The sequence below is a fragment of the Oncorhynchus mykiss genome, chromosome 21 (assembly GCF_057628025.1).
Source record: "Oncorhynchus mykiss isolate SJ-2025 chromosome 21, ASM5762802v1, whole genome shotgun sequence".
Taxonomy (NCBI): Eukaryota; Metazoa; Chordata; class Actinopteri; order Salmoniformes; family Salmonidae; genus Oncorhynchus; species Oncorhynchus mykiss.
The window spans coordinates 58,960,129-59,032,217 of NC_143042.1; the positions used below are offsets into that span (position 1 = coordinate 58,960,129).

At 43.5% G+C, this 72,089-nt stretch overlaps 2 protein-coding genes across 6 annotated transcripts; one reads left to right on the forward strand and one right to left on the reverse strand.

The window, feature by feature from the left end:
* Positions 1 to 10,738: 10,738 nt before the first annotated feature.
* mogat3a (monoacylglycerol O-acyltransferase 3a) lies at positions 10,739 to 38,477 on the reverse strand. 3 transcript variants are annotated; one of them, XM_036958391.2, is made up of 6 exons: positions 35,993 to 38,477; positions 34,671 to 34,849; positions 33,090 to 33,294; positions 28,756 to 28,930; positions 16,958 to 17,157; positions 10,739 to 14,215 (listed from the first exon to the last, which is right to left on the reverse strand). In XM_036958391.2, exons 1-6 carry the CDS (start codon positions 36,084 to 36,086, stop codon positions 14,061 to 14,063), a joined length of 1,008 nt encoding a protein of 335 aa, XP_036814286.1. In that variant the 5' UTR covers positions 36,087 to 38,477; the 3' UTR covers positions 10,739 to 14,060. The 3 variants fall into 3 exon arrangements, with proteins under 3 accessions (XP_036814286.1, XP_090071103.1, XP_090071102.1); XM_090214977.1 differs by having other exon boundaries at positions 10,739 to 14,331; XM_090214976.1 differs by lacking the exon at positions 10,739 to 14,215 and adding an exon at positions 14,356 to 14,775.
* A 12,081-nt stretch (positions 38,478 to 50,558) lies between these two features.
* asgr1a (asialoglycoprotein receptor 1a) lies at positions 50,559 to 69,479 on the forward strand. Of its 3 annotated transcripts, none has more exons than XM_036958388.2 (8): positions 50,559 to 50,846; positions 51,916 to 52,032; positions 52,184 to 52,288; positions 55,323 to 55,394; positions 55,734 to 55,826; positions 64,688 to 64,842; positions 64,934 to 65,043; positions 68,209 to 69,479. In XM_036958388.2, the coding sequence occupies exons 1-8, from the start codon at positions 50,741 to 50,743 to the stop codon at positions 68,366 to 68,368; spliced, it is 918 nt and encodes a 305-aa protein (XP_036814283.1). In that variant the 5' UTR covers positions 50,559 to 50,740; the 3' UTR covers positions 68,369 to 69,479. The 3 variants fall into 3 exon arrangements, with proteins under 3 accessions (XP_036814283.1, XP_036814284.1, XP_036814285.1); XM_036958389.2 differs by having other exon boundaries at positions 52,217 to 52,288; XM_036958390.2 differs by lacking the exon at positions 51,916 to 52,032.
* Positions 69,480 to 72,089: the final 2,610 nt, after the last annotated feature.

The window sequence follows — 72,089 nt, forward strand, 5'->3', positions numbered from 1 at the left end:
CATTTCAGCCTACACATTTTAGCCTGCACATTTCAGCCTACACATTTCAGCCTGCACATTTCAGCCTGCACATTTCAGCCTGCACATTTCAGCCTGCACATTTCAGGCTGCACATTGCAGCCTACACAAACTATGTGATAAATGGTAGCCAATTTAAATCCGACCACCTCACTGGCACAACTCTGAAATAAAGGACTCTGGAGGCCAAATGGCAAAAACGAGTTCACAAACGGTTCACATCAAAAAAACACTTTAAATTCTTAAACCAATTAAAGATACAATATGTAACTTTTTGGGTAACCTGACCAAATTCACATAGAGATGTGAGTTATAGCTCTTTCATTCACATTGAAAGCAAGTCTAAGAAGTGTTAGAGCTGTTCTATGTGCTCTATTTCTATGCTTCCTGTTCTGAAGTTTAGTTTTTATGTATTTTACTTACAGTTTTGTACAGCTGGAACTACAATATTTTTGTCTATGTAAAAGATATTCCACAGCGGTTTAGATGGTACAACGATTCTCTACGCAATGACTGCTTGTTTTGTCATATTAACTATTACAATTTTAGTAACCAGGAAATGGCGGAGCGATTTCTGCATAGTACATCTTTAACGGTGCATTTGACAATGGTTCAATTACTTTAACCATCAATTAAATTTTTTAGACACATTTGTATTTGTATTTATTATGGATCCTCATTAGTTCCTGCCAAGGCAGCAGCTACTCTTCCTGGGGTTTATTATGGATCCCCGTTAGATCCTGCCAAGGCAGCAGCTACTCTTCCTGGGGTTTATTATGGATCCCCATTAGTTCCTGCCAAGGCAGCAGCTACTCTTCCTGGGGTTTATTATGGATCCCCGTTAGATCCTGCCAAGGCAGCAGCTACTCTTTCTGGGGTTTATTATGGATCCTCATTAGTTCCTGCCAAGGCAGCAGCTACTCTTCCTGGGGTTTATTATGGATCCCCGTTAGATCCTGCCAAGGCAGCAGCTACTCTTTCTGGGGTTTATTATGGATCCTCATTAGTTCCTGCCAAGACAGCAGCTACTCTTTCTGGGGTTTATTATGGATCCCCGTTAGATCCTGCCAAGGCAGCAGCTACTCTTTCTGGGGTTTATTATGGATCCCCATTAGTTCCTGCCAAGGCAGCAGCTACTCTTTCTGGGGTTTATTATGGATCCTCATTAGTTCCTGCCAAGGCAGCAGCTACTCTTCCTGGGGTTTATTATGGATCCCCATTAGTTCCTGCCAAGGCAGCAGCTACTCTTTCTGGGGTCCAGCAAAATGAAGGCAGTTTATACAATTTAAAAAACATTACAATACATTCACAGATTTCACAACACACTGTGTGCCTTCAGGCCCATATTCCACCACTGTTGTATCAATATGTTTTGATGACATCTCAACTTGCTCAATTTACACATAATTTATTACAAGATTTAGTTGAGGTTTAGGGTTTAGTGAATGATTTGTCCCAAATACAATGCTTTTAGTTTAAGAAATATTTAGGGCTAACTTATTCCTTGCCACACACTCTGAAACTAACTGCAGCTCTTTGTTAAGTGTTGCAGTCTTTTCAGTCGCTGTAGTAGCTGACTTGTACTTATTTTATTTTATAGATTTTTATTTAAGATGTCAGGGCTCTTAGTGTTGCAAGCTTTTTATGCCTCAAAAGCTGTGCTTGCAAGCTCTCTGAGTTGTAAGATATGCAAGCCAACATGTGCTGTATGGCCCAAGTAGGTAATGAAGGTGAGATGCATGTTTGACAGAAACATTTGTTTGAATGGCAATAGCTCTTCCATTCCTGTTTCAGTGAGTAGGCCAAAGTAAGCTGAACAAAGCCTATGATAGTAAGCTTGTGGGTGTTCAATCCGAGCTTGTTTGAAAATGTTAGCCAGTGAGCTATTGTATTTGCGAGTCGCAGAACCACTGAATTCTAATTTCAAAGCTGTACTCATTTAGCATGTGTTGCTGTTGTAGATGTGTCTATTCAACGTTCGCTTCAACAAGTAAACCCTGTCAGAACCTGTAGCGTTCGGGTAGCCATCCAATGCATCCTCTATGTCAGCTAGGAACGTCTCAGTATCGTTTGGCTGACCTGGAACGGTGTCAAAGATGGGGACATTTTTGACGAGTTTGTCAAGACGTTCTGTGCCAAGCGGGCGGAGAGGGTTGGCTTCATCCTGTGGGGAAATTGGGTCTGAAAGGCCAAGAGGAGAAGCCAAGTCTTGGCTTTGTTGGCGAAGAGGCGCCACATTACTCAGTGTCGAATGGCCAAGAGGAGAAAACTTAGGGACACATGAGGGAGGCAATGTCTGAAACCTTCTATCGTCTTCACTCCTTTGAGTACCAGACTCCGGTTGCTTGGTTGGGTAGTCACGCTGTAGCGCGGGACCATTCTGGACTTCCTCCAGATGGTACCTAAGGGTGGTATTCTGCTTCATAGCAGAGTCCACTTGGGAGCTTAGAGTACTGATTTTAGACACATGAGTCGCACTTGCTCCATTTAGCCTCATACTTATCTGTCATGGTTTGCAGATTTTATTTATTTATTTAACCTTTAGTTAACTAGGCAAGTCAGTTAAGAACAAATTCTTATTTACAATGATGGCCTATCAAAAGGCAAAAGGTGTCACGCCCTGACCTTTTTAGAGCTTTTTATGTCTCTATTTTGTTTTGGTCAGGGTGTGATTTGGGTGGGCATTCTATGTTCCTTTTTTCTATGTTTTTGTATTTCTTTGTTTTGGCCGGGTATGGTTCTCAATCAAGGACAGCTGTCTATCGTTGTCTCTGATTGGGAACCATACTTAGGTAGCTTTTTCCCACAGGGTTTTTGTGGGTAGTTGTTTTCTGTATGGTTTAGTTTCGTTACAGAACTGTTCGGTTTCCTCTTTGTTCTTTTGTTCAAGTGTTTTGATTTAATAAAATATCATGACAACGCTGCACGTTGGTCCAGTCATTTACAGGAAGAGGATCGTGACAAAAGGCCCCCTGCGGGGACGGGGCCTGGGATTAAAAATGAGAAATAAAATAAAAATATAGTACAAAACACACATCACGACAAGAGAGACAACACCACACTACATAAAGAGAGACCTAAGACAACAACATAGCCAGGCAGCAACACATGACAACACAGCATAGTAGCAACACAACATAACAACATGGTAGCAACACAACATGGTAGCAGCACAAAACATGGTAAAAACATTATTAGGCATAGACAACAGCACAAAGGGCAAGAAGGTAGAGACAACAATACATCACACATAGCTGCACAATATTGCTTAGAAACAAGGGCAGTGGTGTCATCGTTGAGGACCTTTAAGGTTGCAGTGACACATCCATAACCTGAGTGGAAACCAGATTGCATACCCAAGAGAATACTATAGACATCAAGAAAGCCAGTCAGTTGAGTAGATCCACGCCTTTTGCGTAAAGAAAGACGCCAGAAAAGGGGCCGCAGGGCATCCTTCTGAGAATCCGGAGGCGAGTGAGTAAACTCCCACTGCCTTCCATTCTACTGGCTAACGTGCAATCATTGGAAAATAAAATTGATTGATGACCTACGATTAAGATTATCCTACCAACGGGGCATTAAAAACTGTAACATCTTATGTTTCACGAGACGTGGCTGAACGACGATACGGACAATATAGAGCTAGTGAGATTTTCCATGCACCAGCAGAACAGAGACGCTACTTCTGGTAAGACGAGGGGTGGGGGTGTGTGTCTTTTTGTCAATAACAGCTGGGGCGTAATGTCAAATATTTAAAAAGTCTTGAGGTATTGCTCGCCTGAAGTAGAGTACCTTATGATAAGCTGTAGACCACACTATCTACAGGAGAGTTCTCATCTGTAATATTTGTAGCCGTCTATTTGCCACCACAGAACGAAGCTGGCACTAAGACCGCTCTCAACCAACTCGATAAGGTTATAAGCAAAGAAGAAAATGCTCACCCAGAAGTGGAGCTCCTAGTGGCCAGAGACTTTAATGCAGGCATACTTAAATCAGTTTTACCACATTTTTACCAGCATGTCACATGCGCAACCAGGGAAAAATCAGTCCTAGACCACCTTTACTCCACACACAGAGATGCATACAAAGCTCTCCCCCGTCCTCCATTTGGCAAATCTGGCCATAATTACATCCTCCTGATTCCTGCTTACAAGCAAAAACTAAAGCAGGAAGTACCAGTGACTCACTCAATACGGAAGTGGTCAGATGACACAGATGCTACGCTCCAGGACTGTTTTGCTAGCACAGACTGGAATATGTTCCAGGATTCATCCAATGGCATTAAGGAATACACCACCTCAGTCATCGGATTCATCAGTAAGTGCATCGATGACGTCATCCCCACAGTGACTGTATGTACATATCCCATATGGTTTCTGGATTACAGGCAACATCTGCATCAAGCTAAAGGCTAGAGCTGCCACTTTCAAGGAGCAAGAGACTAATCCATACTAATGCCCTCAGATGAACCATCAAAGAAGGAAAGCATCAATACAGGACTAAGATTGAATCATGCTACACTGGCTCTGATGCTCATCAGATGTGGCAGGGCTCGAAAACTACTACGGACTACAAAGGGAAACCCAGACGTGAGCTGCCCAGTGACGCGAGCCTACCAGACGAGCTAAATGCTTTCATGTTCGCTTCGAGGCAAGCAACCATGAAGCATGTACGAGAGCACCAGCTGTTCTGGATGACTGTGTGATAACGCTCTCAGTAGCCGATGTGAACAAAACCTTTAAACAGGTCAACATTCACAAAGCCGCTGTGCCAGACGGATTACCAGGACATGTACTCAAAGCATTAGTGGACCAAATGTCAAGTGTCTTCACAGACATTTTCAACCTCTCCCTGACTGAGTCTGTAATACCTACGTCTCAAGCAGACCACCATAGTCCCTGTGCCCAAGGAAGCAAAGGTAACCTGCCTAAATGATTACCGCCCCGTGGCATTCTCGTTGGTAGCCATGAAGTGCTTTGAAAGGCTGGTCATGGCTCACATCAACAGCATCCTCCCGGACACCATAGACCCACTCCAATTCCCCCCAACAGATCCATAGATGACGCAATCTCTACTGCACTCCACACTGCCCTTTCTCACCCGGACAAAAGGAACACTTATGTGAGAATGCTGTTCATCGACTACAGCTCAGCGTTCAACACCATAGTGCCCACGAAGCTCATCACTAAGCTAAGGACTCTGGGACTAAACACCTCTCTCTGCAACTGGATCCTGGACTTCCTGATGGGCCGCCCCCAGGTGGTAAGGGTAGGCAACAACACATCTGCCACGCTGATCCTTAAGACTGGGGCCCCTCAGGGGTGTGTACTTAGTCCCCTCATGTATTCCCTGTTCCCTGTTCACCCACGACTGCGTGGCCAAACACGACTCCAACACCATCATTAAGTTTGCTGACGACACAACAGTGGTAGGCCTGATCATCGACAATAATGAGACGGCCTATAGGGATGACGTCAGAGAACTGGCAGTGTGGTGCCAGGACAACAACCTCTCCCTCAATGTGAGCGAGACAAAGGAGCTGATCGTGAACTACAGTAAAAGGCGGGCCGAGCATGCCCCCAATCTCATCGACGGGGCTGTAGTGGAGCAGGTTGAGAGCTTCAAGTTCCTTGGTGTCCACATCAACAACAAACTAGATTGGTCCAAACGCACAGTTGTGAAGAGGGACAGTTGTGAAGAGGGCACGACAAAGCCTATTCCCCCTCAGGAAACTAAAAAGATTTGGCATGGATCCTAAGATCCTCAAAAGGTTCTACAGCTGCAACATCGAGAGCATCCTGAATGGTTACATCTCTGCCTGGTACGGCAATTGCTTTAACCATATCTACATGTACATACTACCTCAATCAGCCTGACTAACCGGTGTCTGTATGTAGCCTCGCAACTTTTATAGCCTCGCTACTGTATATAGCCTGTCTTTTACTGTTGTTGCATGTCTTTACCTACCTATTGTTCACCTAATACCTGGTGCACTGGTTGGTCGGCACTATTGGTTAGAGCCTGTAAGTCAGAATTTCACTGTAAGGTCTACTACACCTGTTGTATTCAGCGCACGTGACAAATAAACTTTGATTTGATTTAGGGAGTCCCATTGCTTTAGGACTTGGTTAGGTGGTTTAAGCATGTCCCAGTTTTGGTCAGCTAGCAGGACAAATTCAGACTTACTGTAAGGGGCCAGGAGAGAGCATAGGGCAGGTTAGTGTACAGGCCGGTGCTCATGGAGGACGATAGCACCCAGCAACAGTCAACAAAGAGCTATTTGAAAGTTGAATGCTTAAAACCAGACAATCAAATTGTTTGGTATAGAAGAAAAAGAAACGCACACCTATTTAGGCGAGGTGCTGGCTAGAGGAGTAGAAAGCTTGAAAATACCCTGATGAAGACAGCTTGGCTGACGAAACGTTGGAAATAAAATTTTTGCATCTGAGCTCCTAGAGTGTGCGGCTCTCTTTTATTTTCAATCAAATTGTTTGGAAGAGACTTGGTGGAGACAACCGAGCACTGAAGGTGATCCTTGGTAAAGATTGCCACTCCCCCACCTTTAGAAGATCTGTCTTGCTGAAAAAGGTTATAACCAGACAGGTTAACATCAGTGTTCAAAACACTCTTTTTGAACCACGTCTCATTAATGACCAACACATCTGGATCGGAGCTGTGAACCCACCCTTTCAATGGATACATTTTAGGTAATAAGCTTCTTGTGTTAACATGCAGAAAACCCAGGCTTTTACGAGAGCAGAAATCAGTGAAGCAGAAGTCAGAATTGGGGCAAGCAACAGTAGATGGGCCAGGGTGTACATGCACATTTCAGACAGACATCATCAACAGTAATTCAATCAAGGCACGGCAGAGGACAGGGAGAGCTCTGCAGTGCTGATTTATGACATCTGAATGTGCATCAAGATTATGTTGTACAGCAATTTCATCAGGTAACATGAATATTAAGCCGGCGAGAGGTGGTTAGAATAGGATGGGAGGACAAAAGTCTGTGTAACCAATAGAGTCAGAGTCCTCAGTGTGGGAACAAATATAGTCTGTCCCACGGTTGGGTTAAGAAAGTTTGTAGTCAACAAGGCATGCAGGAGTCATGAGGCAAATATCTAAATAGCAAAATGCACTATATTTAAAAAAAATATATAACGACTTGGGGCTAGCTATTGTAAGTTCAGAGTCACTCGCGTGCGCTGGAGGTGTGCTGGAGTGTGCTGGAGGTGAGCGAAAGCTCAGGAGAGAGGGGGGAGTGTGGTGGGGGTAGCTGTACCAGACAGGCCAGGGAGAGAGGGTTGAGTGTGGTGGGGGTACCTGTACCAGACAGGGGGAGACAGGCCAGGGAGAGAGGGGTGAGTGTGGTGGGGGTACCTGTACCAGACAGGGGGAGACAGGCCAGGGAGAGAGGGGGGAGTGTAGTGGAGGTACCTGTACCAGACAGGGGGAGACAGGCTAGGGAGAGAGGGGTGAGTGTGGTGGGGGTACCTGTACCAGACAGGGGGAGACAGGCCAGGGAGAGAGGGGGAGTGTGGTGGAGGGACCTGTAACAGACAGGGGGAGACAGGCTAGGGAGAGAGGGGTGAGTGTGGTGGGGGTACCTGTAACAGACAGGGGGAGACAGGTCAGGGCAGACGGTGAACAGAGAGGGGTGAGTGTGGTGGAGGTACCTGTACCAGACAGGGGGAGACAGGCCAGGGAGAGAGGGGTGAGTGTGGTGGAGGTACCTGTACCAGACATGGGAGACAGACCAGGGTAGACGGTGAACAGAAAGGGGTGAGTGTGGTGGGGGTACCTGTACCAGACAGGGGGAGACAGACTAGGTGCAGACAGTGAACAGAGAGGGGTGGAGTGTAGTGGGGGTACCTGTACCAGACAGGGGGAGACAGGTCAGGGCAGACGGTGAACAGAGAGGGGTGGAGTGTAGTGAGGGTACCTGTACCAGACAGGGGGAGACAGACTAGGGCAGACGGTGAACAGAGAGAGGTGGAGTGTAGTGGGGGTACCTGTACCAGACAGGGGGAGACAGACCAGGGCATATGGTGAACAGAGAGAGGTGGAGTGTAGTGGGGGTACCTGTACCAGACAGGTAAAGACAGACCAGGGCAGATGGTGAACAGATCACCAGGTGGATTCCAAGCATTAGTGCAGCAGGTAACAGGAGTAGGTGTGGGGTGGCATGTAGCCAAGTGGTTAGAACGTTGGGCCAGTAACCGAAAGGCTGCTAGATCCTGATTCTACCTGGATTATATTTGAGAGGCTTCCATTGAAGAACACCCTCTGTGTTCTGTTAGACAGGTAACTCTTTATCCACATTATAACAGGGGGTGTAAAGTCATAACACCCTCTGTGTTCTGTTAGACAGGTAACTCTTTATCCACATTATAGCAGGGGGTGTAAAGCCATAACACCCTCTGTGTTCTGTTAGACAGGTAACTCTTTATCCACATTATAGCAGGGGGTGTAAAGTCATAACACCCTCTGTGTTCTGTTAGACAGGTAACTCTTTATCCACATTATAGCAGGGGGTGTAAAGTCATAACACCCTCTGTGTTCTGTTAGACAGGTAACTCTTTATCCACATTATAACAGGGGGTGTAAAGCCATAACACCCTCTGTGTTCTGTTAGACAGGTAACTCTTTATCCACATTATAGCAGGGGGTGTAAAGCCATAACACCCTCTGTGTTCTGTTAGACAGGTAACTCTTTATCCACATTATAGCAGGGGGTGTAAAGTCATAACACCCTCTGTGTTCTGTTAGACAGGTAACTCTTTATCCACATTATAACAGGGGGTGTAAAGCCATAACACCCTCTGTGTTCTGTTAGACAGGTAACTCTTTATCCACATTATAGCAGGGGGTGTAAAGCCATAACACCCTCTGTGTTCTGTTAGACAGGTAACTCTTTATCCACATTATAGCAGGGGGTGTAAAGCCATAACACCCTCTGTGTTCTGTTAGACAGGTAACTCTTTATCCACATTATAGCAGGGGGTGTAAAGCCATAACACCCTCTGTGTTCTGTTAGACAGGTAACTCTTTATCCACATTATAGCAGGGGGTGTAAAGCCATAACACCCTCTGTGTTCTGTTAGACAGGTAACTCTTTATCCACATTATAGCAGGGGGTGTAAAGCCATAACACCCTCTGTGTTCTGTTAGACAGGTAACTCTTTATCCACATTATAGCAGGGGGTGTAAAGCCATAACACCCTCTGTGTTCTGTTAGACAGGTAACTCTTTATCCACATTATAGCAGGGGGTGTAAAGCCATAACACCCTCTGTGTTCTGTTAGACAGGTAACTCTTTATCCACATTATAACAGGGGGTGTAAAGCCATAACACCCTCTGTGTTCTGTTAGACAGGTAACTCTTTATCCACATTATAGCAGGGGGTGTAAAGACATACGTTTTCCCACAGCAGACTACGATCAATAATGTCAAACCTGCACTGTAAGTCTAACAAGACAGCACCCACAATCATTTTATTATCAATTTCTCTCTGCCAATCATGGGTAATTTGTATAAGTGCTGTGCTTGTTGAGTGTCCTTCCCTATAAGCGTGCTGAACGTCAGTTTGTTCACTGTGTAATAGCATTGTATCTGGTCAAACACAATGGGTGTGTGCTTATTAGTACCTGGAATAAGCCATTTCAATTGGGGCGTCTGTTTGCTCCTCATTACACACCACAGACCAACAAATATGATTTACATCAACATATGAATCACTACAGAACCTCTTGTATGACCTCTTATAGACTATAGTAGTCCCAGCCTTTGGAACTTTGGTTTTCCTAGATATGGCTATTTTATTGTGATCACTACATCCGATGGATTTGGATACCGCTTTAAAGCAAATTTCTGAAGCATTAGTAAAGATGTGATCAATACATATTGATGATTTCATTCCTGTGCTGTTTAACTACCCTGGTAGGTTGACTGATAACCTGAACCAGGTTGCAGGTACTGGTTACAGTTTGAAGCTTTTTCTTGAGTGGGCAGCTTGTCAATATTTAAATCACCCAGAAAATATACTTCTCTGTTGATACATACATTATCAAGCATTTCACACATATTATCCAGATACTGACTGTTAGCACTTGGTCTATAGCAGCTTCCCACCAGAATGGGCTTTAGGTGAGGCAGATGAACCTGTAGCCAGCCATATTACGTCAACAGTATTTAACATGAGAAAGTGTTTTTGCACCTGGACTACTGTTCAGGTGCCACAAAGATGGACTTGGGAAAATTGCAGTTGTCTCAGAACAGGGCAGCAATGCTGGCCTTTAAAAGCACACGGAGAGCTAACGTTAATGACATGCATGTCAATCTCTCATGGCTCAAAGAGGAGGAGAGATCAACTTCATCACTACTTGTTTTTGTAAGAGGTGTTGACAAGCTGAATGTACCAAGCTGTCCGTTTAAAATACTTGCACACATCTCAGAAACCCATGCCTACCCCACAAGACAAGCCACCAGAGGTCTCTTCACAATCCAAGCCAGAACAGATTATGGGAGGCTCACAGCACTACATAGAGCCATGACTACATGGAACACTATCCCACATCAGGTAACTGATGCAAGCAGTAGAATACTGTCTGTACCTGTGTGTGAAGACATTCAAAGGTACAAACACACACATTGTTGTATGGTGGTATTATACATTTTGTATTGTAGATACAGTACCGTTCAAAGTATGAACACACGTACTCATGCCAGGGTTTCTTTATTGTACTATTTTTCTACATTGTAGAATAATAGTGAAGACATCAAAAGTAATGAACACATATGGAATCATGTAGTAACCCCCCCCCCAAAAAAAGTGTTAAAGAAACCCAAATATATTTTATATTCTTCAAAGTAGCCACATTTTGCCTTAATGAAAGCTTTGCACACTCTTGGCACTCAACCAGCTTCACATGTAATGCTTTTCCAAAAGTCTTGGGAGTTCCCACATATGCTGAGCACTTGCTGCTTTTCCTTCACTCTGCGGTCCGACTCATCCCAAACCATCTCGATTTGGTTGAGGTCGGGTGATTGTGGAGGCTAGGTCATCTGATGCAGCACTCCATCACTCTCCTTAGTAAAACAGCCCTTACACAGCCTGGAGGTGTGTTGGGTCATTGTCCTGTGGAAAAACATATGAGCCCAAACCAGATGGGATGGCGTGTCGCTGCAGAATTCTGTGGTAGCCATGCTGGTTAATTGTGCCTTGAATTCTAGATAAATCACAGACAGTGTCACCAGCAAAGCACCATCACACCTCCTCCTCCATGCTTTACGGTGGGAAATACATATGCGGAGACCATCTGTTGACCTACACCGCATCTCACAAAGATACGGAGGTTGAAACCGAAAATCTCCAATTTGGACTCCAGACCAAAGGACACATTTCCACCGGTCTAATTTACATTACTCTGTTTCTTGGCCCAATGATGATGCTGTATGTTGAGAAGCAGGTGAAACGTTGAATAAAACAACAAACATGGAACGAGCTAACATTCGCGTCTTTGCATAAACACAGGAACAATACTGACTGGGGAAAGAACCTAAGGGAGTGCCAGAAATAGGGGCGGTAATAGGTGAGGTAATGGAGTCCAGGTGTGCCTCATGATGACATGCAGGTGCGCGTAATGATTGATGCCAGGTGTGCGTAATCCCAGGACCAGTGGTGTACCAGAGACGTTGAATGCCGAAGGGGAGGAGCAGGAGTAGACGTGACACTTCTTATTGGTGTTCTTTAGTGGTGGATTTTTTGCAGCAATTTGACCATGAAGGCCTGATTCACACAGTCAATTTCTGAGGCTGGTAACTCTAATGACCTCTGGGTCTTCCTTTCCTGTGGCGGTCCTCATGAGAGCCAGTTTCATCATAGCGCTTGATGGTTTTTGTGACTGAACTTGAAGAAACTTTCAAAGTTCTTGAAATTTTACACATTGACTGACCTTCATGTCTTAAATTAATGATGGACTGTCGTTTCTCTTTGCTTATTTGAGCTGTTCTTGCCTTAATATGGACTTTGTCGTTTACCAAAAAGGGCTATCTTCTGTATACCACCCCTACCTTGTCATAACACAACTGCCTCAAATGCAATAAGAAGGAAAGAAATTCCACAAATTAACGTTTAACAAGGCACATTTTCTAGTGTGTAATTGACTGTACATTTGTTTATTCCATGTGTAACTCTGTGTTATTGTTTGTGTCGCACTGCTTTGCTTTATCTTGGCCAGGTCCCAGTTTTAAATGAGAACATGTTCTCAAACTGCCTACCTGGTTAAAATTCTAGATTTTTTCCCCCCTCTGGTTGCCCATTTAACATTTTGATAGAAATTTGGTAAGACTGATTTAAGTTTCCCTGCATTAAAGTCTCTGGCCACTAGGAGCGCCACCTCTGGGTGAGCGGTTTCCTGTTTGTTTATTTCCTTATACAGCTGACTGAGGGCGGTCTTAGTGCCAGCATCCATCTGTGGTGGTAAATAAACAGCCACGAAAATTATGGATGAAAATTCTCTAGGCAAATAGTGTGGTCTACAGCTTATCATAAGATACTCAAAATCTAGAGACTTCCTTAGATTTCGTGCACCAGCTGTTGTTTACATATATGCACAGACCGCACCCCCTCATTTTACCGAAATGTGCTGGTCTATCTAGCCGGTGCAGCGTGTAACCCGCTAGCTCAATATCCATGTCATTATTCAGCCATGATTCTGTGAAACATAAGATGTTACAGTTTCTGATGTCCCGTTGGTAGGATATTCGCGATCGTACCTCGTCTAATTTATTGTCCAAGATTGCACATTGGCAAGTAATATTGACGCTAACGGCAGCTTTCCCACTCGCCGTCTGCGGATCCTTACGAGTGACGCTGCTCTGTGTCCTCTGTATCTGCGTCTCTTCCTCTTGCAAATAACAGGGATGTTGGCCTTGTCGGGTGTCTGAAGTACATCCTGTGCATCCTGCTTGTTGAAGAAAAAATATTAGTCTAATCCAAGGTGAGTGATCGCTGTCCTGATATCCAGAAGCTCTTTTTTGCCGTAAAATATGGTGGCAGAAACATTATGTACAAAATAAGTCACAAATGACGTGAAAAACCCCCACATAACAGCACAATTGGTTAGGCACCGTAAAAAGGCTGCCATTTCTTCCGCTGCCATTTTACTTGTGTAATTGGCGTTTAATCCGTTTCTTGATATGCCACACCTGACAGGTGGATGGATTATCGTGGCAAATGAAAAACACTCACTAGCAGGGAGTTAAACAAATTTGTCCACAACATTTGAGAAATAATATTTTTGTTTGTATGGAACATTTCTGGGATCTTTTATTTTAGCTCATGAAACCAACACTTTACATGTTGCAATGATATTTTTGTTCAGTGTATTTCATATCACTCAAATATCCAATAAACGGATGCCAATATTGAGACATAGATAGGCTACCCTCCCGTATCTGAAATTACATGATCATTGATGTTTACTGATCATGAAAGCATGCAGTTACTTGCTGTATAACTCTGATGATAGAGCTACATGTGTGCAATCGTTTTGCATGGAATAATCTGACATTTGTTGTTCTGACTAAGCTCTTCAAGAGATGCTGATATTACAACATTTATTTAACAATTCCTTGAAAATGGCACGCAGTTGTCAATGGTTTTAGCAGAGCTGAGGGTCTCCTTGCCCCACAGCAGGCAAATTGAACGCTCTGCAATGTATTGTGATGTTTTATAAAACTCTACAGAACCCTAACCTCCAGCTATTTTTAAACATTTTATTTCACCTTTATTTAACCAGGTAGGCTAGTTGAGAACAAGTCCTCATTTACAACTGCGACCTGGCCAAGATAAAGTATAGCAGTGTGAACAGACAACAACACAGAGTTACACATGGAGTAAACAATAAACAAGTCAATAACAGTAGAAAAAAAAGCTAGAACTCTGACCTAGAAGGTGTTGCAGCATCTTTGGGTTAATCTGTAAATCTTATTTTTTTTCTGATTATACGTGTGAACAACTCTTCACACAGATGTGTGTCTAGATGAAGTGGAGGTGTTTGTCTGGTGCAATGCCGTAGTTCTCCTTGTTGTCTTCAAACACCGTAGTGAGGCCCTCCAGGTAGAGAGAATGGAGACCGTCTATATCATCCTTAGTGGGAGAGGGGGTCTGGACCACTGGAATAGGCCTACCCACTGGAGAGAGAGAGAGAGAGGGGGGGGGGTCTGGATCACTGGAATAGGCCTACCCACTGGAGAGAGAGAGAGAGAGAGATGAGAGGGGGTCTGGACCACTGGAATAGGCCTACCCACTGGAGAGAGAGAGAGATGAGAGGGGGGGGGGGGTCTGGACCACTGGAATAGGCCTACCCACTGGAGAGAGAGAGAGAGAGAGAGGGGGGTCTGGACCACTGAATAGGCCTACCCACTGGAGAGAGAGAGAGGGGGGGGGTGTCTGGACCACTGGAATAGGCCTACCCACTGGAGAGAGAGGGGGGGGGGGGTCTGGACCACTGGAATAGGCCTACCCACTGGAGAGAGAGAGGGGGGGGGGGGTCTGGACCACTGGAATAGGCCTACCCACTGGAGAGAGAGAGAAGGGGGGGGGGGTCTGGACCACTGGAATAGGCCTACCCACTGGAGAGAGAGAGAGAGAGAGAGAGGGGGGGGGGGAGGTCTGGACCACTGGAATAGGCCTACCCACTGGAGAGAGAGAGAGGGGGGGGGGGTCTGGACCACTGGAATAGGCCTACCCACTGGAGAGAGAGGGAGGGGGTAGAGAGGAAGAGGTTTCATCCATATTTCTCTCTCTATAACCCACTGGGATGGTCAGGTGCCACAAAGATGGACTCAGAACAGGGCAGCAATGCTGGCCTTTAAAAGCAAACGGAGAGCTAACGTTAATGACATGCATGTCAATCTCTCATGGCTCAAAGAGGAGGAGAAATCAACTTCATCACTACTTGTTTTTGCAAGAGGTGTTGACAAGCTGAATGTACCGAGCTGTCTGTTTAAAATACTTGCACACATCTCGGACACCCATGCCTACCCCACAAGACAAGCCACCAGAAGTCTCTTCACAGTCCTCAAGTCCAGAACAGACTATGGGAGGTACACAGTGCTACATAGAGCCATGACTACATAAACTCTAGGAGTATCAGATTTTAAAAAAAAACTGGTAAAAATACACATAATGGAACAACGGGGACTGTGAAGAGAATCACAATGGCACAGACACATGCATACATTGTGATATTGTTATGTGGTGGTATTAAACATTTTGTATTGTAGATATGTAGTGGTGTAATAATTTTATATGATGTACAGTTTTATATTTAGTTTTATATGTAATATAAGTGCTTTAATATTTTTGGACCCCAAGAAGAGTAGCTGCTGCCCTGGCAGGAACTAATGGGGGTCCATAATAAACCCCAGGAAGAGTAGCTGCTGCCTTGGCAGGACCTAATGGGGATCCATAATAAACACCAGGAAGAGTAGCTGCTGCCTTGGCAGGAACTAATGGGGATCCATAATAAACCCCAGGAAGAGTAGCTGCTGCCTTGGCAGGAACTAATGGGGATCCATAATAAACCCCAGGAAGAGTAGCTGCTGCCTTGGCAGGATCTAACGGGGATCCATAATAAACCCCAGGAAGAGTAGCTGCTGCCTTGGCAGGAACTAACGGGGATCCATAATAAACCCCAGGAAGAGTAGCTGCTGCCTTGGCAGGAACTAGTGGGGATCCATAATAAACCCCAGGAAGAGTAGCTGCTGCCTTGACAGGAACTAATGGGGATCCATAATAAACCCCAGGAAGAGTAGCTGCTGCCTTGGCAGGAACTAATGGGGATCCATAATAAACCCCAGGAAGAGTAGCTGCTGCCTTGGCAGGAACTAACGGGGATCCATAATAAACCCCAGGAAGAGTAGCTGCTGCCTTGGCAGGAACTAGTGGGGATCCATAATAAACCCCAGGAAGAGTAGCTGCTGCCTTGACAGGAACTAATGGGGATCCATAATAAACCCCAGGAAGAGTAGCTGCTGCCTTGGCAGGAACTAATGGGGATCCATAATAAACCCCAGGAAGAGTAGCTGCTGCCTTGGCAGGAACTAATGGGGATCCATAATAAACCCCAGGAAGAGTAGCTGCTGCCTTGGCAGGAACTAATGGGGATCCATAATAAACCCCAGGAAGAGTAGCTGCTGCCTTGGCAGGAACTAATGGGGATCCATAATAAACCCCAGGAAGAGTAGCTGCTGCCTTGGCAGGAACTAATGGGGATCCATAATAAACCCCAGGAAGAGTAGCTGCTGCCTTGGCAGGAACTAACGGGGATCCATAATAAACCCCAGGAAGAGTAGCTGCTGCCTTGGCAGGAACTAACGGAGATCCATAATAAACCCCAGGAAGAGTAGCTGCTGCCTTGGCAGGAACTAGTGGGGATCCATAATAAACCCCAGGAAGAGTAGCTGCTGCCTTGGCAGGAAATAATGGGGATCCATAATAAACCCCAGAAAGAGTAGCTGCTGCCTTGACAGGAACTAATGGGGATCCATAATAAACCCCAGGAAGAGTAGCTGCTGCCTTGGCAGGAACTAATGGGGATCCATAATAAACCCCAGGAAGAGTAGCTGCTGCCTTGGCAGGAACTAATGGGGATCCATAATAAACCCCAGAAAGAGTAGCTGCTGCCTTGGCAGGATCTAACGGGGATCCATAATAAACCCCAGGAAGAGTAGCTGCTGCCTTGACAGGAACTAATGGGGATCCATAATAAACCCCAGGAAGAGTAGCTGCTGCCTTGACAGGAACTAATGGGGATCCATAATAAACCCCAGGAAGAGTAGCTGCTGCCTTGACAGGAACTAATGGGGATCCATAATAAATACAAATACTCACTGGCGAGATAGGGGAGAAAGTGTGTGTGTGTCTCATACCAACAGTGTGTATGGGCTGTCTGTAGGGCAGTAGACCAAAGCTGTACTGGAACACTCCTCTCCCGGTGAACAGCGGCAGTGCCACTCCCATGAGCCTTTGCAGGTGGTCCTGTAGCCAACGGAGCGGCGAGCCGGTAGGGTTGGTCATCTGGTCGAAGAGCTCATTCTCCCCAAAGGAGAACACAGGTACTAACTGAGCCCTATAGATACAGTACATTAACATAAAATCTAGCTTTATTTCTACAGTACATTTCAGGCATGGATTCAACGCAATGCGCTTCACAGGAAAAAACAAATTAAAAAAACATGCAATACTACACAACAAACGTATGAGGATAAAAAACTAAAGAATAACAATAAAAGCTGAATGAATAAAAGTCAAAATCAAAGCTAGAAAATCAAAGCTAGAAAGGTTTTAAGATCTCTTTTAAAAATGTCCCCAGTTAGGGCCCCTCAGGTTCTCTGGCAGGCTATTGCAGAGGATGGGGGCATAGTAGCTAAAGGCTGTCTCTCCATGCCTCTTGGTCCTAGGCTTTGGGATAGTTAAAAGGCCAGAGGACCTGAGGGACCTACTGGGTACATAACTTAAAGCATGTCTGGGGGTGCACAATCATGGATTGATTTAAAAACCAATGGAATAATCTTAATAATCTTAAACAGGCAGCCAGTGCAGAGCCTTTAAAAATCAAATAAAATGTTTATTTGTCACTTGCGCCAAATATAACTTGTGTAGAACGTACTGTGAAATGCTTACTTCCAAGCTCTTAAAAATAAATAAAATATCACAGTAAAAATGACAATATCGAGGCTATATACAGGGGGTACCGGTGCTGAGTCAATGTGCCAGGATACAGGTTAGTCGAGGTAATTATTAAGGTAATATGTACATGTAGGTAGGGGTAAAGTGACCATGAATAGATAATAAGCAGCGAGTAGCAGCAGTGTAAAAACAAAGGGGGGTCTATGTAAATAGTCCAGGTGGCCATTTGATTAATTGTTCAGCAGCAGTCTTATGAGGTAGAAGCTATTTGGACCTAGACTTGGTGCTCTGGAACCGCGCGATAGCAGATAGTCTATGACTTGAGTGGCTAATATAGAGGTCCTGGATGGCAGGAGGCTTAGTGGATGTATTATCTTGGCAGTGATGTACTGGGCCGTACGCACTACCCTCTGTAGTGCTATGAGGTCGGATGCCGAGCAGTTGCCATACCAGGCGGTGATGCAAATGGTCAGGATGCTCTCAAATGGTGCAGCTGTAGAACTTTGAGGAACTGGGGACCCATAACAAATCTTTTCAGTCTCCTGAATAGGCGTTATCGTGCCCTCACGACTGTCTTGGTGTGTTTGGACCATGATGGTTTGTTGGTCATTTTCGGCCCTCCTTTTCCTGTAGTCCACGATCAGCTCCTTTGTCTTGCTCACGTTGAGAGAAAGGTTGTTGTCCTGGCACCACACTGCCAGGTCTCTGACCTCCTCCCTATAGGCTGTCTCATCGTTGTCGTGATCAGGCCTACCGCCGTTGTGCCGTCAACAAACTTGATGAGGGTGTTGGATTTGTGTTTGGCTACGCAATTGTGGGTGAACAGGGAGTACAGGAGGGGACTAAGCACACACCCTTGAAGGGCACCGGTGTTGAGGATCAGCGTGGTAGATGTGTTGTTGCCTACCCTTACCACCTGGGTGTGGCCCGTCAAGAAGTCCAAGATCCAGGTGAAGGTGTTTAGTCCCAGGGTCCTTAGCTTGGTGATGAGCTTTGTGAGCACTATGCTATTTTTATTTAACTAGAAAAGTCAGTTAAGAACAAATTCTTATATACAATGACGGCCTACCCCAGCAAAACCCGAACGACGCTGGTTCAATTGTGCACCGCCCTATGGGACTCCCAATCACGACCGGTTGTGATACAGCCTGAAATTGAACCAGGGTCTGTAGTGACGCCTCTAGCACTGAGAGGCAGTGCCTTTGGACGCTGCGCCACCCAAATGAACAGTATTCTCACATATGTGTTCCTTTTGTCCAGGTGGGAAAGGGTAGTGTGGAGTGCATTTCAGATTGTGTCACCTGTGGATCTGTTGGGGCAGTATGCGAATTGGAGTGGGTCTAGGGTTTTTGGAATGATGGTGTTGATTGACCACGGTTTCAAGTGACTTCATTGCGACAGAGGTGAGTGATACGGGGCAGTAGTCATTTAGACAGGTTACTTTTGCTTTATTGGCTGCTTTTCCTTCACTCTGCGGTCCAACTCATCAAACCATCTCAACTGGGTTTAGGTCGGGTGATTGTGGAGGCAAGGTCATCTGATGCAGCACCCCATCACTCTTATTGGTCAATTCGCCCTTACACAGCCTTGAGGTGTGTTGGGTCATTGTCCTGTTGAAAAATAAATGATAGTCCCACAAAGCTCAAACCAGATGGATGGCGTGTCGCTGCAGAATGCTGTGGTAGCCATGCTGGTTAATTGTGCTGTGAATTCTAAATAAATCACCAACGGTGTCACAAGCAAAGCACCCTCACAACTCCTCCTCCATGCTTCACGGTGGGAACTACACATGCGGAGATCATCCGTTCACCTACTCTGCGTCTCAAAAAGACGCGGCGGGTTTGGAACCAAAAATCTCAAATTTGGACTCAGACCAAAAGGACAGATTTCCACCGATCTAATTTCCATTGCTCGTGTTTCTTGGCCCAAACAGGACTCTTCTTCTTACTGGTGTCCTTTAGTAGTGGTTTATTTGCAGCAATTCGACTATGAAGGCCTGATTCACGCAGTCTCCTATGAAGGGTTGATGTTGAGATGTGTCTGTTACATGCAATCTGAGGTGCAGTTAAATCAGTTAAATCATTTAAATCTAATGAATTTATCCTCTGCAGCAGAGGTAACTGAGTCTTTCTGGGTCTTCCTGCAGCAGAGGTAACTCTCGGTCTTCCTGCTGCAGAGGTAACTCTGGGTCTTCCTGCAGCAGAGGTAACTCTGGGTCTTCCTGCAGCAGAGGTAACTCTGGGTCTTCCTTTCCTGTGGCGGTCCTCATGAGAGCCAGTTTCATCATAGCGCTTGATGGTTTTTGTGACTGAACTTGAAGAAACTTTCAAAGTTCTTGAAATTTTACACATTGACTGACCTTCATGTCTCAGTTTCATCATAGCGCTTGATGGTTTTTACGACTGCACTCAAAGAAATGTTCCACATTGACTGACATTCATATCTCAATGTCATAATGGACTGTCATTTCTCTTTGCTTATTAGAGCTTTTTTGCCATAATATGGACTTGGTCTTTAAAGCAAATAGGGATATCTTCTGTTTACTAACCCTACCCTTTCACAACACAACGATTTGGTCCACGCATTTAGGTGGCTACATTGAAGAATCTCAAATATATCATATATTTTGATTTGTTTAACACTTTTTTGGTTACTGTATGATTCCATATGTGTTATTTCATATTTTTGATGTCTTCACTATTATTCTACAATGTAGAAAATAGTAAAAATAAAGAAAAACCCTCAAATGAGTAGTTATGTCCAGACATTTGACAGGTACTGTATTTCAGTCTGTACTAGCAAAACAGTCCTGTAGTTTAGCATCCATGTCATCTGACCACTTCCGTATTGAGCGAGTCACTGGTACTTCCTGCTTTAGTTTTTGCTTGTAAGCAGGAATCAGTTGAGGATAACATTATGGTCAAATTTGCCAAATGGAGGGTGAGGGAGAGCTTTGTGAAGTTAAGGTGGTTTAAAGTTTTTTGTTGTTGTCTGGTTGCACATGTTACACGCTGGTAGAAAGGTAAAACTGATTTAAATTTGCATCCCTAGGAGCGCCACTTCTGAATTAGTTTTTTCTTGTTTGCTTACGTTGAATGCAGTCTTAGTGCCAGAAACAGTTTCTGGTGGTAAATAGATGTCTACAAAAAATATAGATTAAAACCTTCTTGGTAGATAAAAATATATATATATATTTCATCTTTATTTATTTAACCAGGTAGGCTACTTGATAACCAGTTCTCATTTGCAACTGCAACCTGGCCAAGATAAAGCAAAGCAGTTCGACACATACAACAACACAGAGTTAAACATGGAATGAACAAACATAGGGTAAATAATACAATAGAAAAAGTCTATATACAGTGTGTCCAAATTAGGTAAAGATTAGGGAGGTAAGGCAATAAATAGGCCATGGTGGCGAAGTAATTACAATATACCAATTAAACACTGGAGTGATAGATGTGCAGAAAATGAATGTGCAAATAGAGATACTGGGGTGCAAAGGAGCAAGATATAATAAATAAATACAGTATGGGGATGAGGTAGTTGGGATGGGCTATTTACAGATGGGCTATGTACACGTGCAGTGATCTGTGAGCTGCTCTGACAGCTGGTGCTTAAAGCTAGTGAGGGAGATATGAGTCTCCAGCTTCACTGATTTTTGCAGTTTGTTCCAGTCATTGGCAGTAGAGAACGAAAGGACGGCCAAAGGAGGAATTGGCTTTGGGGGTGACCAGTGAGATATACCTGCTAGAGCGGGTGCTATGGGTGAGTGCTGCTATGGTGACCAGTGAGCTGAGACAAGGCAGGGCTTTACCTAGCAAAGACTTGTAGATGACCTGGAGCCAGTGGGTTTGGAGACGAGTATGAAGCGAGGGCCAGTCAACGAGAACATACAGGTCGCAGTGGTGGGTAGTGTATGGGGCTTTGATGACAAAATTGATGGCACTATGATAGACTGCATCCAATATGTTGAGTAGAGTGTTGGAGGCTATTTTGTAAATGACATCGCCGAAGTCAAGGATCGGTAGGATGGTCAGTTTTACAAGGGTATGTTTGGCAGCATGAGTTAAGGATGCTTTGTTGCGAAATAGAAAGCCAATTCCAGATTGAATTTTGGATTGGAGATGTTTGATGTGAGTCTGGAAGGAGAGATTACAGTCTAACCAGACACCTAGGTATTTGTAGTTGTCCACATATTCTAAGTCAGAACCGTCCAGAGTAGTGATGCTGGATGGGCGGGCAGGTGCAGGCAGCGATCGGCTGAACAGCATGCATTTAGTTTTACTTGCATTTAAGAGCAGTTGGAGGTCATGAAAGGAGAGTTGTATGGCATTGAAGCTCGTCTGGAGGTTAGTTAACACAGTGTCCAAAGAAGGGACAGGAGAATACAGAATGGTGTCATCTGCGTAGAGGTGGATCAGAGAATCACAAGCAGCAAGAGCGACATCATTGATGTATACAGAGAAGAGAGTCGGCCCGAGAATTGAACCCTGTGGCAACCCCATAGAGACTGCCAGAGGTCCGGACAACAGGCCCTCCGATTTGACACACTGAACTCTATCAGAGAAGTAAGTAGTTGATGAATCAGGCGAGGCAGTCATTTGAGAAACCAATTCTGTTGAGTCTGCCGATAAGAATGTGGTGGTTGACAGAGTCGAAAGCCTTGGCCAGGTCGATGAATACGGCTGCACAGTAATGTCTCTTATCGATGGTGGTTATGATATAAGCACGCTGAGGTGCACCCATGACCAGTTCGGAAACCAGATTGCATATCGGAGAAGGTACGGTGGGATTCGAAATGGTCGGTGATCTGTTTGTTATTTTGGCATTCGAAGACCTTAGAAAGGCAGGGTAGGATAGATATAGGTCTGTAGCAGTTTGAGTCTAGTGTCTCCCCCATTGAGGAGGGGGATGACCGCGGCAGCTTTCCAATCTTTGGGAATCTCAGACGATATGAAAGATGTTGAACAGGCTAGTAATAGAAGTTGCAACAATTTCGGCAGATCATTTTAAAAAGAGAGGGTCCAGATTGTCTAGCCCTTCTGATTTGTAGTTGTCCAGATTTTGCAGCTCTTTCAGAACATCAGCTATCTGGATTTGGGTGAAGGAGAAATGGGGAGGCTTGGGCGAGTTGCTGTGGGGGGTGCAGGGCAGTTGACCGGGGTAGGGGTAGCCAGATGGAAAGCATGGTCAATGTAGAGAAATTATTATTATGACTATTATATTCTCAATTATCGTGGATTTATCGGTGGTGACAGTGTTTCCTAGCTTCAGTGCAGCGGGCAGCTGGGTGGAGGTGCTCTTAGTTTGTGGTACAGGATGCATATTTCTGATTGAAAAAGCTAGCCGTAGCTTACCTAACTGCCTGTATATATAATTGGCTCCTAACTCCTAACCCTGAAAAGTTGCATATCAGGGGGGTTATTCGATGCTAATGCAGTATGCCACAGGATGTTTTTGTGCTGGTCAAGGGCAGTCAGATCTGGAGTGAACCAAGGGCTGTATCTGTTCCTGGTTCTACATTTTTTGAATGGGGCATGCTTATTTAAGATGGTGAGGAAGGCACTTTTTAAAGAATAACCAGGCATCCTCTACTGACGGGATGAGGTCAATATCCTTCCAGGATTCCCAGGCCAGGTCGATTAGAAAGGCCTGTTTGCTGAAGTGTTTTAGGGAGCGTTTGACAGTGATGAGGTCGTTTGACCGCAGACCCATTACGAATGCAGTGCTCGCTGAGATCTTGGTTGAAAGCAGCAGAGGTGTATTTGGAGGGCAAGTTGGTTAGGATGATATCTATGAGGGATAGTGTGATAGTGTAGTCTACAGCTTATCATAAGATACTCAGGCGAGCAGTATCTTGAGATCGCCCACCAGCTGTTATTGACAAATACCACCACCCCTCGTCTTACTGTTCTGATTTACTGATGCACAGAAAACCCAGCCAACTGTGTATTATCCATGTCATCGTTCAGCCACGCCTCGGTGAAACATAAGATATTACAGTTTTTAATGTCCCGTTGGTAGGATAGTCTTCATTGGAGCTCATCCAGTTTATTCTCCAGTGATTGCACGTTGGCCAATAGGACGGATGGTAGTGCCGGGTTATCCACTCACCTACAAATTCTCACAAGGCATCCAGATCATCCACAAGGCACCTCTTCATGTGAATGACGGGGATTTGGGCCTGGTCCGGGAACAACAATATATCCTTCGCGTCAGACTCATTAAAGAAAAACTCTTTGTCCAGTTCGAGGTGAGTAATCGCTGTTCTGATAATCAGAAGCTCTTTTCGGTCATAAGAGATGGTGGCAGAAACATTATGTACAAAATATGTTACAAAAAACACTCAAAATAGCACAGTTGGTTAGGATCACGTAAAACGGCAGCCATCCCCTCTGGCGCCAACCGGCAGTGATTGGGAGTCCCATAGGGCGGCGTGCAATTGCCCAGCGTTGTCCAGGTTTGGCCGGTGTAGGCCGTAAATAAGAATTTGTTCTTAACTTATTTGCCTAGTTAAATAAATGTTAAATAAACAAATATATTTAAAAAATGAAATTATCTGGTGTATAACTGGTGTAATGTGTGCTCTCCATCTGGTCATGGTCAGTACCTGTGCTGCAGCATTCTGTATGTTTTGCAGTTGACCAATGGCTCTCTTGGGTAGACCAGACAGGAGAGCATTATAGTAGTCAAGCCTGTTTTTAATAAAAGCATGAATGAGTCTCTCTGTATCACCCTGAGAATGAAACAGCATCACCTTGGCAATGTTCCTCAGGTGGTAAAAAGCTATTTTGGTCACATTCCTAATGTGTGATTCGAAATTGAGTTCAGAATCTAAAATAACACCTCAGCTTTTTACCTAGTGTTTTATCTTTATTGCCCGTGAATAAAAATGTCCAGATTCTCTCTCTGTGCTTTTTGTCCAACAATAAGTACCTCTGTCTTGACTTGATTTAGCTGGAGGAAGTAGTGAGCCATTCAAGTAATTAAATCACTAATTCAGTCTTATAATTTATCTGTGCAGCTAAAAAGTTGTTTATCGTCTGTGTAGCAGTGAAAATAAATGTTGTGCTTTCTGATAACGCTGCCAAGGTGTAACATAAACTATATGACCAAAAGGATGTGGATACATGCTCGGCAAACATCTCATTCCAAAATCATGGGCATTAATATAGAGGTTGTCCCCCGTTTGCTGCTATAACAGCATCCCCTCTTCTGGGAAGGCTTTACACTAGATGATGGAACACTGCTGCGGGAACTTGCTTCCATTCAGCCACAAGAGCACTAGTGAGGTCCGGCACTGATGTTGGGCGATTAGGCCGGCTCGCAGTCGGCATCCAAATCTCGACAAACCAGTTCTGTATGGACCTTGCTTTCTGCACAGGGGAATTGTCATGCTGAAACAGGAAAAGGTCTTCCCCCAAACTGTTGCCACAAAGTTGGGAGCACAGAGGCGTCTAGAATGTAAATTCCCTTGACTGGAACTAAGGGCTCTACCCCGAAACATGAAAAACAGCCCCAGACCATTATTCCTCTCCGCCAAACTTTACAGTTGGCACTATGCATTCGAGAAGGTAGCGTTCTCCTGGCATCCGCCAAACCCAGATTCATCCGACAGACTGCTAGATGGTGAAGCGTGATTCATCACTCCAGAGACTGCGTTTCCACTGCTCCAGAGTCCAATGTTGGCGAGCTTTACCCCACTCCAGCCGACGGTTGGCATTGCGCATGGTTATCTTAGGTTTGTGTGCGACTGCTTGGCCATGGAAACCCATTTCATGAAGCTCCCGATGAACAGTTATTGTGCTGAAGTTGCTTCCAGAGGCAGTTTGGAACTAGGTAGTGAGGGTTGCAACGGAGGAAAGCCTATTCTTAAGCGCTAGGCACGTCAGCACTCGGCAGTCCAGTTCGGTGAGCATGTGTGGCCTACCACAGCGGATGGGCTATGGTTGCCCCTAGATGTTTCCACTTACCAATAACATAATTTACAGTTGACTGGGGAAGCTCTAGCAGGATAAACATTTGAAAAACTGTCATCCTACATCGGTGCTACATTGAAAGTCACTAAGCTCTTCAGTACGGGCCATTCTACTGCCAATGTTTGTCTATGGAGATTGCATGGTCGTGTGGATATTAACATTACACTGGGACCAGCTGGATATTAACATTACAACTGTGACCAGCTGGGTATTAACATTACACTGGGACCATCTGGGTATTAACACTACACTGGGACCAGCTGGATATTAAAATTACAATGGGACCAGCCGGGCATTAACATTACACTGGGACCAGCCAGGCATAAATCATTAGACTGGGACTAGCCGGGCATTAACATTACACTGGGACCAGATTGGTATTAACATTACACTTAGACCAGCTGGGTATTAACATTACACTGGGACCAGCTGGCTATTAACATTACACTGGGACCAGCTGGGTATTGACATTACACTGGGACCAGCTGGATATTAAGGGACCAGCTGGGTATTAACATTACACTAGGACCAGCTGGGTATTAACATTATACCCAGCTGGTCCCAGTGTAAACATTACACTGGGACCAGCTGGGTTATAACATTACACTGGGACCAGCTAGGTATTGACATTACACTGGGACTAGCTGGATATTAAGGGACCAGCTGGGTATTAACATTACACTTGACCAGCTGGATATTAACACTACACTGGGACCAGCTGGGTATTAAGGGACCAGCTGGCTATTAACATTACACTGGGACCAGCTGGGCATTAACATTACACTGGGACCAGCTGGATATTAACATTACACTGGGACCAGCTGGGTATTAACATTACACTGGGACCAGCTGGGTATTAACATGACACTGAGACCAGCTGGAATTAACATTACACTGGGACCATCTGGATATTAACATTACACTGGGACCAGCTGGGTATTAACATTACACTGGGACCAGCTGGGTATTAACATTACACTGGGACCAGCTGGGCATTAATATTACACTGGGACCAGCTGGGCATTAATATTACACTGGGACCAGCTGGGTATTAACATTACACTGGGACCAGCTGGGCATTAACATTACACTGGGACCAGCTGGGCATTAATATTACACTGGGACCAGCTGGGCATTAATATTACACTGGGACCAGCTGGGCATTAACATTACACTGGGACTAGCTGGGTATTAAGGGACCAGCTGGATATTAACATTACACTGGGACCAGCTGGGTATTAACGTTACACTGGGACCAGCTGGATATTAACATGACACTGGGATCAGCTGGGTATTAACATTACACTGGGACCAGCTCGCTATACACATTACACTGGGAACAGCTGGGTATTAACATTACACTGGGACCAGCTGGGAATTAACATGACACTGGGACCAGCTGGGTATTAACATTACACTGGGACCAGCTGGGTATTAACATTACACTAGGACCAGCTGGGTATTAACATTACACTAGGACCAGCTGGGTATTAAGGGAACAGCTGGGGATTAACATGACACTGGGACCAGCTGGGTATTAAGAGACCAGCTTGATAGTAAAATTACACTGGGACCAGCTGGGCATGAAGGGACCAGCTCGGTATTAACATTACATTGGGGCCAGCTGGGTTTAAATATGACACTGGGACCAGCTGGATATTAACATGACACTGGGACCAGCTGGCTATTAACATGACACTGGGACCAGCTGGCTGTTAACATGACACTGGGACCAGCTGGGTATTAAGGGACCAGCCGGGCATTAACATTACACTGGGACCAGCTGGATATTAACATTACACTGGGACCAGCTGGGTATTAAGGGACCAGCCAGGCATTAACATTACACTGGGACCAGCTGGATATTAAAATTACACTGGGACCAGCTGGATATTAACATTACACTGGGACCAGCTGGATATTAACATTACACTGGGACCAGCTGGCTATACACATTACACTGGGACCAGCTGGGTATTAAGATTACACTGGGACCAGCTGGCTATTAACATTACACTGGGACCAGCTGGATATTAAAATTACACTGGAACCAGCTGGGTATTATCATTACACTGGGACCAGCGGGGTATTAAGAGACCAGCTTGATATTAACATTGCACCGGGACCAGCCGGGCTTTAACATTGCACCGGGTCCAGCCGGGCATTAACATTACACTGGGACCAGCTGGATATTAACATTACACTGGGACCAGCCAGGCATTAACGTTACACCAGGACCAGCCGGGCATTAACATTACACTGGGACCAGCTTGATATTAACATTTCATCGGGACCAGCCGGTCATGAACATTTCACCGGGACCAGCCGGGCATTAACATTTCACCGGGACCAGCCGGGCATTAACATTACACTGGGACCAGCTGGATATTAACATTACACTGGGACCAGCTGGGCCTTAATGAACACCACACGCATACAGTACATTAACATTAAACACACCACACGTAATATTGAATTACAATATCCAATACACGTGTTTCAGATGTTTCAAACCTAGCCGTGTTTCAGACCTACCCGTGTTTGACATCTACCTGTTTTTCCCACCTACCCGTGTTCAGACGTGCTTCCCACCTACCCGCGTTCAGACGTGCTTCCCACCTACCCGCGTTCAGACGTGCTTCCCACCTACCCGCGTTCAGACGTGCTTCCCACCTACCCGTGTTCAGACCCAGGATTGGGGTCAACTACATTTAAATTCCAGTCAATTCAGGAAGCAGAAATACCAATTCAGGTTACTTTTATTTGGTCTTCCCAGACAGTATCCCTTCCCAAAACGAATCAGGCCTGACCCTGAACTGGCATGTTCAGGGTGGTTTGTATGGACACAAGCGTATTCTTTCTAAACTGTTTCCTCCCCGAATTAAGTCCCTTCGCTAATCTCTAAAATGACCCGTCTGGCTGCCCACTACATACCATACTGCTCGCTGGAATTTAAATTAATTTGACCCCAACCCTGTTCAAACGTAACTGTTTTTCATGCCTATCTGTGTTTCAGACCTACCAGTGTTTCAGACCCACCTGTACTTCAGGCCTACCCGTGTTTTAGTGCCAGTTTGATGAATCCCTTGCGGTGTAGAATCTGAAGGGTGAGAGCACCTGGCCGGGCGTCTAGAGCCTCTGGAGCGCCCCCTATAGCCACCACCGCCACATTACCTCCTCTAGGAGCTGAGAGCAGGTAGGACAGGCTGGCTTTCTCACTGGATACCAGACCTGGCATGAACACATAATACACACATCACACAAACACACAAACACCTTAACCCCCTTAACCTTATTCTTTTTTTGCTATAGTTTATTTGGTAAATGTTTTTTTAACTCTTTCTTGAACTGCATTGTTGGTTAACTTTTTATGGCTGCAGGGGCAGTATTGAGTAGCTTGGATGAAAAGGTGCCCATTGTAAACGGCCAGCTCCTCAGTCTCGGTTGCTAATATATGCATATTATTATTAGTATTGGATAGAAAACTCTAAAGTTTCCAAAACTGTCAAAATATTGACAGGGGAATATTGATATTGCAGGTGAAACCCTGTTGAAAATCAGGGCTTCTATTTTGAAAACTCCATGTTCCATAGCCTCCCTTTGCTGGATTTAAAGGGATATGAACCAGATTCCTTTTCCTATCGCTTCCTCAAGGTGTCAGTCTTCAGACATAGTTTCAGGCTTTTATTTTGAAAAATGAGCCAGAACGATAACATCGCGTCAAGTGGTCACATGAGTTTTGCTCGCGCAACAGAATTTGGACAGCCATTGTTTTCCCCTCTCCTACTGTGAAAGACATTTGCGGGTTATAAATTATCGATTATATATTTTAAAAACAACCTGAGGATTGATTATAAAAACGTTTGACATGTTTCTGTGGACATTATGGAAACTATTTGGAATTTTAATCTGCGTTGTCGTGACCGCTCTTTCCTGTGGATTTCTGAACATAACACAACAAACAAACGGAGGTATTTTGGATATAAAAATAAACTTTATGGAACAAAAGGAACATTTGTTTGTGTAACTGGGAGTCTCGTGAGTGAAAACATCCAAAGATCATCAAAGGTAAACGATTAATTTGATTGCTTTTCTGATTTTCGTGACCAAGCTACCTGATGCTAAGTGTACTTAATGTTTTGTCATGCGATCGATAAACTTACACAAACGCTTGGATTGCCGTCGCTGAAAAGCATAATTTCAAAATCGGACACGACAGGTAGATTAACAAAAGGCTAAACTGTATTTTCCTATATTGTACTTGTGATTTCATGAATATAAATATTTGTAGTAATATTTATTAAATGTAGCGCTATGCTATTCAGCGGTTGTTGACGACACTTATCCCGATATCGGGATTGCGGCCATAACAAGTTAAGGGCTTGTAAGTAAGCATTTCACAGTATTCTGTTGTATTCGGCGCATGTGACAAATAAAGTTTGATTTGAAGGTGACACTGTAGACACAGAGAGAGACATGTATTCAGGATGTTCCCCTGAAGACACAGAGAGAGAGACTTGTATTCAGGATGTTCCCCTGTAGACACAGAGAGACATGTATTCAGGATGTTCCCCTGTAGACAGAGAGAGAGAGAGAGATATATTCAGGATGTTCCCCTGGAAACACAGAGAGATAAATGTATTCAGGATGTTCTGAAGGTGACCCTGTAGACAGAGAGAGAGAGAGAGACATGTATTCAGGATGTTCTGAAGGTGACCTTGTAGACACAGAGAGAGACATGTATTCAGGATGTTTCCCTGTAGACACAGAGAGAAACATGTATTCAGGATGTTTCCCTGTAGACACAGAGAGAGAGATATGTATTCAGGATGTTTCCCTGTAGACACAGAGAGAGACATGTATTCAGGATGTTCCCCTGTAGACACAGAGAGATATGTATTCAAGATGTTTCCCTGTAGACACAGAGAGAGAGACATGTATTCAGGATGTTCTGAAGGTGACCCTGCAGACACAGAAAGAGAGACATGTATTCAGGATGTTTCCCTGTAGACACAGAGGGAGACATGTATTCAGGATGTTTCCCTGTAGACACAGAGAGAGAGACATGTATTCAGGATGTTCCCCTGTAGACACAGAGAAAGACATGTATTCAGAATGTTCCCCCGTAGACACAGAGAGAGAGACATGTATTCAGGATGTTCCCCTGTAGACACAGAACGGGAGACATGTATTCAGGATGTTTCCCTGTAGACACAGAGAGAGAGACATGTATTCAGGATGTTCCCCTGTAGACACAGAGAAAGACATGTATTCAGAATGTTCCCCCGTAGACACAGAGAGAGAGACATGTATTCAGGATGTTTCCCTGTAGACACAGAGAGAGAGACATGTATTCAGGATGTTTCCCTGTAGACACAGAGAGAGAGACATGTATTCAGGATGTTCCCCTGTAGACACAGAGAGAGACATGTATTCATGATGTTCTGAAGGTGACCCTGTAGACAGAGAGAGACATGTATTCAGGATGTTCCCCTGTAGACACAGAGAGACATGTATTCAGGATGTTTCCCTGTAGACACAGAGAGAGAGACATGTATTCAGGATGTTCCCCTGTAGACACAGAGAGACATGTATTCAGGATGTTTCCCTGTAGACACAGAGAGAGAGACATGTATTCAGGATGTTCCCCTGTTGACACAGAGAGACATGTATTCAGGATGTTTTCCTGTTGACACAGAGATACATGTATTCAGGATGTTTTCCTGTTGACACAGAGAGACATGTATTCAGGATGTTTTCCTGTAGACACAGAGAGACATGTATTCAGGATGTTTCCCTGTAGACACAGAGACACATGCATTCAGGATGTTTCCCTGTAGACACAGAGAGACATCTCTTCAGGATGTGTCCCTGTAGACACAGAGAGACATCTATTCAGGATGTTTCCCTGTAGACACGGAGAGAGAGACATGTATTTAGGATTTCCCCTGTAGACACAGAGAGAGAGACATGTATTCAGGATGTTCCCCTGTAGACACAGAGAGAGACATGTATTCAGGATGTTCCCCTGTAGACACAGAGAGAGAGACATGTATTCAGGATGTTCCCCTGTAGACACAGAGAGACATGTATTCAGGATGTCCTGAAGGTGACCCTGCAGACACAGAGAGAGAGACATGTATTTAGGATTTCCCCTGTAGACACAGAGAGAGAGACATGTATTCAGGATGTTCCCCTGTAGACACAGAGAGAGAGACATGTATTCAGGATGTTTGGAAGGTGACCCTGCAGACACAGAGAGAGACATGTATTCAGGATGTTGCCCTGTAGACACAGAGAGAGAGACATGTATTCAGGATGTTTCCCTGTAGACACAGAGAGACATGTATTCAGGATGTTTCCCTGTAGACACAGAGATAGAGAGACATGTATTCAGGATGTTTCCCTGTAGACACAGAGAGAGAGACGTGTATTCAGGATGTTCCCCTGTAGACACAGAGAGACATGTATTCAGGATGTTTCCCTGTAGACACAGAGAGACATCTATTCAGGATGTTCTGAAGGTGACCCTGCAGACACAGAGAGAGAGACATGTATTCAGGATGTTCTGAAGGTGACCCTGCAGACACAGAGAGAGAGACATGTATTCAGGATGTTCCCCTGTAGACACAGAGAGAGAGACATGTATTCAGGATGTTCCCCTGTAGACACAGAGAGAGAGAGAGATGTATTCAGGATGTTCCCCTGTAGACACAGAGAGAGCGACATGTATTCAGGATGTTCCCCTGTAGACACAGAGAGAGAGAGAGATGTATTCAAGATGTTCCCCTGTAGACACAGAGAGAGCCATGTATTCAGGATGTTGAATGGATGGATGATGAGTACTTGCGAGCTCACACACTGTATGTACACAGTCAGCCACTTGCCTGTTGTGAAATAGAGTTGAGTAAGTCTGTCTGACAGAGGAGTGGGAGAGGTGAGGAGAGGTGTGTGTGTGTGTGTGTGTGTGTCAGTGTTACCTACTTGGTCAGCATTGTCAGATATTTCAACAGAAACTTTCACAACTGGACAACCCTGTGACTGAGAAAATACAGTGTGTATACACACAACACACTACACATACTAACCACTCAGCCTTTTCTCCACACATGATGTCGTCCCTGAAGTGGGATATCAGGGTCAGATGTTAGGGGTTAGAGTTCAGGGTTACTAACCTCCACACATGATGTAGTCCCTGAAGTGGGATATCAGGGTCAGAGGTTAGGGGTTAGAGTTCAGGGTTACTAACCTACACACATGATGTAGTCCCTGAAGATCAGGATCAGTCATCAGAGGTTAGGGGTTAGAGGTCAGAATTACTAACCTCCAAACATGATGTAGTACCTAAAGAAGGGTATTAGGGTGAGGGGTTAGAGGTTAGGGTACCAACCTCCACACATGATGTAGTCCCTAAAGAAGGGTACTCTGAACCAGAATGGCAGCATCAGGAGGTAGGGGGTCAGCCCGGGGAACAGCGAGGAGAACCCTGACGCCTCCGTACAGAAGTTCCCAAAACCCCCCGCCACTAGAACACCATGGGGGTGGAACCCAAAGATGTAGTTAGAACCAGGGTCCAGATCCACCATCTTTATGAGCTGGGGAGGGGGGGGGAGAGAGAAACAGGTACTGTAGTTAGAACCAGGGTCCAGATCCACTGTCTTTATGAGCTGGGGGGGGGGGAACAGGTACTGTAGTTAGAACCAGGGTCCAGATCCACTGTCTTTATGAGCTGGGGGGGGGGGGGACAGGTACTGTAGTTAGAACCAGGGTTGAAGGCTCACTCACCACATACAGTTCAGTTGAAGTCGGAAGTTATATACTGTATATACATTTGTAATGTCTTTATTATTTTGGAACTTTGTGAGTGTAATGTTTACTGTCCATTTTAATTGTTTATTTCACTTTTGTTTATCTCCTTCACTTGCTTTGGCAATGTTAACATATGTTTCCCATGCCAATAAAGCCCATTGAATTTAATGAAAAATATTGAGCGATAGATAGGTAGCTAGAGAGAGGGATAGATAGAAAGTGCTTTGGCAAAGTGGGTGGGGTTATATCCTGCCTGTTTGGCCCTGCCTGGGGGTATCGTCGGACGTGGCCACAGTGTCTCCTGACCCCTCCTGTATCAGCCTCCAGTATTTATGCTGCAGTAGTTTGTGTCGGGGGGCTAGTGTCAGTATATCTGGAGTACTTCTGTCTTATCCGGTGTCCTGTGTGAATTTAAGTATGCTCTCTCTAATTCTCTCTTTCTTTCATTCCCTCAGAGTACCTGATCCCTAGGACCATGCCTCAGGACTACCTGGCATGATGACACCTTGCTGTCCCCAGTCCACCTGGTCGTGCTGCTGCTCCAGTTTCAACTGTTCTGCCTGCGGCTATGGAATCCTGAGCTGTTCACCGGACGTGCTACCTGTCCCAGACCTGCTGTTTTCAACTCTCTAGAGACAGCAGGAGTGGTAGAGATACTCTTAATGATCGGCTATGAAAAGCCAACTGACATTTACTCCTGAGGTGCTGACTTGTTGCACCCTCGACAACTACTGTGATTATTATCTTTTGACCCTGCTGGTCATCTATGAACAGTAGAACATCTTGGCCATGTTCTGTTATAATCTCCACCCGGCACAGCCAGAAGAGGCCACCCCTCATAGCCTGGTTCCTCTCTAGGTTTCTTCCTAGGTTTTGGCCTTTCTAAGGAGTTTTTCCTAGCCACTGTGCTTCTACACCTGCATTGCTTGCTGTTTGGGGTTTTAGGCTGGGTTTCTGTACAGCACTTTGAGATATCAGCTGATGTACGAAGGGCTATATAAATACATTTGATTTGATTTGTGTGTATTGGTGTGTGTGTTTAAATTGGTGTGTGCAGTAGACCTAGGTTTCATTGATATTAATGGGAGCGTCGCACACAATGAAAGAGTTACGGCCCATGTAGGAACCCTGTTAGTGTTAGGGTTATAGTTTAGAGTCTTACATTGAGAGGGAAGTAGTCTCTGAAGTGTTTCCAGACGCTCCAGTTCCGAAGCCACTCTGACCTCCGACCCCCACTGGTGGGTGTGTCCCTGTCCAGATACAGCCAACCAGCATACAGCGCAGCCAGAACCCACCAGTCAGAGACGCATAGCAACACATAGCCTGCTAGACAGCACTGGGCTGGGGGAGGGGGGGGGGGGGGGGAGAGAGACATGTCACTGGTCAGTTACTCTCTGGGTGGGAGAGAGGGAAGACATGAAGACATGTCACTGGTCAGTTGCTCTCTGGGGGAGGGGGAGTTGGCAGGAGGAGAATAATTTCACATGGTTGGTAAAGGAGAACATAGAGTAAATGTCTGCGTGTGCGTGTGCGTGTGCGTGTGTGTGTGTGTGTGTGTGTGGTGTGTATGTGAGCAGAGCCAAGTGGGCGAACGCCAGCCATGCACTCTCACCCACTACCCTCTACACACACAGTACCCCTGTCCCTTACTCCTACCAAGGTGACCCCAGCTTCACAGTTGAGACGTAGCAGAGACAGAGTCAGGGTAAGGGTTAGACGGTAAGGGTTAGATGGATCAGATCATTGTGAGGTCATGGAGTCCAGAGAGAGCCAATCATATGGACCAGAAAACACAGAAAGTCTAGAATCCTCTCTATAGAATCTGAACTCCCTCCAGCTGTTACAATGGATAGAAGAATGCTAACTGCTTGGCTTCTCCACTGTCCCGTTTACTGGGCTCCCACCAGCAGTCCTCTGCTCACAAACACACGTGACCACCCGCTTGACAACGTACTAACCAGCAGCGTCACAAAAAAGGAACCTCTTCCATGGCGCCATTAGTGCCAAGTCAAACTGTGGAGCAGGTGTTCCTAGATTATCCAGAACCATATCACTCCGTTATACTATACAACCCTAACCACTGATCTAGGACCAGATCACACTACCCCAGCCCAAACCTGAACCATTAGACACTAACCTAACCACTAACCTAGGACCAGTCTAATCGTCATGGGGACAGACACTAAACTGACATTAGACCAGACAGTCAATAAAGATATTGATTAATTTGTGCAAGCCTTTGTGTTACCTACTTTTGCTGAGAAATAGTCTCTCTAGCCTAATCAGAGTTACTATTTACTCTATTTAGCAACAAACGGATTGATTTACCCTTCAAATCAAATAAAAATGTTATGTCACACACACACACACACACACACACACACACACACACACACACACACACACACACACACACACACACACACACACACACACACACACACACACACACACACACACACACAGAGCGAGAGAGAGGCTTACCTAGCGCCAGGAAAGAGAAAACCCACTGCAGCACAGCAGCTGTCTGGAGTCTCCTCCGCAGCGGGATGTTTAGCGGAGCGAACTGGATCTTCATCTCCGGGAAAGACGCAACCTTTCCGGCTACAAGGTGAGGGTTAGTCTGTCTGGTCCCCTTCTCTCTGTCTGTCTCTGTCTTTCTGTGTGTGTGTGTATGAGGAAACACGTTGCTGTTTTGAGTGAAAGTTCCTAATTTGATGCAACTAAAAGTTCTGAAACTGAAGGGCTCGGGCAGCGCTGTGGAAGTTCTGTTATTCAGTTGTTGCTGGTCTCTAGTTCACCTTCCTAATGGAGTTAAACTCTGCAAACAAACTTGATGAAATAACAGAACAGCTTGCCTTGTGGACCCTCCTCTCATGTCACCACCCTCCTCCTTGAATGGAACCACATCAACCTATCAAAGTAGAGGAGAGGTGGAAAGCATCAACCAATCAGAGGAGAGGTCGGGAGGACAGCATTTATTTGACTCCTGCTATAGTTACTTCAGCCAGAATAATAATACAGTTTTTTCCAACTGCTTACACACAAAATCTTTTAATGTCACACGATTTTTGAAACCTCTCACTCAAAGTGCAAAACTACACACGAAATATCCAAAACCAGAAGCTATTTCCCAGCCTTTGACTCAGTTGTCAATTGCATAAAAACTTTTTTCAAGACACTACACACAATTCTCTACTTAAAACACAAAAATCTAACAGGAAGTGACTTGCTTTCCTTTTCCAAACACAACCAATCAAAATGCTACACTTATTCACCAGGTCACACACACACACTCCTCACATGTGCAAACACTAATAGCTTAACTGATCACCAACCAATCACTGCTTTACTGTAGTATAGGCCTATACATATGTCAAAGGTCAGATTACCTGTTTTGAACAATGGATGCCAACAATGGACAGAGAGCAAGAGGAGTAGGAGGGAGAGGAAGAGGAAGAAGAGGACGAGGGCAAAGAAGAGAAGGAAGGAGAGCCATCTCTGATGAGATTAGGGCAACAATGGTTGATCATGTGATCAACCACGGTTTGACCATGAGAGAGGCTGGACTGAGAGTCCAGCCCAACTTGAGTCGATTTATAGTGGCGTCCATAATTCGACCCTTCAGAAATGAGAACAGGTATGCAATTATCTAATGACTATTTTAGCATTACAGTTATGTACTGTAAAATACGTATGACTGCATAGTATTGCATAAACATTTGTAACCCTAAGCCATCCATTTACTGCACTGCATTGAATGAATGAGGTTGGTTATCAGGCTGTACTACATGTTTTTGTACATTGTTTACAGTTCCTATGCTGAACACATACTGTGTTTGAATTCTGTACAGAGTGGAAAGGCAAAGACATCATGGAGGACGAGGACGCTTGTTTACAGATGTACAAGAGACTGCAATTATAAATGTGGTTTTGGCCAACAATGCAATTAGGATTAGAGAGCATATCTTGAATAATGACACCATACTTAACAACATCAATGCTGTAAGCCTGTCGACCATACAACGCATCCTCCAACGGCACCGAGTGACGATGAGACAACTTCACAAGGTGTCATTTGAGAGAAACTCTAACAAGAATATGCGATATGACTTTGTAGAGGTATGTTTGCAAAACTACTTCCAGTACTTCAGACCATATTTACTCATCTGTATATCCTTTTGTCTGTTACAGAGAGTATTAGAGCTGGATGCCCATGTAATTCACCATGAATTTATTTATGTGGATGAGGTTGGCTTCAACCTCACCAAAACCAGGCACCGCAGAAGAAATGTAATAGGACAGAGGGCATTTACCAATGTCCCCGGACAGCGTGGGGGTAACTATATGTGCTGCCATCACTCAAAACGGGGTCCTCCATCACAACGCCACACTGGGTCCGTACAACACCGGCCATATGCTCACTTTTCTGGTGTAATTTACACAATGCTTGTCCCTGATCCAGATCAGGAGTCTGCTAGATTTGTGGTTTTATGGGACAATGTTAGTTTTCACCGGGCTGTTCTGGTCCAAAACCGGTTTGCCACCCATCCACAATTTGTAGTTTTGTACCTACCCCCATATTCACCTTTTCTAAATCCCACAGAGGAATTCTTCTCAGCCCGGCGCTGGAAAGTGTATGATCGCCAACCCTATGCCCGCATGCCGCTTTTCCAGGCATTGGAGGACGCATGTGGTGACATAGAGGGTGCCTCTGTCCAAGGTATCTTGTGATGTGGACGAAGTATTGTGGCCAGACCCAGGCCGGAGAAGAGATGGAGGGTAGCTTAGCACTGGTGACTGCCCCCACCCTACCAATTCCTGGACTGTCCCCCCGGGACCCCACACACACAATTGTGTTCTTTACTGTATTCTAAAGAATATACTTTTGGTTTACATATGTTTATGGTTTTGTTGTATGCTACTGTATACAACAGTAATGTTTGGCCTAATAAATATTTTCTGTTTCTACATTGCATTGGTGTTTACAGTGTACTTGTTACCCCTCTCAGCAGATTACTTTCACTGTAGAACATTGTATTGAAATGTAGATAGAAGCCTATGAAAGACCAAAGAGCTTTAGATTTAGAACAACAGTGTTTACATGGTAGATCCAGAAATGTACTATTATGAAAGCAGTGTTTGCCATTTGATGCAAATGCTTCATTCTGACATGTGTTCATGGCATTTTGAATGCAGTGTTACATTTTGAAGGAGATGTGAGGCATTTTGCATTTTGTGTCTGCAGTTTTGGGAGATGTGTGTAGAGTTTTGAAAAAAAGGAGACAGTTTTGAAAACGTGTGTAAGCAGTTGGAAAAAACTGTAAGAAGCAGTTACCAGTGGTGGTTGGTGCCGTTTAAGATGAGGGAGGATGATTTGTTTTTTTCATGAGCATGGCCTTATTTCAATTACAGCATATTGGATGACTGTCATTCATATTCCATTCACCCAGTTCAACGTAACAGCGATAGGTTTAGGCTAACCCTATCATGATACTCTAATTTTCTCTATACCCATCATGAGGTTGATACAACCTAGCCTATGAATGAAAGTTTACAACGTAGGTCCACACAGATCGAGATAAAAATTTGAGGCGACAGACAGTGACACATGGACAGACAGTGACACAATCATAACACCATGCATACTCTTGCTTGCATCTAGTTGATGTAGGGTGCAATCATTAGCCCAACAGTTGCAAATGAGAGTTTCTATTGGACAAATTCAAGGTATGTTTATCCCTGTTTTTAACAGAATCAGCAGAATGAATTCACCCCTGTAAACACAGCTCAATTTCATAGCAGCCATGTTGTATTCCTTCTTGAGACTATGCACTCTCCTCCGATCACCTTTTCCCTTTGCTTGTGAACTTCAATGCACAACACATCAGCTGTATGTGACCAGGCGAAAACACCTTTCCAAGCCTAACCATATCAAAACTGCTAGACACAGCCTACATCCTTGTCTCCATATTAGCTAAAGTAATGTCACAGTCAACATAGCTAATAGAACTAATGTAAACAAAGTGCAATCATGCTGTACAGTGTAGTCAGTAATCAGTTTAGCAGTTACACCAGCGGGCCCAGGTGGCAATAAATGAATAAAACCAAAAACTTACACAGTGCCCAAAGAAAGGCCAGGTGTATTCAGAATGGTGTCGCCTGTGTAGAGGTGGATCAGGGAATCACCTGCAGCAAGAACGACATCATTGATATATACAGAGGAAAGAGTCGCCCGAGAATTGAACCCTGTGGCACCCCCATAGAGACTGCTAGAGGACCGGACAACAGGCCCTCCGATTTGACACACTGAACTCTATCTGAGAAGTAGTTGGTGAACCAGGCAAGGCAGTCATTTGAGAAACCAAGGCTGTTGAGTCTGCCAATAAGAATACAGTGATGAACAGTACTGTCTTTTATCGATGGTGGTTATGATATTGTTTAGTACCTTGAGCGTGGCTGAGGTGCACCCGTGACCAGCTCGGAAGCCAGATTGCACAGTGGAGAAGGTACGTTGGGATTCGAAATGGTCAGTGATCTGTTTATTGACTTGGCTTTCGAAGACTTTAGAAAGGCAGGGCAGGATGGATATAGGTCTGTAACAGTTTGGGTCTAGAGTGTCACCCCCTTTGAAGAGGGGGATGACCGCGGCAGCTTTCCAATCTTTAGGGATCTCGGACGCTACGAAAGAGAGGTTGAAAAGACTGGTAGTAGGGGCTGCAACAATGGCGGCGGATAATTTTAGAAAGAGAGGGTCAAGATTGTCTAGCCCGGCTGATTTGTACGGGTCCAGGTTTTGCAGCTCTTTCAGAACATCTGCTATCTGGATTTGGGGAGGCTTGGGCAAGTATCTGCGGGGGGTGCGGAGATGTTGGCCAGGGTTGGGGTAGCCAGGAATAAAGTATGGGAAATGCTTCTTGAAATTCTTGATTATCGTGGATTTATCGGTGGTGACAGTGTTACCTAGCCTCAGTGCAGTTCGCAGGTGGGAAGAGGTGCTCTTATTCTCCATGGACTTTATAGTGTCCCAAAACTTTTTGGAGTCAGAGCTACAGGATGCAAATTTCTGTTTGAAAAAGCTAGCCTTTGCTTTCCTGACTGACTGCGTGTATTGGTTCCTGACTTCACTGAAAAGTTGCATATCGCGGGGACAATTCGATGCTATACCAACATAATACAACCTCATGTATCTGGGTCCGTGGTCAAACGACCACCCCTCATCACTGTCAAACACTCGCTATAACACTTCAGCGAGCAGAATGTTTTTGTGCTGATCGAGGGCAGTCAGGTCTGGAGTGAACCAAGGGCTATATCTGTTCTTTGTTCTACATTTTTTTAATGGGGCATGATTATTTAAGATGGTGAGGAAATTACCAGGCAACCTCTACTGACGGGATGAGGTCAATATCCTTCCAGGATACCCGGGCCATGTCGATTAGAAAGGCCTGCTCGCTGAAGTGTTATAGGGAGTGTTTGACAGTGATGAGGGGTGGCCGTTTGACCACGGACCCATAGCGGATGCAGGCAATGAGGCAGTGGTCGCTGAGATCTTGATTGAAAACAGCAGAGGTGTATTTGAAGGGCAAGTTGGTCAGGATAATATCTGTAAGGGTGCCCATGTTTACAGATTTAGGGTTGCACCTGGTGGGTTCCACAATAATTTGTGTGAGATTGAGGGCATCTAGTTTAGATTGTAGGACTGCCAGGTTGTTATTAAGCATATCCCAGTTTAGGTCACCTAACAGAACGAACTCTGAAGATACAGTGCCTTGCGAAAGTATTCGGCCCCCTTGAACTTTGCGACCTTTTGCCACATTTCAGGCTTCAAACATAAAGATATAAAACTGTATTTTTTTGTGAAGAATCAACAACAAGTGGGACACAATCATGAAGTGGAACGACATTTATTGGATATTTCAAACTTTTTTAACAAATCAAAAACTGAAAAATTGGGCGTGCAAAATTATTCAGCCCCTTTACTTTCAGTGCAGCAAACTCTCTCCAAAAGTTCAGTGAGGTTCTCTGAATGATCCAATGTTGACCTAAATGACTAATGATGATAAATACAATCCACCTGTGTGTAATCAAGTCTCCCTATGAATGCACCTGCACTGTGATAGTCTCAGAGGTCCGTTAAAAGCGCAGAGAGCATCATGAAGAACAAGGAACACACCAGGCAGGTCCGAGATACTGTTGTGAAGAAGTTTAAAGCCGGATTTGGATACAAAAAGATTTCCCAAGCTTTAAACATCCCAAGGAGCACTGTGCAAGCGATAATATTGAAATGGAAGGAGTATCAGACCACTGCAAATCTAACAAGACCTGGCCGTCCCTCTAAACTTTCAGCTCATACAAGAAGAAGACTGATCAGAGATGCAGCCAAGAGGCCCATGATCACTCTGAATGAACTGCAGAGATCTACAGCTGAGGTGGGAGACTCTGTCCATAGGACAACAATCAGTCGTATATTGCACAAATCTGGCCTTTATGGAAGAGTGGCAAGAAGAAAGCCATTTCTTAAAGATATCCATCAAAAGTGTCGTTTAAAGTTTGCCACAAGCCACCTGGGAGACACACCAAACATGTGGAAGAAGGTGCTCTGGTCAGATGAAACCAAAATTGAACTTTTTGGCAACAATGCAAAACGTTATGTTTGGCGTAAAAGCAACACAGCTGAACACACCATCCCCACTGTCAAACATGGTGGTGACAGCATCATGGTTTGGGCCTGCTTTTCTTCAGGAGGGACAGGGAAGATGGTTAATTGATGGGAAGATGGATGGAGCCAAATACAGGACCATTCTGGAAGAAAACCTGATGGAGTCTGCAAAAGACCTGAGACTGGGACGGAGATTTGTCTTCCAACAAGACAATGATCCAAAACATTAAGCAAAATCTACAATGGAATGGTTAAAAAATAAACATATCCAGGTGTTAGAATGGCCAAGTCAAAGTCCAGACCTGAATCCAATCGAGAATCTGTGGAAAGAACTGAAAACTGCTGTTCACAAATGCTCTCCATCCAACCTCACTGAGCTCGAGCTGTTTTGCAAGGAGGAATGGGAAAAAATGTCAGTCTCTCGATGTGCAAAACTGATAGAGACATACCCCAAGCGACTTACAGCTGTAATCGCAGCAAAAGGTGGCGCTACAAAGTATTAACTTAAGGGGGCTGAATAATTTTGCACGCCCAATTTTTCAGTTTTTGATTTGTTAAAAAAGTTTGAAATATCCAATAAATGTCGTTCCACTTCATGATTGTGTCCCACTTGTTGTTGATTCTTCACAAAAAAATACAGTTTTATATCTTTATGTTTGAAGCCTGAAAGGGTGGCAAAAGGTCGCAAAGTTCAAGGGGGCCGAATACTTTCGCAAGGCACTGTAGATGGGCAGTCAGGTCTCTAACTCTGTGTTGTTGTTTGTCTCGCACTGCTTTGCTTTATCTTGGCCAGGTCGCAGTTCTAAATGAGAACTTGTTGTCAACTAGCCTACCTGGTTAAATAAAGGTGAATAAAAAAAATAACCCCCCTAACCCTAACCCCCCTAACCCTCCTAACCCCCCTAACCCTAACCCCCCTAACCCGCCTAACCCTAACCCTCCTAACCCCCTAACCCTAACCCCCCTAACCCTAAACCCCCTAACCCCCCTAACCCTGACCCCCGTAACCACCCAACCCTAACCCCCCTAACACACTCACCCTAACCACCCTAACCACCCTAACAACCCTAACCCTAACCACCCTAATAACCCTAACCCTAACCACCCTAACAACCCTAACCTTAACCACCCTAACAACCCTAACCCTAACCACCCTAACAACCCTAACCCTAACACTAACCACCCTAACAACCCTAACACTAACTATCCTAACAACCCTAACCCTAACCCTAACCACCCTAACTACCCTAACCACACTAATCTCCCTAACCCTAACCACCCTAACAACCCTAACCCTAACCCTAACCACCCTAACAACCCTAACCCTAACCCTAACCCTAAACCACACTACCCCCCCTAACCACACTAATCTCCCTAACCCTAACCACCCTAACAACCCTAACCCTAACCCTAACCACCCTAACAACCCTAACCCTAACCCTAACCACCCTAACTACCCTAACCCTAACCCTAACCCTAAACCACCCTAACCCCCCTAACCACACTAATCTCCCTAACCCTAACCACCCTAACAACCCTAACCCTAACCCTAACCACCCTAACTACCCTAACCCTAACCCTAAACACCCTAACAACCCTAACCCTAACCCTAACCACCCTAACCCCCCTAACCACACTAACCACACTAATCCCCCTAACCCTAACCACCCCAACAACCCTAACCCTAACCCTAACCACCCTAATCCCTCTAACCCTAACCACCCTTACCACCTTAACCCCTCTAACCCTAACCACCCTAACCACCGAATTCCCCTAACCCTAACCACCCTAACCACCATAATCCCCCTAACCCTAATCCCCCTAACCCTAACCACCCTAACCCTAACCACCATAATCCCCCTAACCTTAACCACCCTAATCCTCCTAACCCTAATCCCCTTTACCCTAACCACCCTAACCACCCTAATCCCCCTAACCCTAATCCCCCTAACCCTAACCACCCTAACCACCCTAATACCCCTAACCCTAATCCCCCTAACCCTAACCACCCTTACCACCCTAATCCCCCTAACCCAAACCACCCTTACCACCTTAACACCCCTAACCCTAACCACCCTAATCCCCCTAACCCTAACCACCCTTACCACCCTAATCCCCATAATCCTAACCACCCTAACCACCGAATCCCCCTAACCCTAACCACCCTTACCACCCTAATCCCCCTAACCTAACCACCCTTACCACCCTAATCCCCCTAACCCTAACCACCCTAACCACCGAATCCCCCTAACCTAACCACCCTTACCACCCTAATCCCCCTAACCTAACCACCCTTACCACCCTAATCCCCCTAACCCTAACCACCCTAACCACCCTAATCCCCCTAACCACCCTAACCACCCTAATCCCCCTAACCACCCTAACCACCCTAATCCCCCTAACCCTAACCACCCTTACCACCTTAATCCCCCTATCCCTAACCACCCGAACCACCCTAATCCTAATCGCCCTAACCCTAGCCACCTTTACCACCCTAACCACCCTAATCACCCAAATCCTAACCACCCTAACCCTAATCCTCCTAACCCCATTCCCCCTAAAAATCCTAATCCCCCGAACCATAATCCACCTAACCACCCTAATCCTAAACACCCTATCCCTAACCAACCTAACCCTAAACACCCTAACCACCTGTGGTAAATTCAATTGAGTGGACAATTGAGTGGACATGATTTGGAAAGGCACACACTTGTCTATATAAGGTCCCACAGTTGACAGTACATGTCAGAGCAAAAACCAAGCCGTGGGGTCAAATGAATTTTCCGTAGAACTCGAGGCACAGCTCTGGGGAAGGGTACCAAAAAATGTCTTCAGTATTGAGGGTACCCAAGAACTCAGTGGCCTCCATCATTATGTCATGACGTTGCCCTCTTTGGGTACAGTGAGCACTATTCCCCCTCCCTCTGCACAATCCCCCTCTCTCTGTCTCTCCTACACCAAGGCTGCTGCGACCTCGTCGTAAATACCTGGAGGAGAATCCTGCCTCATGGCCAGACAGTATAGAGAGTGTGAGTTTTCATAGAGAGAACAAGGGGATTTCTTCCACCTCACAGAACATGACAACGAACAATATTCCTGTTCTGGAGAAGGTATAAAAGATCGGTGAAGAATCCATCTACGAACTGGTCCGTTTGGTACAATTTTGTGAAACTCATGAGACAATACAACCACATTACCATAACCATGTTTATACAAGAGACTCCGTTATGAGGCTTACATCTAATTGTTGTATAAAATGAATGAGTAAAGATTAAACTATTTGTGAAATTATGTCATGTGATTTTAGACTGTTCAATTCCCTTTGGAGTTTAACTAAATCAGAGGACCGCCCATGAGCACAGTTATGGTCTGGCGTCGTGGGACAGCCCCTTTCTGCTCTTCTGAATATAACCCCCACCTGGATTTTCCCACTTCAGTCCAGCTTACCTCGATAACGAGAGGGCCAAGGTTTGAGACCAGACCAGTACCTCTATCACAGAGGGAAATAAGGTTTAAGTAGATTGCTGAATCTTTTAACCATCCCACGTGGTTAAACTCTTAGACTATCGATACAGACAGAATAAGAACAAGTCTTTGATATTCATTACTAGTCTGCAGCTAGGAATTATGTACCTGTGAATGCGAGGACCCGTCAACCGCCGAAACATCTATTCTATAACAACATGAATGAATGTTACTCTGAACTGTCCATTCTAACCACTGCATAGAGAGAGAGAGGGCGGACAAACTCTCCAACAGAAACAAACTTTTCAACAGAGATCCCGACGACACCCTGAGCGTAAATATATATATTGATTGCAATTATTCCCAAATGAGTGAGAGTTCATGTTCAAAGGATTAGCATTTCAATTGTTATAATTATCAACTTTGTAGTGTGTCATCTCAGTCGACCCCCTCTTCCCTGTTGTCCACCAAGCCGCGATACCGGTTTAGCCCACTAGGGCACATTCCCCTATCATTTCCTTGTAACCATATCTACTGTTTGTTATGCATTTCTGTGAATTACTTAGTTAGTAAATTAAGAATTTCAGACAAGTGATGTATGGATAACTCATAGTGAAGACTGGGTTTGTGCAGATAACCAACTATTGACGACGTTTGGAATGAGACTAACATGAGGTAAATAATAATTTATTAATTCGAGGACTATTATTAAGCAGATATTAAAATATCTGAAAGTTATATTAGGAAAATTATAACTTTGTAATCTGAATATTTTCCTTGGTGCCCAGACTTCCTAGTTAATTACAGTTACATGATTCATCAGTTTAATCGCGTAATAATAATTACAGAGAATTATTTGATAAATAAGTCTTCAGTTTTAATGATGCCAAAGACGAGACAATTATTAAATGGAAGGAGTTTAGAACCACCGAGACTCTTCCTAGAGCTGGCCTCCCGGCCAAACTGAGCAATCAGGGGAGAAAGGCCTTGGTCAGGGAGGTGACCAAGAACCCGATGGTCACTGTGACATAGCTCCTCTGTGGAGATGGGAGAACCTTCTAGAAGGACAACCATCTCTGCAGCAATCCACCAATCAGGTGATTATGGTAGAGTGGCCAGACGGATGCCACTCCTCAGTAAAAGGCACATGACAGCCAGCTTGGAGTTTGCCAAAAGGCACCTAAAGGACTCTCAGACCATGAGAAACAAGATTCTCTGGTCTGATGAAACCAAGATTTAACTCTTTGGTCTGAATGCCAAGCGTCACATCTGGAAGAAACCTGGCACCATCCCTACGGTGAAGCATGGTGGTGGCAGCATCATGCTGTGGGGATATTTTTAGGCGGCAGGGACTGGGAGACTTGTCAGGATCGAGGGAAAGATGAATGGAGCAAAGTACAGAGAGATCCCTGTTGAAAACTTTCACCAGAGAGCTCAGGACTTCAGACTGGGATGAAGGTTCACCTTCCAACAGGACAACAACCCTAAACACACAGCCAAGACAGCGCATCAGTGGCTTTGGGACAAGTCACTGAATGTCCTTAAGTGGCCCAGCTACAGCCCAGACTTGAACCCGATCTAACATCTCTGGAGAGACCTGAAAATAGCTGTTCAGCGATGCTCCTCATCCAACCTGCTAGAGTTTGAGAGAATCAACAGAGAAGGGGAAAATTAATAATGCTAAGCTTGTAGCATCATAGCCAATGTCTTGACTTTACTTTCATTAATCTGATGATTGTTATTTATTTAATCCGCTAACTATGTTAAATTATTACTCGATTCAATTAATCATGTAACAATAAACTAGTTAGGATTCGGGGCACAACGGAAGAGTTTGTTTAATAAATCCTCTTAAGGTATAGGGGGCAGCATTTTCACTTTTGGATAAATAGCGTGCCCAATTCCAACTTCCTGCTACTCATGCCAGGAATATATGATATGCATATGATTAGTAGATGTGGATAGAAAACACTCTGAAGTTTCTAACACTGTTTCAATCATGTCTGTGACTATAACAGAACTTATGTAGCAGGCAAAACCCTGAGGACTAACTGTTCAGATTTTTTTTTCTTTTTTGCCTCTGACTGTGCCCTCTGTTGTCTTTGCCAAGGGATATTTGATAGGGACCATTTTACATTTAATACCACTTCCACTGGATGTCACCAGTCTTTAGAATTTGGTTGATGTTATTCATTTGTGCAAAGAAGAAGAAGCACATCCTGGAACAATGTTAAAAGGAGCATGGTTTGTTTACTTGCTGTATTGAATACAGATTGCCCCGTCTTCAATTAGATTGATTATTAACGTTTAAAAATACCTAAAGTTGTATTACAAAAGTAGTTTGAAATATTTTGGCAAAGTTTATAGGCAACTTTTGAAATGTTTTGTAGTGACGTTCTGTTTTTGTAAGCTGTTTTTTTCTGGATCAAACGCGCTTTATAAATGGATATTTTGGGTATATATGGACAGAATTAATCGAAAAAAAGGACCAATTGTGATGTTTATAGGACATATTGGAGTGCCAACAAAAGAATCTTGTCAAAGGTAATGCATGTTTTCTATTTTATTTCAGCGTTTTGTGTAGCGCCTGCAGGTTTGAAATATGCTACCCTCTTTATTGACATAGTGCTATCGTCAGATAATAGCTTCTTAATGCTTTCGCTGAAAAGCTTTTTAAAATCTGACATGTTGGCTGGATTCACAACGAGTGTAGCTTAAATTGAGTATCTTACATTTTGATTTAATGAATGTTTGATTTTATATCATTATTTGAATTTGCCGCTCTGCATTTTCCCTGTTTTTTTCCCCAAGTGAGACGCAAGCATCCTCTATACCATAAGAAGTTAAGTTCTTTCAGCTCATTGGGAGGCTAGCATCCCACCTTGACAACATCCGTTGAAATTGCAGAGCGCCAAATTCAAATGACAAAAATAGTAATAATAAACATTCATGAAAATACAAGTGTTATACAGTTAAAAGATTAACTTCTTGATAATCCAGCTGCTTTGTCAGATTTCAAAAAGGCTTTACGGCGAAAGCATACCATGCGGTTATCTGAGGACGCCCTGCTTACAAAAGCATACAAACATTTTCCAGTCAGAAATAGCGATAAAATAAATCACTAACCTTTGAAGATCTTCCTCTGTTGACATTCCAAAGGGTCCCAGCTACACAATAAATGGTTGTTTTGTTCGAAAAAGTCCCTCTTTATATCCCCAAAACAAAAAAAAGTTTTGTCGTCGCGTTTTGTTCAGTAATCCATTGGCTCAAAGGCGGTCAAAACATGCAGACGAATACATCCTAATAGTACCGGTAAAGTTCGTCGAAACATGTCAAATGATCTTTATAATTAATCATCAGGTTGTCAATTATCTAAATAATCGATAATACTTCAACCGGACGATAGGGTATTCAATAGAAAGGAAAAAGAACGAAGAGCATGTTGACATCTAGTGGAAGCCATAGGAACTGCAATCTGGGCGCTAAACCCCTATATAGTCAATAGGCTTTCAATGGAAAACCCCTCACATAAAAAAAATCCCATTTCCTGGATGGAGTTTCCTCGGGTTTTCGCCTGCCATATCAGTTCTGTTATACTTACAGACATTATTTTTGTTTTAGAAACTTCAGAGTGTTTTCTATCCAATGCCTCCAATTATATGCATATCCTAGCTTCTGGGCCTGAGAAGCAGGCCGTTTACTTTGGGCACGTCAATCATCAGATATCCGAATACTGCCCCCTAGCCCAAAAGTTACCATCTCCTGAATATTATCTCTATCTATTACATCAATAAACAGTCATCTGATTAATCATTACCTCTTACCATATCATCATTCTGAACAGTTGTAACCTTATGCATCTGCAAAAAAAACAGCCTTACTCATGATTCAGTACTACACCAATTGGTTTAATTATTTATTTATTAGCTACTAAAATGAGTAAACAGGATAACATGCACACTTAATACATGAGAAGAAAGTCCCTAGCGGACTGACAATATGATGATTTGTTACACAGAGATGGAGAGCGGTAAAAGGGAGAGAGAGAGAAAAAGGGACACTTATCGTGGATACATTCTAGAACTATTCTCACATTAATCATATACTTTGCACACGAACTGCCGCCCGTTTGGAATAAGAAATCATTAATGTATTTACTTGTGAGTGCCCTTACTCGCCATCTATCTCTGTCGGAACCAGGCCTTGTTAGCCTTTCAGCGGCACCCGAAAGGGTCCAGACCTGTCTCTTCTACTGTTGTTCACTCTGGAAGACAGCCAGCCATGTCGACGATTCCCATTGGTGATGATGGTAGGAGAATATGGTGATGTAAGACTCGTAGTAGGGTTGGATGGTTTGAAGCGTAGTGGGATGGCCCCTCTTAGATATGCTTTCCTCCATTTCTGATTTAGGGCAGCTAATCAGCCGTACCAGTGATTGTCTGGAAGGAGAACTTCTAGCCTACACCTCATGTTGATTATTCAGGATTGAAACAATGTTCTAAAGACGGTTGACATCTAGTGGAAGCCTTAGGAAGTACAACATGACCCATATCCCACATCCCACTGTGTATTCGGGCTGAGTTCAAAAACTACAAACCTCATATTTGTTACTTTTATTTCTTATTTTTTCCCTATCTACTTTTTACTTAACATGTATTTTTCTTAAAACTGCATTGTTGATTAAGGGCTTGTAAGTCAGCATTTCACTGTAAGGTCTACCTACACCTGTTGTATTCGACGCATGTGACAAAGACAATTTGATTTGATTTGATTGATTAAGGGCTCTTCAACAACGTGAGACCTGACTGACCTCAGAGAGAGAGAGACAAAGCTGGTCTTTCTCACACGTGTCCCAATGTTAGTTTTACTGTTAGGGTAAACACACACACACAGCACAACACTCGCACAGGCTCAGTAGGTGGCTCAAAGTGCAGGTTGGGGTGCAGTGACCGATAGTTTGGGTCCCAAACACACACACCACTAAGAGACTTAGTCGCGAACGCACTCTGGATTTCCATCCACTCACTATAGAATAGAACTATAATATCTATAGAATAGAACTGTAATAGCTATAGAATAGAACTATAATATCTACAGAATAGGTTGTGATGAAGGAGCCTGGGTCCGTCCAGGGGTCTGTTGTCATGACTACAGAATATCATGACGACTTCCAAAATACAGACACCAGCGACAACCGAGCCTTCTGGACCAAAGGTGTGTGTGTAGTGTGTATGGTGTGTGATGTGTGTGTAGTGTGTGTGGTGTTTGTGGGGTTGTGTGGTGTGTGTGTGTATGGTTGTGTGTGTCGTGTGTATGGTGTGTGTGTGTGGTTGTGTATTTTGTGTATGGTGTGTGCGGTTGTGTGTGTGTGGTGTTTGTGTGTGGTTGTGTGTGTGTGTGGTTGTATGTTGTGTGTATGGTGTTTGTGGGGTTGTGTGTGTGTGTGTGTGGTCATGTGTATAGTGTGTGTGTGTGGTTTTGTGTGTAGTGTTTGTGTAGTTTGTGTGTGTAGTGTATGTGGTGTGGTTGTGTGTGTGATGTTTCAGTGCTTTAGATCAGTGCTTCCCAAAACTCTCCTTGGGAGACCAGACATTTCACAACTTTGATTTAGCCCTGAACTAGCTCACCTGATTGACCTAGTCAAGGGCTTGATGATTAGTTGACAAGTTGAATCGGGTGTGTTTGCTCTAATAAATAAATCCAATACATGGAAAAGCTGGAGGTACCTGAAGAAAGGTTTGAGATCCACTAGGCTAGAGTCCCAAGATAAGAAGAGGTTTGAGATCCACTGGGTAAGAGTCCCAAGATAAGAAGAGGTTTGAGATCCACTGGGCTAGAGTCCCAAGATAAGAAGAGGTTTGAGATCCACTGGGCTAGAGTCCCAAGGTAAGAAGAGGTTTGAGATCCACTGAGTAAGAGTCCCAAGGTAAGAAGAGGTTTGAGATCCACTGGGCTAGAGTCCCAAGGTAAGAAGAGGTTTGAGATCCACTGGGCTAGAGTCCCAAGATAAGAAGAGGTTTGAGATCCACTGGGTAAGAGTTTTGAGAACCGCTTGGTTAGAGTCCTCAGGGGAGGAGAGGTTTGAAATACACTTGGTTAGTCCCAATGTGAGGAGAGGTATGAGAACCTCTGGATTAGAGCATAGTGTAACAACAGGCCACATACAGTGTGTGAAGTGTGCTGGCTCTACGTATAACTTACTATATGAAGTGTGTGTGTGTTCGTGTGTGTGTGATTGTGTGTTTGTGTGTGTGTGTCTCTGTGTGTTTGTGTCTGTGTGTAGAGCCAGAGTCGGGATTAGGCCAAGCGCACCAATCAGGCAGAGGGAGATGGATGTGGGCGGGGCCTGTTCTGTCTGCTTTCTTCCTATTGGCTCTGATCATCTTTGTCTCCGTCAGCAGTGAGTACACACGCATGTACACTCGCACACTCACACTATTGTGTCTAACCCATACTCTCCTGTGTGTGTGTGTGATTGTGTGTGTGTGTGTGTGTGTGTGTGTGTGTGTGTGTGTGTGTGTGTGTGTGTGTGTGTGTGTGTGTGTGTGTAGACAGGAATACTGACAGCAGGTTCTCGTCAATAGAAAAGACTGTTGCCAACCTGAGTTCGGCTGTTCAGACTGTCATCACCACTCTACAACAGAGCAAGGCCTCAGGTACACACCCACACACCACACACCCACACACTACACGCTCAGGTCCTCCGAGAGAGAAAGAAAGAAAGAAAGAAAGAAAGAAAGAAAGAAAGAAAGAAAGAAAGAAAGAAAGAAAGAAAGAAAGAAAGAAAGAAAGAAAGAAAGAAAGAAAGAAAGAAAGAAAGAAAGAAAGATTGAAAGAAAGAAAGGAGAAAATGAAAAAATCCATTGAGATTGCTGAGGCAAACATGTTTAGTTTTGCCCAAGCTAGGTCGAGGCACAGACACGGTCTCAATGGGGATAGCTGAGCTGACTACACTGACTGTGCTAGTGGCAGACTCCACTAAGCTGGCAGCCTGGCCTGCACCCTATTTCATTGTGGAGCTAGAGGAGTTAGAGCCCTGTCTATGTTGGTAGATAAGATGAGAGCACCCCTCCAGCTAGGATGGAGTCCGTCACTCCTCAACAAGTCAGGCTTGGTCCTGTTTGTGGGTGAGTTCCAGAAAGAGGGCCAAATATCTAGAAATTCTATCTTTTGGGAGGGGCAGAAAACAGTTTTCAACCAGCGATTGAGTTGAGAGACTGCTGTAGAGCTCATCACTCCCCTTAACTAGGAGGGAGCCAGAGACAATTACTCGATGCCGACACTCACACACACACACAACAAACACTGACCATGCACACACACAGACCATGCACACACCACACATCCACATACGATGCATACACAAACTAAACATCCACCCTGTGTTCACTGTTAAGGGTTAAACCAATCCAAAAATGCACTAATAATTTAGCACTGGTATTCAGTATAACATGACATGATATTTAGCATTAAACATGAACTGATTACTAGAGTAGGTTGAATTTAATAATTAAATTAAGCTTATTAAACTGATTAAAACGGCAGATTTTAATAATAGAGCATATTCAACTGATTAAAAAGGGTGATTTTAATATTTCAATTGAGCATGTTAAATTAAGTATATTAAACTGATTTAAAAGTCTGATCCTCTAGATCTGTAGTGTTGCTGTAAGGAAGGCAGGTTCCACACAGACGTCGGAGGAGTCTCCTTTTGGCTACTATTTTATTTGTACACTTTTCTTTCCTTAATTGGATTTTTACACAGCTCTCATATACAGTGCCTTGTGAAAGTATTCGGCCCCCTTGAACTTTGCAACCTTTTGCCACATTTCAGGCTTCAAACATAAAGATATAAAACTGTACTTTTTGTGAAGAATCAACAACAAGTGGGACACAATCATGAAGTGGAACGACATTTATTGGATATTTCAAACTTTTTTAACAAATCAAAAACTGAAAAATTGGGCGTGCAAAATTATTCAGCCCCCTTAAGTTAATACTTTGTAGCGCCACCTTTTGCTGCGATTACAGCTGTAAGTCGCTTGGGGTATGTCTCTATCAGTTTTGCACATCGAGAGACTGAACATTTTGCCCATTCCTCCTTGCAAAACAGCTCGAGCTCAGTGAGGTTGGATGGAGAGCATTTGTGAACAGCAGTTTTCAGTTCTTTCCACAGATTCTCGATTGGATTCAGGTCTGGACTTTGACTTGGCCATTCTAAACACCTGGATATGTTTATTTTTTAACCATTCCATTGTAGATTTTGCTTAATGTTTTGGATCATTGTCTTGTTGGAAGACAAATCTCCGTCCCAGTCTCAGGTCTTTTGCAGACTCCATCAGGTTTTCTTCCAGAATGGTCCTGTATTTGGCTCCATCCATCTTCCCATCAATTTTAACCATCTTCCCTGTCCCTGCTGAAGAAAAGCAGGCCCAAACCATGATGCTGCCACCACCATGTTTGACAGTGGGTATGGTGTGTTCAGGGTGATGAGCTGTGTTGCTTTTACGCCAAATATAACGTTTTGCATTGTTGCCAAAAAGTTCAATTTTGGTTTCATCTGACCAGAGCACCTTCTTCCACATGTTTGGTGTGTCTCCCAGGTGGCTTGTGGCAAACTTTAAACAACACTTTTTATGAATATCTTTAAGAAATGGCTTTCTTCTTGCCACTCTTCCATAAAGGCCAGATTTGTGCAATATACGACTGATTGTTGTCCTATGGACAGAGTCTCCCACCTCAGCTGTAGATCTCTGCAGTTCATCCAGAGTGATCATGGGCCTCTTGGCTGCATCTCTGATCAGTCTTCTCCTTGTATGAGCTGAAAGTTTAGAGGGACGGCCAGGTCTTGGTAGATTTGCAGTGGTCTGATACTCCTTCCATTTCAATATTATCGCTTGCACAGTGCTCCTTGGGATGTTTAAAGCTTGGGAAATCTTTTTGTATCCAAATCCGGCTTTAAACTTCTTCACAGCAGTATCTCGGACCTGCCTGGTGTGTTCCTTGTTCTTCATGATGCTCTCTGCGCTTTTAACGGACCACTGAGACTATCACAGTGCAGGTGCATTTATACGGAGACTTGATTACACACAGGTGGATTGTATTTATCATCATTAGTCATTTAGGTCAACATTGGATCATTCAGAGATCCTCACTGAACTTCTGGAGAGAGTTTGCTGCACTGAAAGTAAAGGGGCTGAATAATTTTGCACGCCCAATTTTTCAGTTTTTGATTTGTTAAAAAAGTTTGAAATATCCAATAAATGTTGTTCCACTTCATGATTGTGTTCCACTTGTTGTTGATTCTTCACAGAAAAATACAGTTTTATATCTTTATGTTTGAAGCCTGAAATGTGGCAAAAGGTCGCAAAGTTCAAGGGGGCCGAATACTTTCGCAAGGCACTGTATACCACACACATACCACACATACCACACACACACACACACACATATACACATACACACATATATACCACACACAGACAGACATACATAAATACCACACACACACACACACACACACACACACACACACACACACATACCACACATACCACACACACACACACACACACACACACACACACACATATACACATACACACACACATATATACCACACACACACACACACACAGACATACCACACACACACACACACACAGACATTGTATCTCTCTATGCCTCCAGAGGCAGAGTTGCAGAAGGAGATTGGAAGGCAGAAGTTCACCATGGAAATGACAGAACGAAAGCTGGATTCAGGTGTGTCTGGGAATCATTCCCCCCTCAGACTGAACTATCACAACACTGGTTCCATATGAACAATATGAATAAGGAATGTTAGACACAGTGCATCATATAACATGAATTGGTACTATCTGTGTGTGTGTGTATCTGTGTGTGTGTGTGCATGGAGTCTATGTGTGTTTTCTGTGTGTGTGTGTGTGTGTGCATGGTGTCTATGTGTGTGTTGTCTGTGTGTGTGTGTGTGTGTGTGTGTGCGTGTGTGTGTGTGTGTGTGTGTGCATGGTGTCTATGTGTGTGTTTTCTGTGTGTGTGTGTGTGTGCATGGTGTCTATGTGTGTGTTTTCTGTGTTTAAGTGTCGGAGTCGGTGAAGGAGTTTGATCAGTTGGAGTCCCTTCGTTCTGCTGTAGCCGGATTGAAGTGTTCCTTAGACAGAGTCCTGCACAACGGTAAACACACTCACAATGTTTACAGAATATGTGTATATTTGTAGTGTGTCTATGTGTCGTGTGTCTATGTGTAGTGTGTCTATGTGTCTATGTGTCTATGTGTCTATGTGTCGTGTGTCTATGTGTCTATGTGTAGTGTGTCTATGTGTCTATGTGTAGTGTGTCTATGTGTCTATGTGTCTATGTGTCTATGTGTCTATGTGTCTATGTGTCTATGTGTAGTGTGTCTATGTGTCTATGTGTCTATGTGTATATTTGTAGTGTGTCTATGTGTCTACGTGCAGTGTGTCTATGTGTCTATGAGTAGTGTGTCTATGTGTCAATGTGTCTATGTGTAGTGTGTCTATGTGTCTATGAGTAGTGTGTCTATGTGTCTATGAGTAGTGTGTCTATGTGTCTATGTGTCTATGAGTAGTGTGTCTATGTGTCTATGTGTAGTGTGTCTATGTGTCTATGTGTAGTGTGTCTATGTGTATATGTGTCTATGTGTAGTGTGTCTATGTGTCTATGTGTAGTGTGTCTATGTGTCTATGTGTAGTGTGTCTGTGTGTAGTGTGTCTATGTGTAGTGTGTCTATGTGTAGTGTGTCTATGTGTAGTGTGTCTATGTGTCTATGTGTAGTGTGTCTATGTGTAGTGTGTCTGTGTGTCTATGTGTAGGGTGTCTATGTGTCTATGTGTAGTGTGTCTGTGTGTAGTGTGTCTGTGTGTATATGTGTAGTGTGTCTATGTGTAGTGTGTCTGTGTGTCTATGTGTCTATGTGTAGTGTGTCTATGTGTAGTGTGTCTATGTGTCTATGTGTAGTGTGTCTGTGTGTCTATGTGTAGTGTGTCTATGTGTCTATGTGTAGTGTGTCTGTGTGTAGTGTGTCTGTGTGTCTATGTGTAGTGTGTCTATGTGTAGTGTGTCTGTGTGTCTATGTGTCCATGTGTAGTGTGTCTATGTGTAGTGTGTCTATGTGTAATGTGTCTATGTGTAGTGTGTCTATGTGTCTATGTGTAGTGTGTCTGTGTGTAGTGTTTCTGTGTGTAGTGTGTCTGTGTGTCTATGTGTAGTGTGTCTATGTGTAGTGTGTCTATGTGTCTATGTGTAGTGTGTCTGTGTGTAGTGTGTCTATGTGTCTATGTGTAGTGTGTCTATGTGTAGTGTGTCTATGTGTAGTGTGTCTATGTGTCTATGTGTAGTGTGTCTGTGTGTAGTGTTTCTGTGTGTAGTGTGTCTGTGTGTCTATGTGTAGTGTGTCTATGTGTAGTGTGTCTATGTGTCTATGTGTAGTGTGTCTGTGTGTAGTGTGTCTATGTGTAGTGCGTCTGTGTGTCTATGTGTAGTGTGTCTATGTGTAGTGTGCCTGTGTGTCTATGTGTATTGTGTCTGTGTGTCTATGTGTAGTGTGTCTTTGTGTAGTGTGTCTATGTGTCTACGTGTAGTGTGTCTGTGTGTAGTGTGTCTGTGTGTAGTGTGTCTATGTGTCTATGTGTAGTGTGTCTGTGTGTAGTGTTTCTGTGTGTCTGTGTGTATATGTGTAGTGTGTATATGTGTAGTGTGTCTGTGTGTCTATGAGTAGTGTGTCTATGTGTCTATGTGTCTATGTGTCTATGTGTCAATGTGTCGTGTGTCTATGTGTCAATGTGTAGTGTGTCTATGTGTCTATGTGTAGTGTGTCAATGTGTAGTGTGTCTATGTGTCTATGTGTAGTATGTCTATGTGTAGTGTGTCTGTGTGTCTATGTGTCTATGTGTCTATGTGTCTATGTGTCGTGTGTCTATGTGTCTATGTGCAGTGTGTCTATGTGTCTATGTGTAGTGTGTCTATGTGTCTATGTGTCTATGTGTCTATGTGTCTATGTGTAGTGTGTCTATGTGTCTATGTGTCTATGTGTATATTTGTAGTATGTCTATGTGTCTACGTGCAGTGTGTCTATGTGTCTATGTGTCTATGAGTAGTGTGTCTATGTGTCAATGTGTCTATGTGTAGTGTGTCTATGTGTCTATGTGTAGTGTGTCTGTGTGTCTATGTGTCTATGAGTAGTGTGTCTATGTGTCTATGTGTAGTGTGTCTATGTGTCTATGTGTAGTGTGTCTATGTGTATATGTGTCTATGTGTAGTGTGTCTATGTGTCTATGTGTAGTGTGTCTATGTGTAGTGTGTCAGTGTGTCTATGTGTAGTGTGTCTGTGTGTAGTGTGTCTATGTGTAGTGCGTCTGTGTGTCTATGTGTAGTGTGTCTATGTGTAGTGTGCCTGTGTGTCTATGTGTATTGTGTCTGTGTGTCTATGTGTAGTGTGTCTTTGTGTAGTGTGTCTATGTGTCTACGTGTAGTGTGTCTGTGTGTAGTGTGTCTATGTGGCTATGTGTAGTGTGTCTGTGTGTAGTCTTTCTGTGTGTCTGTGTGTATATGTGTAGTGTGTCTATGAGTAGTGTGTCTATGTGTCTATGTGTCTATGTGTCTATGTGTAGTGTGTCTATGTGTCAATGTGTAGTGTGTCTGTGTGTAGTGTGTCTATGTGTCTATGTGTAGTGTTTCTGTGTGTAGTCTTTCTGTGTGTCTGTGTGTATATGTGTAGTGTGTCTATGAGTAGTGTGTCTATGTGTCTATGTGTCTATGTGTAGTGTGTCTATGTGTCTATGTGTAGTGTGTCTGTGTGTAGTCTTTCTGTGTCTGTGTGTATATGTGTAGTGTGTCTATCAGTAGTGTGTCTATGTGTCTATGTGTCTATGTGTCAATGTGTAGTGTGTCTATGTGTCAATGTGTAGTGTGTCTATGTGTCTATGTGTAGTTTGTCAATGTGTAGTGTGTCTATGTGTCTATGTGTAGTGTGTCTATGTGTAGTGTGTCTGTGTGTCTATGTGTCTATGTGTCTATGTGTCTATGTGTCTATGTGTCGTGTGTCTATGTGTCTATGTGTAGTGTGTCTATGTGTCTATGTGTAGTGTGTCTATGTGTCTATGTGTCTATGTGTAGTGTGTCTATGTGTCTATGTGTCTATGTGTATATTTGTAGTGTGTCTATGTGTCTACCTGCAGTGTGTCTATGTGTCTATGTGTCTATGTGTAGTGTGTCTATGTGTCTATGTGTAGTGTGTCTGTGTGTCTATGTGTAGTGTGTCTATGTGTCTATGTGTAGTGTGTCTATGTGTCTATGAGTAGTGTGTCTATGTGTCTATGTGTCTATGAGTAGTGTGTCAATGTGTCTATGTGTAGTGTGTCTATGTGTCTATGTGTAGTGTGTCTATGTGTCTATGAGTAGTGTGTCTATGTGTCTATGAGTAGTGTTTCTATGTGTCTATGTGTAGTGTGTCTATGTGTCTATGTGTATTGTGTATATGTGTATATGTGTCTATGTGTAGTGTGTCTATGTGTCTATGTGTAGTGTGTCTATGTGTCTATGTGTAGTGTGTCTGTGTGTAGTGTGTCTATGTGTAGTGTGTCTATGTGTAGTGTGTCTATGTGTAGTGTGTCTATGTGTCTATGTGTAGTGTGTCTATGTGTAGTGTGTCTATGTGTCTATGTGTAGTGTGTCTGTGTGTAGTGTGTCTGTGTGTCTATGTGTAGTGTGTCTATGTGTAGTGTGTCTGTGTGTCTATGTGTCTATGTGTAGTGTGTCTATGTGTAGTGTGTCTATGTGTAGTGTGTCTATGTGTCTATGTGTAGTGTGTCTGTGTGTCTATGTGTAGTGTGTCTATGTGTCTATGTGTAGTGTGTCTGTGTGTAGTTTGTCTGTGTGTCTATGTGTAGTGTGTCTGTGTGTCTATGTGTAGTGTGTCTTTGTGTAGTGTGTCTATGTGTCTACGTGTAGTGTGTCTGTGTGTAGTGTGTCTATGTGTAGTGTGTCTATGTGTCTATGTGTAGTGTGTCTGTGTGTAGTGTTTCTGTGTGTCTGTGTGTATATGTGTAGTGTGTATATGTGTAGTGTGTCTATGTGTCTATGAGTAGTGTGTCTATGTGTCTATGTGTCTATGTGTCAATGTGTAGTGTGTCTATGTGTCAATGTGTAGTGTGTCAATGTGTAGTGAGTCTATGTGTCTATGTGTAGTGTGTCTGTGTGTAGTGTGTCTGTGTGTCTATGTGTCTATGTGTCTATGTGTCGTGTGTCTATGTGTCTATGTGTAGTGTGTCTATGTGTCTATGTGTCTATGTGTATATTTGTAGTGTGTCTATGTGTCTACGTGCAGTGTGTCTATGTGTCTATGTGTCTATGAGTAGTGTGTCTATATGTCAATGTGTCTATGTGTAGTGTGTCTATGTGTCTATGTGTAGTGTGTCTGTGTGTCTATGTGTCTATGAGTAGTGTGTCTATGTGTCTATGTGTCTATGAGTAGTGTGTCTATGTGTCTATGTGTAGTGTGTCTATGTGTCTATGTGTAGTGTGTCTATGTGTCTATGTGTAGTGTGTCTATGTGTCTATGTGTAGTGTGTCTATGTGTATATGTGTCTATGTGTAGTGTGTCTATGTGTCTATGTGTAGTGTGTCTATGTGTCTATGTGTAGTGTGTCTATGTGTATATGTGTCTATGTGCAGTGTGTCTATGTGTAGTGTGTCTATGTGTATATGTGTCTATGTGTAGTGTGTCTATGTGTCTATGTGTAGTGTGTCTATGTGTCTATGTGTAGTGTGTCTGTGTGTAGTGTGTCTATGTGTAGTGTGTCTATGTGTAGTGTGTCTATGTGTCTATGTGTAGTGTGTCTATGTGTCTATGTGTAGTGTGTCTATGTGTATATGTGTCTATGTGCAGTGTATCTATGTGTAGTGTGTCTATGTGTATATGTGTCTATGTGTAGTGTGTCTATGTGTCTATGTGTAGTGTGTCTATGTGTCTATGTGTAGTGTGTCTGTGTGTGGTGTGTCTATGTGTAGTGTGTCTATGTGTAGTGTGTCTATGTGTAGTGTGTCTATGTGTCTATGTGTAGTGTGTCTGTGTGTCTATGTGTAGTGTGTCTATGTGTCTATGTGTAGCGTGTCTGTGTGTAGTGTGTCTGTGTGTCTATGTGTACTGTGTCTATGTGTAGTGTGTCTGTGTCTCTATGTGTCTATGTGTAGTGTGTCTATGTGTAGTGTGTCTATGTGTCTATGTGTAGTGTGTCTGTGTGTAGTGTTTCTGTGTGTAGTGTGTCTATGTGTCTATGTGTAGTGTGTCTATGTGTCTATGTGTAGTGTGTCTGTGTGTCTATGTGTAGTGTGTCTGTGTGTAGTGTGTCTATGTGTCTATGTGTAGTGTGTCTATGTGTAGTGTGTCTGTGTGTCTATGTGTCTATGTGTAGTGTCTATGTGTAGTGTGTCTATGTGTAGTGTGTCTATGTGTCTATGTGTAGTGTGTCTGTGTGTCTATGTGTAGTGTGTCTATGTGTCTATGTGTAGTGTGTCTGTGTGTAGTGTGTCTATGTGTCTATGTGTAGTGTGTCTGTGTGTAGTGTTTCTGTGTGTACAGTGTCTATGTGTAATGTGTCTATGTGTAGTGTGTCTATGTGTCTATGTGTAGTGTGTCTGTGTGTCTATGTGTAGTGTGTCTGTGTGTAGTGTGTCTATGTGTCTATGTGTAGTGTGTCTGTGTGTCTATGTGTAGTTTGTCTGTGTGTAGTGTGTCTATGTGTCTGTGTGTAGTGTGTCTATGTGTAGTGTGTCTATGTGTCTATGTGTAGTGTGTCTGTGTGTCTATGTGTAGTTTGTCTGTGTGTAGTGTGTCTATGTGTCTATGTGTAGTGTGTCTATGTGTCTATGTGTAGTGTGTCTATGTGTCTATGTGTAGTGTGTCTATGTGTAGTGTGTCTATGTGTCTGTGTGTAGTGTGTCTATGTGTAGTGTGTCTATGTGTCTATGTGTAGTGTGTCTATGTGTCTATGTGTAGTGTGTCTATGTGTAGTGTGTCTATGTGTAGTGTGTCTATGAGTAGTGTGTCTATGTGTATGTGTGTAGTGTGTCTATGTGTAGTGTGTCTATGTCTATGTGTCTATGTGTAGTGTGTCTATGTCTATGTGTCTATGTGTAGTGTGTCTATGTGTCTATGTGTAGTGTGTCTATGTATAGTGTGTCTATGTGGTGTGTGTCTATGTGGTGTGTGTCTATGTGTCTATGTGTAGTGTGTGTCTGTGTGTGTAGTGTTTCTATGTGTAGTGTGTGTCTGTGTGTAGTGTGTCTATGTGTCTATGTGTAGTGTGTGTGTGTAGTGTTTCTATGTGTAGTGTGTCTGTGTGTGTAGTGTTTCTATGTGTAGTGTTTCTGTGTGTCTATGTGTCTATGTGTAGTGAGTCTATGTGTAGTGTGTCTGTGTGTCTATGTGTCTATATGTAGTGTGTCTATGTGTAGTGTGTCTGTGTGGAGTGTGTCTATGTGCAGTGTGTCTATGTGCAGTGTGTCTATGTGCAGTGTGTCTATGTGCAGTGTGTCTATGTGTCTATGTGCAGTGTGTCTATGTGTAGTGTGCCTGTGTGTCTATGTGTAGTGTGTCTATGTGTAGTGTGTCTATGTGTAGTGTGTCTGTGTGTCTATGTGTAGTGTGTCTATGTGTCTATGTGTAGTGTGTCTGTGTGTCTATGTGTAGTGTGTCTGTGTGTAGTGTGTCTATGTGTCTATGTGTAGTGTGTCTAGGTGTAGTGTGTCTATGTGTAGTGTGTCTGTGTGTCTATGTGTAGTGTGTCTATGTGTAGTGTGTCTGTGTGTCTATGTGTAGTGTGTCTATGTGTCTATGTGTAGTGTGTCTATGTGTAGTGTGTCTATGTGTCTATGTGTAGTGTGTCTGTGTGTAGTGTGTCTATGTGTCTATGTGTAGTGTGTCTATGTGTAGTGTGTCTATGTGTAGTTTGTCTATGTGTCTATGTGTAGTGTGTCTATGTGTCTATGTGTAGTGTGTCTATGTGTCTGTGTGTAGTGTGTCTATGTGTCTATGTGTAGTGTGTCTATGTGTCTGTGTGTAGTGTGTCTATGTGTCTGTGTGTAGTGTGTCTATGTGTCTGTGTGTAGTGTGTCTATGTGTAGTGTGTCTATGTATAGTGTGTCTATGTGGTGTGTGTCTATGTGTAGTGTGTCTATGTGTCTATGTGTAGTGTGTCTATGTGTCTATGTGTAGTGTGTCTATGTGTCTATGTGTAGTGCTTCTATGTGTCTGTGTGTAGTGTGTCTATGTGTCTGTGTGTAGTGTGTCTATGTGTCTGTGTGTAGTGTGTCAATGTGTAGTGTGTCTATGTGTCTATGTGTAGTGTGTCTGTGTGTCTGTGTGTCTATGTGTAGTTTGTCTGTGTGTAGTGTGTCTATGTGTCTGTGTGTAGTGTGTCTATGTGTAGTGTGTATATGTGTCTATGTGTAGTGTGTCTGTGTGTCTATGTGTAGTTTGTCTGTGTGTAGTGTGTCTATGTGTCTATGTGTAGTGTGTCTATGTGTCTATGTGTAGTGTGTCTATGTGTAGTGTGTCTATGTGTCTGTGTGTAGTGTGTCTATGTGTAGTGTGTCTATGTGTCTATGTGTAGTGTGTCTATGTGTCTATGTGTAGTGTGTCTATGTGTAGTGTGTCTATGTGTAGTGTGTCTATGAGTAGTGTGTCTATGTGTATGTGTGTAGTGTGTCTATGTGTAGTGTGTCTATGTCTATGTGTCTATGTGTAGTGTGTCTATGTCTATGTGTCTATGTGTCTATGTGTAGGGTGTCTATGTGTAGTGCTTCTATGTGTAGTGTGTCTATGTGTAGTGTGTCTATGTGTAGTGTCTATGTGTAGTGTGTCTATGTCTATGTGTCTATGTGTCTATGTGTAGGGTGTCTATGTGTCTATGTGTAGTGTGTCTATGTGTAGTGTGTCTGTGTGTAGTGTGTCTATGTGTAGTGTGTCTATGTCTATGTGTCTATGTGTAGTGTGTCTATGTCTATGTGTCTATTTGTCTATGTGTAGTGTGTGTCTGTGTGTGTAGTGTTTCTATGTGTAGTGTGTGTCTGTGTGTAGTGTGTCTATGTGTCTATGTGTAGTGTGTGTGTGTAGTGTTTCTATGTGTAGTGTGTCTGTGTGTGTAGTGTTTCTATCTGTAGTGTTTCTGTGTGTCTATGTGTCTATGTGTAGTGTGTCTATGTATAGTGTGTCTATGTGTAGTTTGTCTATGTGTCTATGTGTAGTGTGTCTATGTATAGTGTGTCTATGTGGTGTGTGTCTATGTGGTGTGTGTCTATGTGTCTATGTGTAGTGTGTGTCTGTGTGTGTAGTGTTTCTATGTGTAGTGTGTGTCTGTGTGTAGTGTGTCTATGTGTCTATGTGTAGTGTGTGTGTGTAGTGTTTCTATGTGTAGTGTGTCTGTGTGTGTAGTGTTTCTATGTGTAGTGTTTCTGTGTGTCTATGTGTCTATGTGTAGTGTGTCTATGTATAGTGTGTCTATGTGGTGTGTGTCTATGTGGTGTGTTTCTATGTGTCTATGTGTAGTGTGTGTTTGTGTGTGTAGTGTTTCTATGTGTAGTGTGTGTCTGTGTGTAGTGTGTCTATGTGTCTATGTGTAGTGTGTGTGTGTAGTGTTTCTATGTGTAGTGTGTCTGTGTGTGTAGTGTTTCTATGTGTAGTGTTTCTGTGTGTCTATGTGTCTATGTGTAGTGTGTCTATGTGTAGTGTGTCTGTGTGTCTATGTGTCTATATGTAGTGTGTCTATGTGTAGTGTGTCTGTGTGTAGTGTGTCTATGTGTAGTGTTTCTATGTATAGGGTGTGTCTATGTGTAGTGTTTCTATGTGTAGTGTGTCTATGTGTCTGTGTGTAGTGTGTCTATGTGTAGGGTGTGTCTGTTTGTGTAGTGTTTCTTTGTGTAGTGTGTCTGTGTGTAGTGTGTCTATGTGTCTATGTGTAGTGTGTCTCTGTGTGTAGTGTTTGTCTATTGTAATATGTTAATGTCTGTATGTGTAGACACAGTTTCAGGGTGCTGTCCACTTGGCTGGGTGTTGTCTGGCTCCTCCTCGTGCTACTTCTTCTCGTCTGACGGGTTACCATGGAACCAGGCTAGAGACTACTGCTCTAACTACAATGCCCAGCTGGCTGTACTGAAGACTGAACAGGACTGGGTAAGACACACACGTAGGCACGTACACACACACACCATACGCACACACATGTCCTAACTCTGTGTGTGTGTGTGTGTGTGTGTGTTGCCAGGACTTTGTAACAGGCAGTACCAAGCCGCTGTTCTTCTGGATTGGACTGTCAGATGAGAGGACAGGAGAATGGGAGTGGGTGGATGGAACACCTTATATCATGGACCGCAGGTACCACAGTCTGTGTTCTGATAACGTGTGTGTTTTCTGATAACACGTGTGTGTTCTGATAACATGTGTGTGTTCTGATAAAGTGTGTGGGTTCTGATAAAGTGTGTGAGTTCTGATAACATGTATGTTCTGATAACGTGTGTGTGTTCTGATAGCGTGTGTGTTCTGATAACGTGTGTGTGTTCTGATAACGTGTGTGTGTTCTGATAACGTGTGTGTGTTCTGATAACATGTGTGTTCTGATAACATGTGTGTTCTGATAACATGTGTGTGTTCTGATAACGTGTGTGTGTTCTGATAACGTGTGTGTTCTGATAACATGTCTTTTCTGATAACGTGTGTGTGTTCTGATAACATGTGTTCTGATAACGTGTGTGTGTTCTGATAACGTGTGTGTGTTCTGATAACATGTGTGTTCTGATGACATTTCTGTTCTGATAACATGTGTGTGTTCTAATAACATGTCTGTTCTGATAACGTGTGTGTGTTCTGATAACGTGTGTGTGTTCTGATAACGTGTGTGTGTTCTGATAACATGTCTGTTCTGATAACGTGTGTCTGTTCTGATAACGTGTGTGTGTTCTGATAACATGTGTGTTCTGATAACGTGTGTGTGTTCTGATAACATGTCTGTTCTGATAACGTGTGTGTGTTCTGATAACATGTCTGTTCTGATAATGTGTGTCTGTTCTGATAACGTGTGTGTTCTGATAACATGTGTGTTCTGATAACATGTGTGTGTTCTGATAATGTGTGTGTGTTCTGATAACATGTGTGTTCTGATAACGTGTGTGTGTTCTGATAACGTGTGTGTGTTCTGATAACATGTGTGTTCTGATGACATTTCTGTTCTGATAACATGTGTGTGTTCTAATAACATGTCTGTTCTGATAACGTGTGTGTGTTCTGATAACGTGTGTGTTCTGATAACATGTCTTTTCTGATAACGTGTGTGTGTTCTGATAACATGTGTGTTCTGATAACATGTGTGTTCTGATAACATGTGTGTGTTCTGATAACGTGTGTGTGTTCTGATAACGTGTGTGTTCTGATAACATGTCTTTTCTGATAACGTGTGTGTGTTCTGATAACATGTGTGTTCTGATAACGTGTGTGTGTTCTGATAACGTGTGTGTGTTCTGATAACATGTGTGTTCTGATGACATTTCTGTTCTGATAACATGTGTGTGTTCTAATAACATGTCTGTTCTGATAACGTGTGTGTGTTCTGATAACGTGTGTGTGTTCTGATAACGTGTGTGTGTTCTGATAACATGTCTGTTCTGATAACGTGTGTCTGTTCTGATAACGTGTGTGTGTTCTGATAACATGTGTGTTCTGATAGTGTGTGTGTTCTGATAACATGTCTGTTCTGATAACGTGTGTGTGTTCTGATAACATGTCTGTTCTGATAACGTGTGTGTGTTCTGATAACATGTCTGTTCTGATAATGTGTGTCTGTTCTGATAACGTGTGTGTGTTCTGATAACGTGTGTGTTCTGATAACATGTCTGTGTTCTGATAACGTGTGTGTTCTGATAACGTGTGTGTTCTGATAACATGTGTGTTCTGATAACGTGTGTGTGTTCTGATAACGTGTGTGTGTTCTGATAACATGTCTGTGTTCTGATAACGTGTGTGTTCTGATAACGTGTGTGTTCTGATAACATGTGTGTTCTGATAACATGTGTGTGTTCTGATAATGTGTGTGTGTTCTGATAACATGTGTGTTCTGATAACATGTCTGTTCTGATAACATGTCTGTTCTGATAACATGTCTGTTCTGATAACGTGTGTGTGTTCTGATAACGTGTGTGTGTTCTGATAATGTGTGTGTTCTGATAACGTGTCTGTTCTGATAACGTGTGTGTGTTCTGATAATGTGTGTGTTCTGATAACATGTCTGTTCTGATAACATGTCTGTTCTGATAACGTGTGTGTTCTGATAACGTGTGTGTGTTCTGATAATGTGTGTGTTCTGATAACTTGTCTGTTCTGATAACATGTCTGTTCTGATAACGTGTGTGTTCTGATAACGTGTGTGTGTTCTGATAACATGTCTGTTCTGATAACATGTGTGTGTTCTGATAACATGTCTGTTCTGATAACGTGTGTGTGTTCTGATAACATGTCTGTTCTGATAACGTGTGTGTGTTCTGATAACATGTCTGTTCTGATAACACGTGTGTGTTCTGATAATGTGTGTGTTCTGATAATGTGTGTGTGTTCTGATAACATGTGTGTTCTGATAACATGTCTGTTCTGATAACATGTGTGTTCTGATAACATGTCTGTTCTGATAACGTGTGTGTGTTCTGATAACATGTGTGTTCTGATAATGTGTGTGTTCTGATAACATGTCTGTTCTGATAACATGTCTGTTCTGATAACGTGTGTGTTCTGATAACATGTCTGTTCTGATAACATGTCTGTTCTGATAACGTGTGTGTGTTCTGATAACGTGTGTGTGTTCTGATAATGTGTGTGTTCTGATTACATGTCTGTTCTGATAACATGTATGTTCTGATAACGTGTGTGTTCTGATAACGTGTGTGTGTTCTGATAACGTGTGTCTGTTCTGATAACGTGTGTCTGTTCTGATAACATGTCTGTTCTGATAACGTGTGTCTGTTCTGATAACGTGTGTGTGTTCTGATAACATGTGTGTTCTGATAATGTATGTGTTCTGATAACATGTCTGTTCTGATAACATGTGTGTTCTGATAATGTGTGTGTTCTGATAACATGTCTGTTCTGATAACGTGTGTGTGTTCTGATAACATGTGTGTTCTGATAATGTGTGTGTTCTTATAACATGTCTGTTCTGATAACATGTGTGTTCTGATAACGTGTGTGTGTTCTGATAACATGTCTGTTCTGATAACGTGTGTGTGTTCTGATAACATGTCTGTTCTGATAACGTGTGTGTGTTCTGATAACGTGTGTGTGTTCTGATAACGTGTGTCTGTGTATCATAACTCTTTATGTGTTTTGTGCCCGTAAGTGTCCATTTAACTGTGTTCTTTGAAATGTGTGAATCCTTCTTGACTATGCCTGTGTGTGTTCTGACCTTGTGTGTTTTCTGATAACATGTGTTTTCTGATAACATGTGTGTGTGTGTGTGTGTGTGTGTGTGTGTGTGTGTGTGTGTGTGTGTGTGTGTAGCCAGTGGAAGCCGGGCCAGCCTGATAACTGGAAAGGCCATGGTCTGGGTGGGACAGAGGACTGTGCTATGATACATGCCAACGGACAGCTGAATGATGATCACTGTTCCCGTAGTTACCGCTACGTCTGTCAGGGACACACACTGACACACACTCACTGATACACACATAACTCACACACTGATACACACATTGTAACTGACACTGATACACACACACACACACACACACACACTGATACACACAGACACACACACACTGATACACACAACTCACACACACTGATACACACACACACTGATACACACATTGTAACTCACACACTGATACACACATTGTAACTCACACACTGATACACACACACACTGATACACACATAACTCACACACTGATATACACACACACACACACACACTGATACACACATTGTAACTCACACACTGACACACACACACACACCAACAAGCTCTCACAGTCTTACTGTAGAATTAGACTTGTATCCACGTTCTCCAAACGTTAAACTTCAAAGTGTTTTTGACACCCTGGGTGCTCAGCATCGTTCAGTTTCACCAAATGTCAAATAAATTAAGAGTTTGGGATAGGGTAAAAAAATACATATACTGAACAAAATTAACGCAACATGGAAAGTGTTGGTCCAATCTTTCATGAGCTGAAATAAAAAATCATAGAAATGTTCGATAAGCACAAAAAAGCTGATTTCTCTCACATTTATTTCACAAATGTGCAGTTTTGTTACACAATACAATGCTGACTGCAGGAATGTCCACCAGATCTGTTGTCAGAGGATTGAATGTGAATTTCTATACCATAAGCAACATAATTTTAGAGATTTTTGCAGTACATTCCACCGGCCTCATAACCTCAGTACATGTGTAACCACGCCAGTTCAGGACCTCCACATCCGGCTTCTTCACCTGAGGGATCATCTGAGGATGGGGAGGGGGTGCTCAGGAGTATTTCTGTGTGTAATAAAACCCTTTTGTTGGGAAAAAAAACATTCTGATTGGCTGGGAATGCCTCCCCAGTGGGTGGACCTGGCTCCCAAGTGGGTGGGCCTATGCCCTCCCAGGCCCACTCATTGTTGCGCCTCTGCCCAGTCATGTGAAATCCATTGATTTGGACTTAATTTATTTCAATTGACTGATTTCCTTCTATGAACTGTAACTCAGTCAAATATTTGACATTGATGCATGTTGCATTTATATTTGTGTTCAGTATAAATAAATTAAAATACTGGGATCAAATACCCAACCTTCTGATGCAGAGTTATGCCCTTCAACCTCCCCTAGCAAAACCCAACCTTCTGATGCAGAGTTATGCCCTTCAACCTCCCCTAGCAAAACCCAACCTTCTGATGCAGAGTTATGCCCTTCAACCTCCCCTAGCAAAACCCAACCTTCTGATGCGGAGTTATGCCCTTCAACCTCCCCTAGCAAAACCCAACCTTCTGATGCGGAGTTATGCCCTTCAACCTCCCCTAGCAAAACCCAACCTTCTGATGCGGAGTTATGCCCTTCAACCTCACCTAGCAAACCCAACCTTCTGATGCAGAGTTATGCCCTTCAACCTCCCCTAGCAAAACCCAACCTTCTGATGCGGAGTTATGCCCTTCAACCTCACCTAGCAAAACCCAGAGTTATTCCCGTCCAGCTGATGGTAATAGTCCTCACTGCCCATAGTGCCTGGTTTTTAAGGTATTTCTCCTCTGGACATGGATAGACGTCCAATTTTAAAGTCGATCTCCCTTCACACACACACACACACACACACAAGGCAATGTCTCCCCACATAACATAAACAGCCTAGGTTCTGATGTTCTGATATTAAACCACTACAACGTGTCAACATGTCTGATGTTCTGATATTACAGTTTTTTTCGATTGCTAAACGACAGTGGACACAACTGGAGTCACATGTGCAAAACTCTAACTACAGTCTGCACAGCAGCAGTTCATGGGGACCAAACTCTAGTTAGTTTTTCATTGCTTGAACACAGTTTTCAAAACTCTACACACTTATCCCATGACTTTAACCACAACCTGCACAACACTGTGAATTTACAGCACTTTGTTCAAATGCTAACACACTGCTGTCAAAACTGTGAACCACACATTCAAAACGGAATAGATTTCAGCCTTGTGCCTTTCAAACACTGCTGATTGCAATTTCAGCTGAAAGGCTAAGCAGGTGTCTTGTTTTAGACTTGTTAGTGAACACACACACATATTACAGTATATATAGGTAGAGCTCAGAAAGACACATTTTGGAAATGGAACAAGGAAGATGGGTTCGTGGAGGGAGAAGGGTGGCCGGGAGAGGGCGGATGCGTGGAGGAAGACAAAGAAGACAAAGAGCTGTTATTTCAGATGAAATAAGGGCTACACTTATAGACCATGTCGTGAACCATGATCTCTCATTGAGAGAGGCAGGGTTGAGGGTGCAACCCAATCTGCAAAGATCCACAGTGGCATCTGTAATACTAATTTTCCATCATGCAAACAGGTGAGAGTTACATCCTTACAGTAAATGAAAACATTACAGTAATCTATTTTGTATTGCAATTATAGAATATTTGACTGTAAAATATATTTTTACAACAGGACCCAAAGGCTGCCCCCAACAGGGGGAAGAGGAAAAATATTTTCAGATGCGCAGGAAAATGCTATTGTTGACATGGTTGTTGTCAACAATGCAATAAAACTGCGGGAGATTCAAGATAGAGTGCTGGCTGATAATGATATATTTGAAAATGTTAATTCTGTCAGCACAACAACTATTGCTCGAGTCCTAAAGAAACACCAAGTTACAATGAAACAGTTATACACTGTACCGTTCGAGAGAAACAGTGAACGGGTAAAAGAGCAACGATACCAATATGTCCAGGTAAGACGTCTGAGGTTACGTACACAGCTATACAAAATATTTACAGTAAAAAAAAAACACTAGCATTTCTACAGTAAAACTGTGCACTTACTGTTTTTCAGAGAGTAATGGAGGTGGAAGCACTGGAAAGACCACATTCATTTGTATTTATCGATGAAGCTGGATTTAACCTTGCCAAAACACGGCGCAGAGGAAGGAATGTTATAGGTCAAAGGGCCACTGTGGAGGTTCCAGGCCAAAGGGGGGGAAATATCACCATGTGTGCTGCAATGGCCAATGATGGTTTGCTTCTCAACACACCACTCATTGGCCCATACAACACAGAAAGGCTTATAGCTTTCCTAGAACAGCTCTATGCTCAGCTAGTGCCAGCAGAACAGGTGGAGCCAGTAAGAAACCCCCAAGTTTTTGTCATAGTTTGCGATAACGTTGCTTTTCACCACTCTGCAGCTGTCACAGATTGGTTTGCAGCACATCACAGATTTATGGTTTTGTATCTGCCTGCATATTCACCCTTCCTCAACCCAATAGAGGAGTTTTTCTCTGCCTGGAGGTGGAAAGTGTTTGGTCACCACCCACATGACCAAATGTCTCTTTTGGAAGCCATGCGTGCCGGATGTGAGGACACGAGTCCAGAGGACTGCCAGGGATGGATAAGGCACTCCAGAAGGTTCTTCCCCAGGTGCATGGCAAGAGAAAACATTAGATGTGATGTTGAAGAAAACCTGTGGCCTGATGCTAGAGAGAGGCAGGATTAGCCCCTCAATTATTTGTTTGAATTACAGTATGTACTTTTAGTTTCTACCTTTTTTTTCTCATTACTGTAATTCCGTAAATTACTACAGACTATTGAAGCAAACTGCTAATTTTCATTTACCTTAAAGAATTGTTATGTTCTAAAAATTGTAATAAATCATGTGAAAGAATGTCACTCTTTTCTTTGAAGAAAATATTACTTTGTATAAAGTCACTGAAATT

Bases quoted from the DNA above. Each gene is read 5' to 3' on its own strand.
- mogat3a (XM_090214976.1), bottom strand. From the start codon at position 36,086: ATGAAGATCCAGTTCGCTCCGCTAAACATCCCGCTGCGGAGGAGACTC. The intron at 17,158-28,755 runs GTAGGCCTGAAG...CTGTATCTATAG, and splicing joins AAACTGGCACTAAAACACGG to GGCTCAGTTAGTACCTGTGT. The intron at 14,776-16,957 runs GTATGAGACACA...CTCTCTCTCCAG, and splicing joins ACAGCCCATACACACTGTTG to TGGGTAGGCCTATTCCAGTG.
- asgr1a (XM_036958388.2), top strand. From the start codon at position 50,741: ATGAAGGAGCCTGGGTCCGTCCAGGGGTCTGTTGTCATGACTACAGAA. The intron at 50,847-51,915 runs GTGTGTGTGTAG...GTCTGTGTGTAG, and splicing joins CCGAGCCTTCTGGACCAAAG to AGCCAGAGTCGGGATTAGGC. The intron at 64,843-64,933 runs GTAAGACACACA...GTGTGTTGCCAG, and splicing joins TGAAGACTGAACAGGACTGG to GACTTTGTAACAGGCAGTAC.